This window comes from Arvicanthis niloticus, chromosome 2 (genome assembly GCF_011762505.2).
Source record: "Arvicanthis niloticus isolate mArvNil1 chromosome 2, mArvNil1.pat.X, whole genome shotgun sequence".
NCBI classification, from domain to species: Eukaryota; Metazoa; Chordata; class Mammalia; order Rodentia; family Muridae; genus Arvicanthis; species Arvicanthis niloticus.
In genome coordinates this window covers 121,431,767-121,503,530 of record NC_047659.1, presented here as the reverse complement: position 1 = coordinate 121,503,530, position 71,764 = coordinate 121,431,767, and the positions used below count along the sequence as shown (strand labels likewise).

The 71,764-nt window shown below is 42.7% G+C and overlaps 2 protein-coding genes and 1 long non-coding RNA gene across 6 annotated transcripts in view; 1 reads left to right on the top strand and 2 right to left on the bottom strand.

Moving 5' to 3' along the window:
- Window positions 1-19,271, bottom strand: part of Tbc1d20 (TBC1 domain family member 20) — a 19,667-nt gene extending 396 nt beyond the window's left edge. Inside the window, exons 1-8 of the mRNA XM_034495668.2 lie at window positions 19,061-19,271; window positions 11,630-11,815; window positions 7,736-7,816; window positions 4,831-5,017; window positions 4,634-4,735; window positions 2,905-3,046; window positions 2,065-2,252; window positions 1-1,857 (exon numbers count right to left, since the gene is read on the bottom strand). The exon at window positions 1-1,857 is cut by the window's left edge and continues 396 nt beyond it. Of these exons, the coding sequence (XP_034351559.1) occupies window positions 1,602-1,857; window positions 2,065-2,252; window positions 2,905-3,046; window positions 4,634-4,735; window positions 4,831-5,017; window positions 7,736-7,816; window positions 11,630-11,815; window positions 19,061-19,127 (1,209 nt within the window). The 5' untranslated portion in view covers window positions 19,128-19,271 and the 3' untranslated portion in view covers window positions 1-1,601. The remainder of the gene's footprint in view (window positions 1,858-2,064; window positions 2,253-2,904; window positions 3,047-4,633; window positions 4,736-4,830; window positions 5,018-7,735; window positions 7,817-11,629; window positions 11,816-19,060) is intronic.
- Window positions 19,272-22,392: 3,121 nt separating this feature from the next.
- Window positions 22,393-25,458, top strand: LOC143441467 (uncharacterized). Its single transcript, XR_013108905.1, has 2 exons — window positions 22,393-22,673; window positions 25,071-25,458. It is a non-coding gene; the product is annotated as an uncharacterized LOC143441467 (long non-coding RNA).
- Window positions 25,459-32,816: 7,358 nt separating this feature from the next.
- Csnk2a1 (casein kinase 2 alpha 1) lies at window positions 32,817-69,154 on the bottom strand. 4 transcript variants are annotated; one of them, XM_076929974.1, is made up of 15 exons: window positions 68,997-69,138; window positions 57,703-57,800; window positions 56,975-57,036; window positions 51,486-51,695; window positions 48,718-48,829; window positions 46,016-46,117; window positions 45,463-45,513; window positions 44,575-44,634; window positions 42,592-42,675; window positions 41,608-41,718; window positions 39,514-39,615; window positions 38,102-38,202; window positions 37,362-37,510; window positions 36,102-36,188; window positions 32,817-34,186 (listed from the first exon to the last, which is right to left on the bottom strand). In XM_076929974.1, exons 4-15 carry the CDS (start codon window positions 51,584-51,586, stop codon window positions 34,071-34,073), a joined length of 1,176 nt encoding a protein of 391 aa, XP_076786089.1. In that variant the 5' UTR covers window positions 51,587-51,695; window positions 56,975-57,036; window positions 57,703-57,800; window positions 68,997-69,138; the 3' UTR covers window positions 32,817-34,070. The 4 variants fall into 4 exon arrangements, with proteins under 4 accessions (XP_076786089.1, XP_034350293.1, XP_076786090.1 ...); XM_034494402.2 differs by lacking the exons at window positions 56,975-57,036; window positions 57,703-57,800 and having other exon boundaries at window positions 51,486-51,640; window positions 68,997-69,154; XM_076929975.1 differs by lacking the exons at window positions 56,975-57,036; window positions 57,703-57,800; window positions 68,997-69,138 and adding an exon at window positions 67,682-67,781.
- Window positions 69,155-71,764: the final 2,610 nt, after the last annotated feature.

The window sequence follows — 71,764 nt, the reverse complement described above, 5'->3', positions numbered from 1 at the left end:
GGAGAAGGACTTAACCACTCCAGCTTGACTTAAAGTGCTTTGTGTAACTCAGCCTGGACACCTATATGCTCTGGCTTCGTGGCTGCCCAGCATGCAGAGTGTCCCACTGCATACAACGGGCACAGGGGACAAGGGGATGAGCAGGAGACACATGTGGGGTGTGAACATGGCAGGACTGGAGAAGAGTGCCCAGGAAAGATTAGGAAACTAGCTCCCCACTACACACCCTAAAGCAGCAAAAGGCACTTTTGTTTTCAAGCCAGTTACTATAAAACACATCTGGCTTCACTGTTAACAAAGCCATCCTAGGAAGACCGAGTGATCCCATGGATCCTGTACACCTCTCCTGGAGGAGCCCAGGTATAGTGAGGCTGGTGGTGTGGGGTTCCTGCCAAACCCTTCTACGTGCTGGCAAGTTTCCAAGGCCATTCCCAGCCTGAGACCAGCAGCTGAGATCAACACAAAGACAGGCCAAGGTGGGTAATTAGAGGAAAATAAGAAAAAGAGAGACAGCAAGTGGCACTGTAGAGTATGGGGGTATTCACAAACAACTTTGGCTAAACTGAGCAGGGAGAAAATCTCAGGTGCAATCCTGTTCAAGGCCAGCCTGGATAATTTACATAGACCCTGTCTCAAAAATTAAAAAAAAAAAAAAAAGAAAAAGAAAAACCCAGCTGGGTCTGCTCAGTGGTAGAACACTTGCTTTGCTTTGCTCTGCATGTGAAAGGCCCTGGGTTCCATTCCCCTCCAAAAAAGGAAAGAATAAACGTTAGCCCAGTAGAAGCTCAATGCTCTGATAGCTTCTCTCACGAAGGAACTATGAAAGAGGCTGGAGAGAGGGCTCAGCAGTTAAGAGCATGGCTGCTGCTTCACCAGAGGCCTGGCAGTCAGATCCCAGCACCCACATCAGGCTCCAGGAACCCCGAAGCCCACCTGTGGCCTCCATCTGTGGGCACCTGTACACACACAGATGTACACACACGAGTAGTTTGTTTTAAAGTGAAGAGTACTTGCTATGTGAGGTGTAGTACACAATCATAAAAACAGGATTAAAAAGTCTTTGTAGGTTTGTCGTGTGGCTTGTAGAGAGAAAGAACAGGGAGACACAGGCAACACTATCCTGGTGATTAACATTCCTCTGCATGTGAGCTCTAGGCTGGGATCATAAAAATTCAATTAGAACCCAGCTCAAGTCTATCTCTGATTCTGACCAGCTAATAGGGCCGCTTTTAAGAGGGTCCAGCTGACTCCCAGGCTAGAGTTCTCTCCTCTCGATTTCATTCCATCCTGCCTGCTTTGTCTAAAGATACTCAAAGACACGTGGTGCTGTAAGGAGGGCATCTCTGGGCCCAACTTTCTAGGCAGTGAGTTGGGTAGCCAGGTGCTCCCAAGACACTTCCAACAGGAGGAAAGGTGCAGAGAGCACTCAGGCCCGGTAAGCCCGGTCGGTGTCACTAGCCACCAAAGCCAAAAGACAAGCTGCCAAGGGTGGCAGACAGAACACCCCCTGACAGAAACCCTTTAATCACAGCAACTTCACCCTCTTTCTGGAAATGGGGAGAGCTTGGTGCCCTGGGTGAGGAAGTGGCTGCTGGATGACTTTAGGGGAACAGCTGCAGCTGGAACTTGGGGGCCCACTCCAGGGCACTCTTCACCACTGCCAGTGCTGCTGCTCCAAGGGCCACCGTTAGACCCATCACTGCCAGTTTCACAAAGCGGTTGGTCCTTGGTTTGGTCAGGACGTCTTTTGTTCGAGCCTCAGGCCTCAGAAGTCCCCGAAACCGCTGCCGCAGCACCATGTCTGGCCTCTGCTGAGTCGATGCCAGCTCAAAATCTTTGAAAGTAGAGGCTGCCGTTCTGTGGAAGGAAGCAGAAGGTAGCACAGGGGGCAGAAGACCCTGAGCAAGCCACTGCTCAGCATGCTCTTCTGGTAAAGATCTACATGGTCTGCAGAGAAGAATCTGCGGCAGTGTGGAACCCCATACCCTCTAGACAAGCTGACTCCAGGATGGTCTCACTTCCAACTGCCCCACTGCAGCAGCAGCAGCAGCTCGCCCACCTCACCTCTCAGCCTCTTGCTGAGCAGCCGCCTCCCTTGCAAGTTCAGAAGGGGGAAACTGAACAAAGAGGTCTCCTGCTCTGCTGATGAGCGTCTCATAGGGCAGGTCCTGAGGGATCTGGGACAACAGGTGGTGGACAGAGGCCATGTCACAGTCACAGTCCAGGACTTCCTGCTCCCGGTACAGCACGATCTGGTGAAGGCAGGCTTTGAATCAGATACCAGACTGGACAGTTGTCTGTCTGTCTGTCTCCCGCCTCCCCCAACACACACATGCACACACCCCGTAGATACAGACAACGCTCAGCCCAAAGGTTAGGCAAATGCTGTGTCCCAATCCACCTATAACGTGAAAGACTACCCAATTCTCATTAAGCCCTCTGACAAGTCTTGAAATAAACTGAAATTCTTTTAGGAAGAAGAAAAGGGCTCCAGGAGATTCTGAGGAGCCTCAGAAAAGCCTGACAGAGAGCAGGGCTCATGTTTACAGCTGCTAAAGAGCCAATGTCCACTCAGCCCTCTTGGGCATGAGGCCCACACTCTTCCACAAGCCACTCCTCTTTTATGTCTTAACACCAGGCCTGCCTGACAGGCACACTGAACCATAACGACTTCTACTAGCTAGAGTTCCAGGAGGTGTCAGGAGTTACTGACAGTCACATGGCACTCTGGTGCTTTGAAGGGTCTGAAGTCTCAAAGTGAGGATAGCTGCTTAACAACATTTCCTCAACTTTTCAGACTAGAGAATGGGCCCCAGCCTGGGCTCTACTGTCCCCTTCAAGAACACTGATCAAGCTCCACGGGTTAACAGTGAACTGAGACACTGCCTCCCAGTATATACCTACCACAGCTGCAAAGTAAATGGGCATGAGTGGGTGGCAGGCCAGGAAGAAGTCGTATAACCTCACAACGTGCCTGAAGTCCAACAAGACATGTCCAAACCAGGTGATAAGCCAGCTGAGGGCAAAGATGGTCCCCACCTCAGCACTAGGAGCAAAGAAAATCAGATGTTAGGTGTCCTGCCAGCTCATCCCTTCCCTTTCACTAAACTTTCTTTGTTCTTAAGAGCTGATGAGGAAGAAGTATTTAGAAAATATACTTCTTTCTTGGGAAATTATACCACTTAAGAACTTAGAATCTTCTTTAAAAAATAAAAAACCTCAAAAATGTACCATGAAGCCAGGTGGTGATGGTATACTCCTATATTCCCTGAGGGGGGAGGGTGGCAGGCAGAGGAAAATGGATCTCCGAGTTCAAGGCCAGCCTTATCTACAGAGTTGAGTTCCAGGAAAGACAGGACTGCACAGAGAAACCCTGTCTCGAAAACCAAAACCCAAAACCAAAATCAAACTAAACCAAAAAAGCACTCTGAGGATGGGGGCAGGAGCACACTGGTAGGGTGCTGCGTCACCTTCCTGGGTACTTTCCTCATGTCCAACCAACCTCCGTCTGAGAACAAGGAGCTGGCACTCTCAGAGAGCAGCACTGTGGGTTCCTCCTTGAGCACCAGGCACGGAGGCAAAGCACACATACACGTGAAAGTAAATCTTTACAAAGAGGATTTACTTATTATCTTTATAATAATATCAAGTGTGTGTGAGGCTGTGCTGAGCTTATGTATACCACACAGGCGGGTGCACAGGCCAGGGGTGCTGGACACTTTAGAACTTCAGTTAAGAACAGTTGTGAGCCACCTAATCTGGGTGCTGTGAGCTGTACTCAGGTCTTCTGCAAGGGCAGCAAGGATTCTTAACCTCTAAACCATTCTTCTATCCCCTTCTGTTTTTTACTTAAAATTTTTGTTGTTGTTGTTGCTATTGTTTTTGAAACAGGGTTTCACTATGCAGCCTTGACTGGCTTGGAACTCAGTATCTAGATCAGGCTGGCCTCAAACTCAAAAGATCTGCCTGTTCTGCCACTGGCATACACCACTATTGCCCAGCTTGTTGTCTCCACCCCCACCCCCACGTGTCTCAGATTGGCTTCAAAGTCATTAAAGAACCAAGGCTGGCCTAGAATTCTTTGCATTATTTTTTGGTAAAGATTTATTTTTACCACTGGGTGTGGTGGCACTGAGAAGGCAGAGGATCTTTATATGAGTTTCAATATGGCCAAGACTACATAGTGAGATCCCATCTCAAAAAATAAAAACTTACGGGAAAATAAAATTTTACTTTTCTGCGTATGTATGTGTATCTGTGTTTTACTGTGTGCATGGTGTTTAGGTGCCTAGGGAAACTAGAAGAAGGTGCAGGAAGGTGCTGAATTCCCTGGAGCTGGAGTTATAGGCAGTCGTCATAACTGAACTCTAACTACTGAGCCATCTCTAGAACCTGGCCTTGAACTCTTGATCCTTCTGTCTCTACCTTCCAAGTGCTTCACCATAAGCATGTGGCATCACATGTAGCTTTCCCTTTCCTCTTCTAAGAATTTATGACGTACCCATCAAATGCAAGCTCCTAAAGCCCTGAGCTATCATCCCTACACGCTAGGTCTGTGAACAAACAGAAAGCCAAAAGAGCAAGAAGCAAGGCACACAAGCCATGTGTCTTGTTCACACAAATGTAGACTCACCTCTGCATGAAGTCATGGAGTTCTGGGTTCACTTGGTCAATGATGGGCATCAGATAATTTAGGATGTGCTTGGTGTTGTCCATTGTGGGATCCATGAAATCTCTATGGGAAGACAATTCAGTCAATGCAAGTGGTCAGGTCCAATGCTGAGATTAGGGCTGGCACATGGAGTGGCATGGGAGCAGATGCACAGGTACCTGAGGTGGTGGGTAGACAATTTTTCTACCAGGGATGTTGCCAGCCTCTCGCCCACCACCAGCAGAAAAGTGACCACGATGTCATGGTAGCCCTGATAGTAGTGGAGCTGAGGGTTGCGATCCAAGACAAGGAGGATGATGTCGATCAGCTCTTCCTGGAGCCCTTCTCTCTGCTCATCTGGCATGCCTGGGGAGAGGAGGTGCATCTGCATTGGCAAAGGAGCCTAACGACAGAATAGGCCAGCAATACTTTTCAGAGAAAAGTGTCCAGGGACAAACAGTGAATTACAAACAAGTTGGCCTTGCCTTGCAAAATCTACACATTGCTGATGACACTCAGCCCAGGAAAAGCCACACAGCAGGGGCTCTGGAAAAATCACCTAACTAAAACCTTACAGTTAACACGGCCAATCATGAGGAAAAAACAGCATAGGCCCACATGAGCTCTGCACTTAGTGATCTCCTGTCACCAGCATCAGAGACATGACCCTAAACCATGAGCAAACACCAGACAAAAGCAGAAAATGACAGAGTTAACTGGCTTGCCATGCACACAAAGGAACTGTGGACATTAAAAAAAAAAGGCTCAAAAGAGGTTTGAGCAGCAAATCCAAGAATCTGTGTTTCTTTTTTCTGATAAAAAAAATAATTAGTAAATTATTTCTGATAAAAAATAGAGAAATGGTGAAAGATGAATTTTTGTATGGATTAGATCTGTTGGAGAAAAGGTGCTGCGACGGCTGTTTAAATAGTTCAGAAACAAAGCTACGTGCACATGGATCGGAACAGGCAATTAATGTGGCAGAATGTGACTCTACAGGACCAGCAGACTTGTAGCCCTTCTTCATGGAATGAAATTATATAAGGAATTATATAAAAATTAAAATTGTTGTATTCTTCTCTAAGCTGTAGCCCATATTCTAAGTGGTCTCAATTTGTAGCCACAGCTGTAAGCAGGGCCAGTAAGTCACAGCAGTAAACACAGTGCTTTCTGGCACATCTGTTTTGGTGAAGACTGATGAACCTGTTCTGCCTAATGCCAGAGCTCAGAGGAGACGGCCATACTCAGTCCATGCACCCAAAAACAAGAAGGCTGGCCAGTTCCAATTCTGCATCTACAAGGCACCCTGGATCTGAAAGTGAACTTGAACCTCAAGGTTCTTATTAAGGGAGTTAAAAAAAAAAACAAAAACAAAAAAACAAACCCAGCACTAAAGAAATCAAAGCTGCTGGTTGGAAGGCTGCCATAATCTGTTCCAATTCTTCTACTAAAAATTGATCCAGAAAATGCCAACTCTTGCTAGTGTATGAAACAGAAAGTGACCACTGAGGAGCATGTGGTCTTTACCGCTCAGCAGTCCTGGCTTAGCCAGTCTGAAAAAGACACATGAAAAATAAACAAATTGCCCAGGAGCTGCACACTGAGTGCCACCTGTGCCCCTGTGGAAAACTGACAGATGGTGGGTGGCCTGCTCACAAAGATGCCCACAGGATGCTACACAGCAGGCCAGTGTGAACTAGCAGTCTCAACTGCCTGGAGTCTGAGAGCTCATGGGCAAGGATGTTAACTCTGAGTTCCAAGTCTGAACCGTAATGACTGAAAATGACTGAGCACTTAGGGGAGGTGGAGGATGTCAAGCCTTGATCTCATGAATATTTTAGAAGAATGTTACCCAGTACAGCTTTCTTGTGCTCTTTGCTTAGCTTTCAGTTAAAAGCAGGTATTGTGAGAGAAAACAGCAAGGTAAGGGTCCACATTGAACTGAATAAAGGTTCAAGGCAAAAGCAAAGGTCACTCCTTGCTCCTATTCATTCCACCACTCAAAAGAAGTATGCTGGAAAGAAAACAAACAAAAAACAGTAACAAAGCAAACCAAGCACAACTGAAACAATGAAGCAGTGAGAACAAAGAGCTACTTCCTGTTTGAATTTCTGGTTTATGATTAGTCAGGCTAATCCAGAGGCCATGAACGGAAAGGGTTTAAAATGCCAAGGAGGATCCTGTGTGCAGGAATATCAACGCGGATTGGTAACATAAAGGTATTAAGGGTGGCATTCATATCCCACCCCCCTTTAATTCCAGCTCTCAGGAGGCCGTGGCAGGCGGATCTCTGAGTTTAGGGAGCAACAGCAATAAAGGATGCAAAGGAGAACAGGGCGGCACTTGCCCTACATCAACCCCCTCAACTAGACCTGCAGCGTGGGAAAGGGGACTGGGCCATGGGCTATGTTGTGTCCTATCCAGAAGACTGGCTGGCTCCCCGCCTGTGGGAGCCTGAGGAACCTCCACAGGGAGCAAAGATCCAAGCAGGGCAGAAGGCCTGTAACACACATGTCCCAACCAAAGCTTGCTTCAGCTAGGTGTGGCAACAGAGTTAGAGGTTCCCACATCTCTTCAAAAGTCAAGGTAAACGTACAAGGGGAAGAAAGCCAGATTATACAGATGAGGTTTGCTGCCCAGCTTCCTTCATTATGAAAACAGAAAGCAGTCATTTTCCTTGTTCTGGGTGCAAGGGACAATTTCAGAACATACTCTGCAAGCATGCAGGAAAAGGAACCCAGTAATCACAGGCAAGGCAACACTCACCAATGAAGACATTACTAGTTCCCATTAGGGAGCAATTCCAAACCAACCCAATCTCCAAAGTCAAGCCCTGGCCCTCCCAATCCAGGACAAGTTCCTCCAGGACACAAAAGAGAGGATGCAAGAGCTTCTTTCACTTGGCACCTCTGGGCCACAAGGACTCAACAGTGAGGGCACCCCTTTCATGCCTGAGAGCAGGGTTCTGCATATGTGTCCCTGGTTGCTGGGAAACTCCCCCAACCTTGGCAAGCACCAATACAGGAAGGTAAGTGTGAAGGGACTGAACGCACACTCCAGATGTGGTAAGTCAGGTCTGCTCACCAGGAGGGAAGCGCCGAAGAGACCGCCTGACGTCCAGCAGCACTTGCTGGTAGTCCTTGCTCATGTCTCGAAGATCCTTCCCTACCAGAGGAAGAGGGACATGGTGTTATTGCAAAGAGGACTGGGAAGCCAGAGAAGTACATTTTTCTTGGGTTTTCAGTATGTTCAGTTGCAGAGAGCTAACCTAGTAAGCTCAATGCCCAGAATTTAGACCCAACACCACAAAGCAAACAAAGAGTAACAGAAACCACATCTTCAAATGATAGTTGAGAGCTAAAGGACACACAGAGCAGACTTTTCCTCAAGAGAACATGACTTAAAAAATGTAACACCTAGGGGCTGGAGAGATGGCTCAGCGGTTAAAGAGCACTGACTGTTCTTCCAGAGGTCCTGAGTTCAATTCCCAGCAACTACATGGTGGCTTACAGCCATCTGTAATGGGATCTGATGCCCTCTTCTGATGTGTCTGAAGACAGTGACAGTGTGCTCACATACAGAAAATAAATAAATCTTTAAAAAAAAAAAAAAGATATTATCCCTTGATATCTAACACATAGAATCCCAGCCCTTTATCTAAGCATCATGCACACACAGAATCCCAGCTACGCAATCAGGTATTGAGCTGGCTCACTTGTAATATAACCCCTGTCCTTGGGTGACTGTTGGAGGAGGATTGCCTCAGGTTTGAAGCCCACCTAGACTACCAGCAAGACCTCATCCCCCCCAAAAATTTAAAAAGAGAATGAAAAACCAAAAAAAGGAGCAGTTTAGTGGTTGTGGACTTGCCTAGGCCCAGAATTTGATCCCCACTGCCACTGAAAACAAAATACCAGTAAAGACACATTTCACAGGTAAGTTCCAAACACAGCTGTTTCATATAAGTCTGATGACACAGAGAGGAAAGAGACTGTCCTGAGCAGTGTGAGGAAGAATGAAGGAGGGGCAAAAGCTCAAGAGGTCTGGGCTACTGTGGCCTGCCACTGTCCTGACAAGGACCTGCCCACATCTGTAAAGTGAACCTGTCCCTGCCCATGTGTACCTCTCAGTTACCATGAGGAGTGACAAGAATGAGGAATGTGACAGTGTGTGCTTAGCACACAAGCACTGAAGCTCTTATATAGGGCCTTGAGCATCTGAGGATGTGGAGTGGGAGTGGCTCTGGAGTAGAGCTGCTAAATACTAACAAACAACTGCATATTAAAACATCACAGGGGATCAGGTGTGGGAGAAGATGGGGGAAGTACAGAGGGTCAGGAATTTGAACGGAGGTATGTGGCAGTGGGGGAGGGGGACCTGGGGATAGTCACTAGAAAGTCCCAGATGTCAGGGACCCAAGAGGTTCCCAGGACCCAACAGGGATGACATGAGCCAAAATCCCCAACAAAGGGGAGAGAGAACCTGTAGAGACCATGTCCAGAGGATAAGCACGGCCCCAGTTGAGGGATGGGGCCTCCTACCCACTTCAAAAATATTAATCCAGAATTCCTCCTGTCAAAAGAAAATGCCAGGACAAAGAGTGGAGCAAAGACTGAAGGACAGGCCATCCAGAGACTGCCCCACCTAGATGGGATCTATTCTATCTGCAGACACCAAACCCAGACACTATTACTGATGCCAAGAAGTACTTACTAACAGGAGCCCGGTATAGCTGTCCCCTGAGAGGCTCTGTCAGAGCCAGACCAATACAGATGGGGACACTTACAGCCAACCACTGGAATGAGCATGGGGACCCCAACAGAGGAGTTAGGGGAAGGACTGAAGGAGCTGAAGGGGTTTGCAACCTCATAGGAAGAACAAAAATATCAACCAACCAGACCCCTCAGGGCCCCCAAGGACTAAACCACCAACCAAAGAGTACACATAGAGGGACCCACAGCTCCGGCTGTACATGTAGCAGAGGACTGCCATATCTGGCATCAATGGGAGGGAAGGCCCTTGGTCCTGTGGAAGCTCGATGACCCGAGGTAGGGGAATGCTAGAATACTGAAGGATGAGTGGGTATGTGGGGAAGCACCCTCATAGAAGCAGGGGCAACAGGGGAGGGGATGGAGGATTGTGGAGGGGAAACTGGGAAGGGGGATATTTAAAATGTAAATAAAATAAGCAAAACAACAACAACAAAACCAACAACAAAAAACTCACAGGGAGCTGGAGAGATGGTTCAGTGGTTAAGAGCACTGGCTGCACTACCAGAGGTCCTGAATTCAATTCCCAGCAACCACATGGTGGCTCACAACCATCTATAAGGGCATCTGATGCCCTCTTCTGGCATGCAGGTGTACATGCAGCAGAGCACTCAGGGAAAAAAAAAAGGACAACTGAAAAAAAAAAAAAAAAACACACTGCACCTTAAAAGTAAAACCCCTCCATTCCTGGTTATCACCCATCAAGGATGACCTTGAACACTTTTTTGATTTTTAAGATTTAGTTTTGGCCTGGCAGTGATGGTGCACACTTTTAATTCCAATGCTCAAGTGGCAGAGACAGTCAGATTTCTGTAAGTTCAAGACCAGCCTGGTCTACAATGCAAGTTCCAGGACAGGCAGGACTACACAGTAAAACCCTATCGCATAAAGCAAAACAAAATCAAAAAAGGATTTCTTTCTATTTCAGGTGACTGGGTGTCTTGCTTACTCACGTATCTGTACACTGCATATAAGAAGAGGCTGTCAGATCCCCTGGAACTGGAAATGGAGTTACAGAGGTTTGTTACCTGCAGGTGAATGCTGAGACTTGAACCTGGATCATGGGGAAGAGCAGCCAGTGCTATAAGCCACTGAGCCATCTCTCCAGCCCTGATCTTGAGCCTTTCCCCCCTTTACTTTTTTCTTTTTCTTTTTACCTTTCTTTCTTTTTTCAGACAGGCTTTCTCTATATAGCCCTGGCTGTCCTTGAACTCAGAGATCTACCTGCCTCTCTCTCTGACTCCTGGGTACAGGAATTAAAGGTGTGACCTAAAACGACAGATTCTCCTGTGCTACGATCCCAGTACTAGGATCACAGGCATGTGTCACCACAGCATTGTGCAGACTAGGACTGAACCTTGTACAAGTTAAGCAAATGTTCTTATCATCTGTGATGGAGAGGTAGCTTACAGATACAAGAATGTATTTTCCTTATCCCAAGCCAAGTGCTGTGTAAGTTGATTTTCCTCACAACCCACACAGAAAGCTATCAGAGGAACCTGAGTAAGACTTACATACCCACCCCCAATCCACACCCACACCCACTTTCTTCATGTTAGTATCAGTCGTGCAGTTTGGAATATGAGAGAAGAATGACTTCCCAGGGCAAAGCACCTGACTCTCCCTAACACAAAGCCCACTGCTCTGAGGCAACCAGTCTCAAATATCCATAACAAGTGCAACACGTAGCAATCCAGCATCACTGTGCACTATATCATCAAACCTTTAGCACATGAATCATTTTAATCACATCCAGCATGTGGCACACACCAGGGGCACCAGGATTTGACAAATGACAGACAAGTCTCAGAACACCTGACACACAGTCCACTGCCACATGAACAGGGTGACAGAGGTGGTGGGGTGGGCAGCAGAGCTGATGCTCTGAGCATTTTTCTCAGTGCTTTCCCAGGTCTCCTGTCACTATATGGCTTACAAAGTCATTAATCAACAGCTTACTACTGGAACTCCAAGTACTTCTCTCTCTAGTGCTGTCAGAGGCCAGAAGAGGACATTGAATCTCCTGGAACTGGAGTTACAAATGGTTGTAAGCCACCTTAAATGTGCTGGGAACTGAACCCAGGTCCTCTGAGCCATTTTCCCAGCCACATAAAAGAATTCCTTTTTTTCCCCCCTAAATAAACTCCGCTAGCTAGACAATATTTCAGTCCCTAGTTGACACTCCCCACCTCAGGATCTGCTCTCTTACTTGACACAGGCGGTGGCTCACTGGGGTTGACATTGAGGAGCTTAGGCCAGACTTGGCACCTGATCTCATCAGTCAGGAGCCCTCCCTCACTGATAGCCATTCTTCGGAGAGCAGCCACATCGATGGGATCACTGTTCAGAGCCTGGTGTATCTCCGCCACCTTCTTTTTCCTTTTGGCATTAAAGTCTGGAGAAACAAACAAACAAACAAACAAAGTGTGTGGCACAAAATGACGCACACACTTATTAGCACGTATACTTTTCTGCTCAGAGTCCCCATCTCCTAACTTGGTCTGAGGTACCTTCTCTTAGGTGGCATTGGCCTTCACGCTTGATTCTTACAGACCCTACACATATTTAGCACATGTGTAAAATACTTTGGCCATACCCCATGTAAGTAACAAGGAATGACAGCTTTAGGAATTATCAGTAAGTACCAGCTACTGTCAATGCTTTTCTGTTCCCATTTCAAAAAGCATAGATCTCTCAATCTAAGTGGTTTTCTCAGGCTGGTGAAGTGGTACAGGACCTGCCAAGCATACCAAAGGTCTTGGGTTTAACCCTTAACACTGAAGAAAAAAAAACTTTTATTTATTTATTTTTATTTTGAGACAGGGTTTCTCTGTGCAGCCCTGCCTGGCTATTCTGGAACTTGCTTTGTAGAGCAGGCTGGCAGTGAACTCATAGAGATCCACCTACCTCTGCCTCCTAAGTACTGGGCCTAAAGGCATGTGCCACCACCACCAGGCCAGAAAAAAATGTATTTGTTTATACTGAAAAAAAAAAATGTAATTCAATGTGTCCTAGCAGCACAGCACTTTTGTGTGTGAGGTCCCAAGTTTAATTCAAGACATCCTCAACATTACATTTAACAAAATCATATGAAACACTCAAACACATAAAATAAAAATAAATCTTTTTTTTAAAGCTCCATTCATCACTGGCAACCAGAAAGTAGTATGTTAAGTATCTTACAGATTTTTAAAAAATATTTTAAAAGATTTATTTTTCTTTTTTGTATATTTGTTTTTTGCCTGCATGTCTGTAGGACCACCTATGGAAAGACTGGGGCCAGTGGAGTCTGAAAACTTTTAGATCCCCTATAGGTGTCTGTGAGCAGCCATCTGTATGCTGGGAACTGAATCCAAGCCTCTGCGTAAGAGCAGTAAGGCTTTTAACTCCTGAACAATCATTCCAGTACCAATCTTTTGCTCTGTCTGTAGCCAACAATGAGACCATGAATTTCTGAGCCTCCTGCCTCTGCTCCCCAAGTGTTTTGATTAGGGGTCTGTGATCCTGTTGAGAACCACACTAGCCCCACGTTGGGTGCCAAAAATGTTGAGGCCCGAGCTGCCCCACTTTGGGAGGCCTAAAATTTTGCAGCCCTCTCCACTCCACGCTTGGCAGCCACTGTTTCCCGGCCCAAGCTGCCGCTCCTGTCAGGGTTCAGCAAGAGAGAGAGTGAGGACGGACTCGAAGAATGGAGACCAGACAGAGTGTGATTCAATCCCACTTATTCTTCAGTCTCTCTTCCTAGTCTAAGTCCCAAGTCTTGAGTCCCTAGTTCCTAGTTGTACTCCTTCTAGTTCCTAGTTGTACTCCTGTTGTTCTCTTTCGAGTGTCTAATGTCTACTTCTACTCCTAGTGTCTGAATCTCTGTTACTCCAAATTATTCTCTACTCTCTTGTCTGCCTCTCGCCTTTTATGTGTCTCACTTCTAAGCCATGCCTTTTGGTCACGCCTTTAAGTCATGCCCTTAGGTCTTGTCTCTAAATCTGATCTCTAAGTCACACCTTTAAGTCACACACCTTTAATCTCACACACCCAAGGAAAGTCCTGGGTATCTAAAGTAAGATGTTATCAGAGTGTGCTGAGCTGTTGTAGGCTATTGTAATCCAAGTCTCATGTCAGGGTATATGGCTCAAGATGGCTGCAAAGCTGATAGCTGCTTTCTGCTAAAAGTCGGCTCCCAACATGATCCCAGGCCTTATTTTATGCAGCACAGTGGATTGAATCCAAGGCTTCTTAGCACTCTTCCAACTGAGCTACATCCCAGCCACAAAGCAGCTCACATTCATATGTAAGAGTCTTATTTACAGCCAATTTATAATACTGAAATTATTCTTTTAGAAGCCAAGCACAATGGAGCATGCCTTTATTCCCAGCACTTGGGAGGCAGACTCAGAATTTTCACAAGTTCAAAGCCAGCCTCTTTCTTCTATATAGCATATTCAAGGTCAACCTGGGGTATAAAGTTGTATTTCAAAAAACAACAGCAGCCGGGCAGTGGTGGTGCACGCCTTTAATCCCAGCACTTGGGAGGCAGAGGCAGGCGGATTTCTGAGTTCGAGGCCAGCCTGGTCTACAGAGTGAGTTCCAGGACAGCCAGGGCTACACAGAGAAACCCTGTCTTGAAAACAAACAAACAAACAAAACAACAACAACAAACGACATTTTATTTGGTGGGCAGCTGAGGGTGCTTTGAGACAGTTTCTCCTGTGTAGCCCTGGGTGACCTCAAATGCAGAGACCTGCCTGCTTGCCTCACCATGCCCAGCTCAACTTTTTTTTTTGTTTTTTGTTTTTTTTTTTTTGTTTTTTTGGTTTTTTTTGGAGAAAGGGTTTCTCTGTGTAGTCCTGGCTGTCCTGGAACTCACTCTGTAGACCAGGCTGGCCTTGAACTCAGAAATCCACCTGCCTTTGCCTCCCAAGTGCTGGGATCAGCAATGTTCTATCTGAGAGAACAGTCTACAACTGTGCTCATGACAAAGGTGAAAAACAAACTGGAGTTAAGAGTCCTGGTGACTTATCTATGTGAGCCACACAAACAGAGCTTTGGAGACACATGCAACTTCAAGTCACACAGAAAGACAACAAGTGATGTTTGGCCTAGGTAAACTTGCTCTCTTGTTAGACTGTTGTTACAGTCCCTAGTAACACAGAGGAGGACCAGTATCTGAGTCTTCTTGGTGTGGCTAGCCTCTGAGTATAACTGCTCAGAGTAAATTCAAACTGTTCTCTTTACTCTTAAGACTGGCTCAGGTTAGATGTTAAATTAAATGCCTACTTTACCTAGAAATATAAAAATTCAGGCTCTTCCCTTAGTAAAGGACCTCCCCAGCCAAATGTTTCTGAGATGTCAAAGACCTGCCTCAGCTGTACCCTCCGTCCCTCCCACCTACTTAGTAGTCCATCATTGAGTGTGTACCAAGCACTAAGGTGAAGATGAACAATGACTCCCTGGAAGCTCCTGGGAAGCTCAGAGCAGGAAGGGACACATTATTACACAGGGTATTAAAGAACCCTGAGGATGATGAAGACCCAAAGGAAAGACTATTTCTAAGGTAATGAGGAAAGGCTGATCCAGAAATTGATACTGAACCCCACTGAAAACTTTGCCAAAGGAAGAGTGTGTCAAAGGCAAAGCATTCCTGGTAGAGAAAAGGATGTGAGCAAAGATCTGTTATGTAAGCAAAACACCATGACCAAGACACAGAGGAAAGATCAGACACATAGAGAACAGAAATTATGACTGAAGTGGGGGAGCCTAACTTTCAGGCTGGTTCTTCCTGCAGACAGTCTGGGCTTTCTCTGCAGGGCTACATCTTTGAAGACAAGGCTGCATGCCTGCCAAGAGGATCGAGAAGGGTGGGAATTTTTTTCTTGCAGTGCTGGGGATGAACTCAGAGCCTAGCACACTACACAAGTACCCTACCCACCACAGGACCTATGTATGCTTTATGTCCTCAACAGCACAGGCTTATCAGGAAACTGAGCAGGAACTGAATTAGTTCCAACAGTGAGTAAAATATAAGTAGTGCATGTGAAGTTCTGCACTAAGTACTCTTCCACCTTCACACTACAGGAAAGGGCACGAAGGTGACAGTCCCAAGACTGCCTGAGGGAAGCAAACATTTCCAAGTTTTGTTGACCCTTCACTAAGAGTATGAAAACAACCTCATTTCTGCCCATTCTAATAGCTTTCCCAGCAAGCTATTCAGCAAACACAGTTTGCAATCTCCTGTAGACCCATGAGATCTGGGCAAAGACAAAGCTTCGAGTTATCAAATTCTGGACTTCTCCCTGATGTTCTCAGCTTTTTATTGTTTTTTGTTTGTTTTTGTTTTGTAAAACAGGTCTCTCTACGCAATCCTGACTGTCCTGGAACTTGCTCTGTAAACCAGGCTAGACTCAAACCCTGCCTCCTGAGTCCTGAGATCAAAGGCATGGTATTCCATGCCTGGCTGTTCTTTTTGAGACAGGGTCTCATTAGTCCCAGCTGGCCTCTCAAGAGTTCTGCCTGCCTCTGCCTCCTGATTTGGGGGGATTAAAAATGTGCCCATTGAGCCTGGTCAACTCTCTCAATTTTGATTCTATAGAACTCAGGAAGTAAGTATATGTGTGGTAGAATAAATTATTTAGTATAGTTTCTGCTCTTCTGGAGAAAGTTGTTCCATAGTAAGTGGCATTACTCCCCCCCCACCCCCCGCCCCCACTACTGGGTGCCTGGCTCACTATGGAATACTGTACAAGTTTGTAGATTTTCTAGCTTTCCTTACAGCTCTGGGTGCTTCCCTGAAGAGGGTGCACGAATTGGATTGGGAGTGCTGTCTGGCCACTTTGGGACACTGCCTTCTGTAACCTTACTTCCCAGTAGGTGAAGCTGGCAGGGCCAGTAAGACTGCTCAGTGTGTGAAGGTGCTTGCATACAAGCCAGATAACCCAAGTTCCATCCCCAGATCTCACAAGAATGACTCATGGACGCTGTCCTCTGACCTCCACATTTACTCACTCAGTCACAAGCTTAAAGCTTAATGGCAGATGAAGTCATTCCTACATATGCCATCCCTACACATACTGTCTAGGGCCCATTGTGTAGCATATCATTGTAATACAGAGAGAAAACAAGTCAGAGAACTCAAGTGAGCTAGTCATATAAACTATACGGGGAAGCCAATGGCCAGCCTACACAACAGAGCATCAAGGTCACCACTAACAACTAATTTCTCCTACAAAGAGAAAAGTCGCAGTTATCCCTGGGGTATTCCAGAAAAGATTAAAATGCATGTCTGCTATCAGTTTTATTTTAAGGTAAATTCTAACCACTTCACATAAGAGGGTGCATGATATACGCCAAAGCTGATCGCTTCCAAATTCCTCTGTGGATGAGGACTTGGCTATCATCACCATGATAAATAAAATGATTGTCCTAGAACTTTTACAAAATATAACAATGTCTATAAATAAACCCCAGATGCCTGAAAAATAACAAAGTCAACAAAAGAGAAGAACGATAATGGCACCCCTTTCTCCTGCTCGTCAATAACTTTTTCATGGCACTGAGGTTGGAGCTTAGGGCCTTGCACATGACAAATCAGTGTGTGCCAGTCCTGACCTAACCCCTGGCCTTAACATGCTTATTTTAATAAAGGCCATCGAAGCAGACCTTTCTCTTCTCCCTCCCTGGTACTAGAGAATAACCCACAGGCCTCACATCATATGAGCAGGTGACTGACTGCTGAGGTACAACCCTAGTCACTACTTTTGTTTCTCACACAGGGTCTGACTGTGTAGCTTGAACTCACTTTGCAGACCCTGCCTGCCTCTGTCTCCTGTGTACTGGGATTAAAAGCATGGGCTACTATGTCTAGGTGGTGCTAACGTTTTATAGAAATATTATTTTGGTTTGGGTTATAATGCTTCTAGGGAAATGTTAGCATTTTAAAATCCAATCTAACTTCTGGTTAAAGACTGTTTAAAGCAGTAACACTCTCTTGAGGCCGGTCTGGTTTATATTAGGAGCTCCAGGCCAGTCAAGGCTACATATTAAGACCATGTTTCCAAAAAACATTAGCACTGTGCTTGCTCCCACAGCACATACACTGGAACAACATAGACAAGAAAAATAAGAGCACCAACTGGTGTGGCAATGTACCACTGCACCTAACACTAGGGTGGAGGCAGACAAAGCAACTCTCTGCTACAAAGTAAGTTCAAGGCCAGCCTGGGTTCCACAAGACCTAATTTCAAAAGAAACATTAGAATAAGTAAATAAAGGGTCAGGTGATGGTGATGCATGCAGAGGCAGAAGAGGCAGGCAGGTCCCCCAGTGAGAGGCCAGAGGTCAAGAACAGCCAGGGCTACACAGTGAGACACTGTCGTGACAAGCAAACAAACAAACCAAAAAAAGTCATCGTGTCTGTATTTAAGACATGGAAAGTGAACCACAAAATATTATATTCGTTGTAAAATTCCTGTTAAAAGAAAATGTAGCCAAGTGCCCTTTGTCTTTCATAGTACTAATTCATTTCTATAAAACATAACCAAACAAGAAGAACTAAGTACTTCATAAAGAATTAAGTACTAACATAAAGATGGACTGAGGCAGGAAGATGGAAACTTCCAGGTTAAGTTATCAAGATCCTGCCCGAAAGTAACTGCAAAAGGTCCCTGGCCATATAGCTCGGTCGATTGGTCGATCTTCTAATATTTCCTGCCCCCTTCAAAGATGAATATTTACAGAAAAAACGGAGAAAAACAGATCAAACCAATCCACCACGAATTCTACAAAGAAGGGCTCTTACAATTGGTAATTTGGTCACCAATTTTCCAATATATTTAAAACCAATCTAAACTAAGAAAGATCCTTTGAATTTCCTTTCCATCCGGACAAGCTGAAGGGCCCGTGGTTTTTGCAACCAAGACACAGCTGCACTGCAACAGGTCACAAGACTCATGTCACTTGGGACACTGGCTATTATGCCATAAAGACAGATGTGACACAGACACCAGCAAAGGGTGTTAAAAATACCAAAGAGCTCAGGAAAGTAGCTCACAGACCGAGCCTTAATTGTGGCATCAGATGAGAAAAGAGAAATAACAGAAAACAAGATATGGGCGGGTAACAGGGTCGGTTCTAATATGCGCATCACCTGTCAGAGGACAGGAATTGGATTAGCTCACCTGGTTCAGGAATTTTCACCGACTAGCATACCATGCGGGAAATGTATTCCAAAACACGTGCACAATAAAACCAAGATTTCACAGAAATGGGCTAGACTGAAAGAGTATGGAAAAACAGCACTGCTTTGTGCACAACTGAACACTAACATAGGTGGCCCAGGAAAGGGCAAGAAAGTAGCTAAACAGGGAGGAAGTGGGAGGTAGAGAGCTCACGGACCAGAGTTTCTGGAATTGGACAGTGGCGACTTTCCTTGAGTTTGCGTGTGCACGTGCAGAGGGGAATTTTAGGGTCATGAGTGCAGAGTGGAGGCCGGAGCTTGGGCAGCGGCCCAGCGCGGGCGATCGGCTCTGCGGACGTGGCTGGCGGCGGCCTGGGTGAGGCCCGGCTCTTCCTCATCCGCCGCCGCCCCCCTCAGGTCCCGGGCGCTGCGCGGCCCTCACTGGTCGCCCCAGCCCGCCGTCCTCCGTACCTGCCTTCCCTGCGCCGCGGTCCCAGCGGCCGGCAGAGCCGTCGCCCTTTGAGGGCCGGAGGGCCATCCCCGGGGGCCCGGGCCCCAGCCCGAGCCCCGGCTGGCGGCGGAGCCTGAGGCGCGGCTCCCACCGCGACCTAACCCCAGATCGGCCGGGGCAGGATAGACGCCGTCGGCCTGCGGCGCGCAGGCGCGCAGACAGCCACGCCCCCACGTGACCAGCGTTTTGGGGTTGGGCGGGGCTAGGGCGCGCGCATGCGGTTTGACAGCGCAAAGCTTCAGTGTGGAGGCCGGGCTCTGGGAAGCCGCTGTATGCGCATGCGTGCTGGGTCACAGTTTTGCCACTGCTTTTGCTTTTATTCGTGAAATAGTTATGAAAATAAAATATTGCCGGGCGGTGGTGGCGCACGCCTTTAATCCCAGCACTTGGGAGGCAGAGGCAGGCGGATTTCTGAGTTCGAGGCCAGCCTGGTCTACAAAGTGAGTGCCAGGACAGCCAGGTCTACACAGAGAAACCCTGTCTCAAAAAAAAAAAAAAAAAAAAAAAAGAAAAAGAAAAGAAAAGAAAAGAAAATACTGAATCCACGAGGCTGGACACTGCCAAGCTCCACGCTTATGCGCAGACTTTTGCTTACCAAGGACCGGTCATACCTGGCTTTTGTAGTTTAGTGGGTATATCTCCGGGGAAAAGTGGCCGTTCAAGGAGATGGGGCACTGAACCTTCACTAACTTGTGCGAAGCACTGATCCTTTGATCAAAATACTACAGAGCTGATCAGGTCTTTGAGCTCCTCCTCGCCTACGGTGTTTCTAACGACGCACACTCACACATTCAAGCTGAGTGACACCTTAGGGTCTATCCCTCAGATAAATCATCCCCAAAGATTACCTAACCTCCCAGATCCCCAGTGAGGATGCTCTCACGAGTCTAGTTGTTTGATTAGCTTCTAAAGCCTCCAGCTCAGTGCTTCTGTTTTTGTTTTCCTTCGAAAAGTTTTGGCTCCTCCTGGTTCCATATACCTTCTCTCTAGCTCAGATTCCATGGGTCACACTTTTACTTCAAGACTCTTTTCTAAAGAGTATTTCCAGAGGATCCCTAGCCAGCCAGTCCAGTAAAGTCTAGTCAGGCCAAAGGATGGGGATGGGCATTCCTGAAGTTGTTCTCTGGCTCATGCAAAGACATTTACACACACACACACACACACACACACACACACACACACACACACACACACGCACAGAGATAGACAGAAAGACAGACAGACAGACAGACAGACAGACAGAGACAGAGAGAGACAGAGACAGAGACAGAGAGACAGAGAGACAGACTGACTTCCACAATTAAAGAAGTCTCCTGGGAAATTTTCATGAGCAAAAAACATTACTCTGAAATTACTTCTATTTTTAAAACTATTATTTAATAAACTTAGAAATTTTCAAATTTAACTCTTCCTTAATTTCAACTAATGAAATCTAAAATTATTTTAAAATGTTATTCCTAATCTCCCATGTTATAATGATCAATTCCTTGATCCCATTTCTAGGCTGTGGCACAACGGCAGAGCACTTGTCGAGCACATGAAGCTCAGACTGAGTTTAATACAGAAATATTTCTTTTGGAGCTAAGACACCATACTTCCATGCACTATAAGAACATTTTTCAGTCTGAAGGTCTTTTACTTTTCTACACCTCTTAAGCTATGAATTAATTCATAGTGGCTGGGCTCCAACAGCTCAGGTTCTGTTTGTTTCCACAAAGTGAGCTTCTTGAATGGAGTGGGCTAAACCAGGTTCCCTTCTCTCCGTCTTCCTTTGTCTAATCATGTCCTTTACTCATTTTAGGAAAATTAGCTCTTAGAGCCTTAGAGCTCTTAGAGTACTTAATACACTCAACAGACAAACTAATTCTCAAAGCATATATTTGTTTTGTTTGCAACAATGTCAACAAAGCAACACTGCGGCTGCTCCCACTTTTACCATGGCAACATTTTGGGGTCATTCTTTACTGAACGGGATCTAGTCCAGTATTTTCTAGAGACCATGTATCAGATGTCTCTTTGTGTTTGATAATTTGTTAAATTGCTAAAAATAGGTTCTGGCCAAAATGGAATAAGGTTGGTTGGTTATTCATTTACTTCTTTTGTGTGTGGAGGACGAATCCAGGGCCTAGCCCATGTTAGGCAACTGCTCTACCACCAAGCTCTGTTCAGGGCCTGAATGAAATATAATGTATTATTATAGCTTAAGGTTACAACTCTAAAATCATGAGTCTAAATTATTTAAATACACATTTGTCACTGAAACACAAATATAATCTGTTAAAATGGCCAGGCATGATGGCATAAGCCTATAATCCCAACACTCTCAAGACAGAAGCAAATAGAGATTCCTGTGAGTTCAGGCTAGTCCAGACCACATGGTTCAATTGTCAAATAAATAACAATATGGGGGAGGGATGAAAAAAAAATAGCTGAGCAGTTTTAGAGTACTTATGTGTTGCTTTTTCAGAGGACTCCATTTCTAGCACTTATATGGAAGCTCACAACTGTCTAACTCCAGTTGCAGAGGATCTGATGCTCTTTTCTGGCCTCCAGGCATGAATGTGGAACACATAAATATATGCAAGCAAAGCATTCACACACGCAAAAAAGCTTTTATTTATTTTATATATATATATATATATATGATGAGTACACACTGTTGCTGTCTTCAGATACGCCAGAAGAGGGTATCAATTCTCATTACAGATTGTTGTGAGCCACCATGTGGTTGCTGGGAATTGAATTCAGCAGTCAGTGCTCTTAACCGCTGAGCCATCTCTCCAGCCCACAAAAATAAAATACTTTTAATTGCATTTATTTATCTATTGTTTCCATGTGTGGGCACAGAATGCTGTGAAGAGTGTGGAGGTCAGGGGACAAGGTCAGAGTTGGTTTTCTCTGTCCATCACATGAGTCCTGGGAATCACTTCCAATTCAGGTCATTAGACTTGCTAGTAAACAATCTTACCCACTGAGCCATTCCTCTGCCTTTTTTTCTTAAAATTGGAGACAGGCTGGCCTTCAACTGGCTGCTAACTGAAGATGACCTTAAACTCTTGATCCTCCTGAATGACAGAATCACAGTATTGCTAGCATGCCCAGTTTATGAGGTACTAGCTCTTGAAATTCAGGACTTCATGAACGCTAGGCAAGCACTGTAGCAACTGAGCTACATCTCTGGCCCCAAGTTATAAAAAAGTTCCTAAGAATCTACTTTTTTTTTTTTTTTTTACTACATTTACAAAGATTTCATAATTCAATGATACTAATATTAACACTTAAGGGCTGGTGATGTAGCTTAGTGCTAACGCATGCCAAGGCTCTAGATTGTTCTCTGTTGCAAATAAACACTAACAGGGAAGTTTGGCCCAACTCATCTTTATTCTATATCATAACTGAGAATCAAGATCTCATGCTTACAGAGAATTGAGTCATCTACCCCACTTGGAAATATGAAAAATGAGATCATCCCACATGGGAATAACCTGCTTAAGCAATCTGGGTCATAGTACACATGCCTGTGCTGGTCAGTAAGGCAGCTGGCTTCTGGATCCTTGCCTTCAGTGACAATCGGTGAGTGATTCCTCTCTTCCCTAGCACCATACACAAGGGCCAAACTTTGTGGTCATTCTGAGGCTAAGGCTGCTCTCCACCACTGTAAAGAAGGAAGTGTCTAGCTCTCAAGGAAGAACAGGGAAGATGGTTGAGTGCAAAGAAAGAAGGAGCCACCCACAGTAACTGTTACACAGAGTGGAACACTGCTGGAGAGAGGATTCTTAAGATTCAGGAAGGAGGGCTGATGACAGTTCAGCTGGGTAAAAGCACTAGCCATCATGTACCAAACTAGGAAAGACTGCATCTCAGCAATGTGATATGCCTAGTGCTGTCTATTTATCAATTTATCCTCTTTAATGTTCTCTAAATGTTCAGGTTTTTTATAATTTTTCCTTCATTTACATGTATTTGCCTGCACGTTTATGTGCACCATACGTGTACATGAACCCTCAGAGGCCAGAAGAGGGTCTCTAGTCCCTGGAGTTTGCTACCTGCCATGTGGGTACTGGAGACTGACAGGGTTCTCTGCAGGACCTCTGCAAGTGCAAACCATGAAGCCATCTCTCCAGCCCTTAGTACTTATTTATTGAGACAAGAATTACACTGTGTGGGCCCGGCAGTTTTGCCTGCCTCTGCCCAGGTACTGGAATTAAAGGTGTGCACCACCTTATTCGACTTGTTAGTGTGTATAGGATCTGTGGGCACATGAACATGAAGGTCAGATGATAATCTGTAAAGTTAGTTCTTTCCTCCCCTCATGTGGATCCAGAGAATCAAATCTGGCTGCAAAGTAGAGATAGTATTTTATTCTGAATGGAAGCATCCTTTGTCAATAAGATGCTGATAATTCTACTTATTTGTGGGTATGCATATGGGCCAGTGGATGGTACTGGTTCCACCGAGTCCTGGGGATGAGACTCATAGTTGGCAACAGGTGCTTTTACTTGCTAAGCCATTTTATATGCTGTCAGGAATAGTGTCATGGTAGTTACTGATGTGTTTATAAAAATAGTGTATGTTCTGTGGAGGTGGTGAGGTATGGGGGAAAGGGGATGTCTCTCTCAGCGGGCCCATGTCAAGGTATCGCTTCCCCTGGGGGACCAGCCACAAGAGACAGTAGAGTATAGAATAGTTTATTCAGGGGATGGGGAGGGGAGTTGAGAGGGGAGGAGAGCAGAGAAGTAGAGGCGGGCCATGAACATGTGGAGGAGGGGAGGGTAAGAGAGGCAGGCAAGCAAGAGATCCAGAGAGGGAGGAGGGGGCAAGTAGCCCCTCTTATAGTGGGCCAGGCCTACCTGGCTGTTGCCATGTAACTGTGGGGAGGAGCATAACTAACTGTGGGAGTGGAGTTTAGACAGAATGCTAATAATGAATTTGGAGGGGGGTTTACTACCACTAAGTTATACACCAACTGTGTCTCTACACCTTTGACCTTTCAATTCAACTTTTGTTAATTCCTCTATCACCCTTTAATTCATTACTTGATAGTTTCAGTGGATGACATCAGAGTCTAACTTGTGCAAGACTGCTTCTTGGAAGTGCACATTTTTATTGTCTAAAAAGTACTAATAAAAGCCGATTATCTGCCGGGCGGTGGTGGCCCACGCCTTTAATCCCAGTGCTTGGGAGGCAGCGGCAGGTGGATTTGAGTTCGCGGCCAGCCTGGCCTACAGAGTGAGTTACAGGACAGCCAGAGCTACACAGAGAAATCCTGTCTCGAAAAACAAAACAAAACAAACAAACAAGCTTATCTTGTTTGTTATCTTATGTAGGACATCAGAAAAGGGTTTTCGGCATGCCTTTCTTTCTGGTAGCCCTTTAGTTTCAAAGTTTATTGTTAAGGTCAAAAAACTCCATGCACAAGCTTCAAATTCTGACATTGCTGATGTGGCACACAAAAGTGGTTTTCTCTTACTGCATCCTTAGCCTTCTGTTGCCATCTTCAGAGGCTCTATGCCCTTGTCCTTGGTATTGTGGTTAGTATGTATCATTCAATACTTACTTGCTTAGCACTAATAGGGTCTAGAGTACTGTGCTGAGTCTACCTCAGTCCTGCTCAGGCACTGTGTCCCTGGGACTTAGTACCCCCAGCCCCCATCTGGAATTCTAGACCCAGTAGGAAACATTTCTGTCATGCTGAGTGGTTTTGTTTTCTTCCAGTTGAGTGAAAACTTGGTTGCCCTACCCTCCAATTTTGGGCTTTTGTGTGGAGGACAAATGACAGTGATATTTTTTTCTACTTTTTATTTTAAAGAGATATTCTGTTTGGTTTGTAGTGAAAACACGAGGATGGGTAACCCTTGCAGTGCCAGGGCCCTCCTCCCGTCATCTTTCACCTGAGTTCACATTAGTTCTCAGATCACTGGCTCTCTCTGCTTTTACCTGATGATGCTTGTCTTTACCTCTGCTCTTCAGATTTCTCTTCATACGCCTACCTCTCAGGTTCCAGAAGAGAAAGCTAGTCATCCCTCCCACATTTCAACTGGGACACTGCATACTGGGAGACAACAGAAACTGTCTGCAACTGGGAAACTTTGCTGAGTTTTGAAGCAAGAGACATGATTCTGAAAGAGTTCTCTGACTGAAGTCATTAACAGGACAGCATAAGAGACCTTAGCAATGGTGGTGACAGAAGCATCAGGATGGTAGCCTGCACAAGGAATTTTGGCAGCTGGAATGGTGGGAAAGAATGTGTTCAAAATAAATATCCATTTATTAAAATTTAGTTTATGTTTTAACCAGAGTGATACAGTGTTACAAGTACATAGGTCTACCATGTTAACAATAAAATATATCAAAACAACATGCACAAAGAAGTCATTTTTCAATGTTAGCCATTATTAACTTTCCATAGAAAGTGTTTAGTGCTTCTGAACTTATCCTGTTCCCAGCACTTCCATACCCACACTTCCCCACCACTAGTTCTGTATTGTGACATTCTGGCTGGTCCAGTCAGTTTCCACTATCTCCATGATGGCTGCTGGTTCTCACAGCTGACCTGGTGATGAATTTATGTTAGCTTCTCCCCATTCTTTTGGATTTCATTCATTTTTGTTGGTTTTCCCATTTTATTTTTAAAAGCTTTTAACATTTGACCCTCTTACAATTTTACCGATTATAATGTATTCTTTAACTTGTAACCATTTCCCCAATAAACATAGCACTGCTAGACCGCACACATTCTCTCTGTGCAGCAAGACTTCATTTTGTTTTGGCCAGGAAGCCTCAAACTCAGAACTGATTTCAACTGTCGGAAAACAAGAATTGTCAGGTGTGGAGGTGCACACTTGTTATCTTTGCACTGAGGAGAATGATGCAGGGTTTCTACAAGAGCCAAAACCCTGTCAAGAAACAAGCAGAGGCTAGAGAAGGCTCAGTGGTCAGGAGCACTCATTTTGCTTTTCTGGAGAACCTGATTTCAATTCCTAGTATCAACTTTGGGCACCCACATTCATGTGCACATACTGACACACAAACACACAGTTAAAAAGAAACCTTTTTAAAATGATCATAAAGCACAAAATTTTCCTGGTAAATACATATATAGTAGTCCTCTCATCAATTGTTCTGTATCCAGTCAATCAAGAATTAAAAGTCCCCTAAAAGAAAAATATTAGCTTTGGATTGAAGGACAACTTCTGTCATTCTCCCCTAAATAACAGCACAGTTGCCAGGCGCTGGTGGTGCCAGCACTTGGGAGGCTGAGGCAGGTATGGATCTGTGAATTTACAGAGCATTCCAGGGCAGCTAGGGCTACACAGAGAAACCCTGTCTTGAAACCACCCCTCAAACAATCAACCCTCAGTAATTATCCACATGACATTACACTGTATTATCCAGAGGTGACTGTATGTGGGAAATGTACGAGATTAACTATAATGTCATTTTACAGCAGGAACTCAAGGTTAGGTAGATTCTGATATCTGGGGTAGAATGGGGTTCTAGAACAAATCCTTCATGGATACAAGGATGATTAATTATATTTCATGCAATTTATGATTTTAGAATACTTCAAATGAGCAAGGGCCTTCAGTTTCTGCTGAGATAGCATGGATGATTACACTATAAGTCCTGATTCTTCACTCTCTTACAAGACCATATCATATCCTTTGTATATTATTTTCAATAGCTCTCCCAACATGAGATGTACACATCCTTGCCTCACCGATGATGGGCTTGATGACTTGTGCCAACAAGGTGACACATGTCTATGTGACTTCATCTGGTTCACCATGGAGAACAGGTCCCAGGTAGCTAGCTTCAACACGTGACTCAGAAGGGACCACCTGGAACAAACGTGAACCTGATCCAAATGGAGATGCCCAATCCATCTGAGGATAAATCTCAATCTAGAGCAATTGCCCTAGAAGGCTTTGAGTCCAAGACAATGAAGTGGGAGCAAAAGCAAGAGAAAGGCAGTCTGTTATGACAAAACAGAAAGGGGCTCAGGGATTCCTTGAAAGCTCAGCTGCTGCTGTACATACCACTCAGGAAATAGAAAGAAAGCATGGAACAATTTAAGAGCCTTTTCCTAGAGGGTTTCCTGGGCTATCACAATGCTATTTACCAGAGGCAATTATAGTCAATACTTTGTTTTCTTCCAGATGTTTTCCCAAGGCAGCCTCTACAAGCATCAGGGGGCTGTTTCAGTTTCTACCTTGAGAGGCCCAAGGTGGGGTCTGTCTCTGCTGATCTGTCTCCCATCCTCTGAGGCCCATTTGTATCTAGTCTTCAGTATGTACTTGTTCTTCAAGACTCTTCCTTTCAAAGGTGGGGATTTCCTTTTTTTTTTTTTCTTTTTTAAATATGGGCCTTCTGTAACTTATGATATGCTATAGGCATTAAGGGCACTAAGCGAGTGCCTATATAAATTAGTCCTCTCTACCATGTTGACTGGAATCTTTAACTTTCCAAGACTCATTTACTGCAGTGCTATAGGGAGAATTCAGAACCTTATGCATGCTAGGCTTCCAAAATAAGCTAAAATCCCCAACATTTTCTAGGTATTAAAAAACAGACCAGCTAGAGTTATTCCACGTACATAACCTTGATTATTACTTGATATTATCTGATATTTCTACATAATTTGTATCTAAGTTCTCACTCCAAGTTGTTGATAGAACCAGGTTCATGAGCCAACATCCTTGCTGAGTGACATCTTGTACAGGAACATTGGGGCCAGGTATAGTAGAGTGCACACAACTGTAACCTCAGCACTGGGGAGCTGAGAAAGGATTGCAGCCAAGTTCCAGGTCTGTCTGAGCTACATGTTACATTCTAGGACAACCTGGGCTAGGTTTCTGCTACACATATAAAGAATGGACTGGCTCAGGGCGAGGGCAATTTCATGGTGGCAAAGAATCCATGCTGACTACAGCCAGAGTGACAGTGCCAGAGCAAAGAGCAGGAGGAACAGCAAAGGGCCATTCTGGGCTTTGTGAAAATCAGAGATCTGGCTGACCTGGCAGAAGCTTGTCCTGCCTAACTGCTACTTTTTCTTTGCTAGTAAAGATATTCTTGTCATCTTCTAAAAACTCAGTTTTTCAGAGATCTATAGCCTTCCTATAGATACCTTATGCATACTGTACAGTTACATAGTAAAGTAAGAAGACACCATCTGCTCCTAGCCTACTACAGCCTAAAAGGGCACTTACACTTGGCATCTAATCTGAACACACAGACTATATAATAGGTACTTTTTACTTCAGTTCCACCACCCTTTGAAGACAGGGTTTCTCACTTTGAAACTTTCACACTTTTTCACTTTGAAACTTTGACACTTTCAGTCTGTCCTCAAAGAGATCCACCTGGCTCTGCCTCCCGAGTGCTGGGAGTAAAGGTTCCCACCACCACTGTCCAGCTTACTTCAGTCCTATAGAAGGAAAGTATTAGGTATTGGGACTTCTGCAACAGCAGAGATTGTGACCAAGGAAGGCAAACAGGGGCCCTGTCCCAATGTCAACATGGGTGGCTGCTCTTCTCTGGATCTATTACAGCTTTCTTACGTCTTGGGACATATTGGTCTTACAATAAAAAGTTACTTGCGAAGGTTCTATTTAAAAAGCAGGGTATCTGTAGTTCTGCTAGGTCACTTCTTGGAAGTGGTTAGATTTCTCACAGGGTCAAAGAAAGGCCACAAAATCTATATACTATGTGCTGTACAGCAATGAGCTCCAGAACCCGAGCATCTTCTGGTGCTCTCTCTGTACCCGCCTTATTTAGACAACAGTTTGAATTTTGTATTACTATATACAGGTGTTTTTAAAAAAGATTTCTGAGCACAGTGTGGTGGTACATGTCTTTAATATCAGTACTCAAGGCAGAAGCAGGTAGATAGATCTGTTAGTTTAAGGCCAGCATGGTCTACATAACAGTTTTCAGGCAGCCAGAACTGGAGAGACCCTACCTCAAAACACAAAACAAAACAAAAACCCAAATCTGTGTTTAAATTTACTAAATTAGTTGGGATTACTTCTTTTGCCACTTATTCACTAGGACTCATCAAATAAACATTTACTCATCCTATTGATCCAGTCTGGCCTATGGGTCATAATTATAGCTATAAACTTGAGGAGGAGGTTCTGAGATGTCCCTTGTTGTGGTATTTCCAGTCATTTAGTAAGCACTGTTATTCTATTCAGCCTTCTTCATTCCTGGGAGATAATGACCTACCTACATTTTAGAAAAGGGGTTTTAGTAAGATAATCAGGGAGGTGACTTGCATGTGTGAGAAATAGACAATGACATCAACACAAAAACACAAGGAAAATTTAAAGTGGCACAAAGAGGAAAAAAGGTGTCACCCTAAAGACATTTGATCAATTTAATTTCTTCTTCAATCAAGAAATGGTTCTTGGTGAGTGCTATAGTGCATGCCTTTAATCTCGGCAGTGTAGGTTGATCTGAGTTGGAGGCCAGCCTGGACTACAAAATGAGTTCTAGGACAACCAGGGCTGTTACTGTTATGGTCTGACCCCAACACCCCTTCCCCCATCCCCTCCCAACCAGAATAGCTGTAGCCATTTTGTTCTATGCCTACCAGCTATTTCACATTGCTGCTGTAACATGCTTGCCAGTCACTGACCCAGAACAGGACCATGTTAACCCCATCTCCAGTTATGTTCTGATGTTTGTTAATCTTAGGAATTCCACAAAGCTTTCTGTAGGACCCATCAGGTTAAAGGTCAATATGAACCGTTGGGTCTAAAATGGCTTGAGCACCATTAAGAAGAGTTCAGATACTTCTGAGCTATGCCCCTAGTCTGGTCAGTATCAAGGTGTTCAAATGGTTTGCAGAGAGACTCCCAGACCACAGCAGTTACACACACACACACACACACACACCAAAAAAAAAAAAAAAAAAAAAAAAAAAAAAAAAAAAAAAAAAAGAGACATGGTCCTAGAAGTCAGCCTCTTTAGACAAATGACCTACAACTAGAAACACCTCTTAGAACTGCAACACTAAGAAAATGCCCCACGTATGGTAGAAAACCTGCTGTGGGCGATGACAAGACTAGTGTCCAGGATTTGCTCAATCATTCCTAATATTATACCATAGTTTCTTGTATCTAAGGCTAACTTCCCAGTCCCCAGGGATGTCCAACAAGTCAGAGTTGTAAAATCCTATGCAGTGAATATTTTATAAGGCAAATGAGGAATTTAAAATACCAGCATTCTCCAGTTCTTGACTATGACTGAAGTGAGTAGTGAATGTGTTCTGGTCTGTGTGTGGACTTCACTCAGCTGGTTAAGTCAGATACCCGTTTCATACACTTTGTCAGCCATTTATGGTGGCATGTATTTAAGCTGCCCACTATATTCCCATAAGCTCATCAGCACATGCAGAGCCCATATCTCTAAAGCTGCAAATAGCCCCCATAGCTGTACTGTCTTCAAGGTTCACTGTCTACAGGGATTATAACACTGTTCATCTAAAGGAAACAAATTTCCCTAAAACACACTCTTCTCATAGTGCCACTCAGAAGTTCTAAATAACAGTGTTAGAGGTGAGCAAGCTCTCAGACAACATTTAGTTTCTCTTTCCTTAAAACACAGAGGTCCTGAGGAGGGAAGGGCCTCTGCCACAAAGTACTGTGAATTGCTGGTAAACTGAAGACCAAGAACTAACCTTCCATATCAGAGGACCAGAGGAATTAGGAATTAGCCACTTGACATACATTCTCCCTTCTCTTTCAAAAAGGGTGGCCCTAGGTCTAACAGATGTGACTAACTCAGGAAACATGTGATGTGCCTCTGTGTGTGTGTGTGTGTGTGTGTGTGTGCGTGTGAGAGAGAAAGAGAGAGAGAGGCATGAATGAATAGGATCATGCCCCCATCCCCTTCCACTGTACTTCAATGCCATTGAGTTCCTCCACCAAGATTAAATTAAATTTCTCCCACCTAACATCTCCACCAACCCAGTATGAAGTTCAAATTCTACGAAAACTAAGCCATCCTTTATTACACACGGTGTCGTTTGGAGAAGCATATTGCTCAGGCTGCATGGACATTTCATTGATTTAAATGTTTTTATTTAAAAAAAAAAATAAAGACCTTCATGGCACAACTTCTTCCCAGCACAGTTATGTCTTAGTCATACCAATTACAATACAATTACAACCAATAAATCAAGGAGGGGAATTCTGACTTTAAACTTAAAGGGGAGAAGGGCACACTTCAAAACAAAGTTAAAAAATACTTTCAGATAATTGCCAACACAGCTGTTTTATATTGGCATCCATCCCGCCTTCTAAGCAATACAGACACAGGAAGTGCTGAGAAATAGTGTCCCAATACAAGGTGTACAGATGAGGTAATTTACAACACAGAAGTTGTTACTCTGTAAACCCTGACCCTCCCTACCCCCCAGGCATTTAGATCTTTAAAAACTCTGCACATTTCTGCAGTGACTCCTTGTTTCTTCCATTTACTTTAAAAGGCTCTTAGGTGGCACACCAGAGTCCTCTGTATTCACCCTCAGCTCTTGCACAGGTTTGATGTGTGAGGAGGCCCAGGTTACCTACAGCTGTTCACACCAGCCTCTAACACACCTACACTTCTGAGGGCCCAGGTTACCTACAGCTGTTCACACCAGCCTCTAACACACCTACACTTCTGAGGGCCCAGGTTACCTACAGCTGTTCACACCAGCCTCTAACACACCTATACTTCTGAGCTGTGAGCAGGGTGTGGAGTCCTGATCTACAACTTTCCTTTTCACCTCAAAAGAAAGAATTCACCAGTCTATAAGTGTCTTGTTCAAATCACGATCCAGTGCAAACATAATCACAAACTGCATCTCTGGCTCACCTGGTGCTTTCAGCTCTGCACAAATCCAACATGGTGACCCCTCACAACACGCTAGGGCACACAAGAATCAAGTACAATAAATAGTCACTGCAAGTGGCCAAAAAGAAGAAAAATCACTCTGCAGTCAGGTTTTCCTTTTAGCTCTCTCTATGGTTGAGAAATGTTAAGAAAAGAAAGCATTAGCATCCTCTACTTTTATCATTACATTCGCTAAAGCCACCACCTTGATCAAGTCACTAAAGCCAAGATGGGTTAACAAAGTTAGGTAAGTTAATTAAATTCAACTCCCTAAACAATTATGTTTTATCTATGATGCCAGGTGAGAAAGGCTTATGAATCTATAAAGGTAGGAGAATGGGGAACTAAGATTTTAGGCCTTAAAATATGTTGGAAGATTTTTTTTCCTAGTCCCCACAGGCAGCTACTGTAATGAAATAATAGGAGAAAATACAGAGCTGATGTTTTGCTATTGTGCTTAAAAAACTAGGCTTCCTCAGTGAAGCACCTGATAAACTTAGGTGGTTGGATTACAGTGGAAAGTCCACTTTATATACACACAAACACACAAAAACTGGCGACTTTTCCTATCCCCAATCCCTGCAATGCTGAGACACAGAATGAGTTTATGGCAAAGGATCCTTAATCCCCAGAGACGCTTTGGCTTGTGGTGCTTTTTTTTTTTTTTTTTTTTTTTTAAGGCCTCTCTGCCCTGCCCAGTACCATGGGTCAAATGAGGGGTGTATAAAAATGAGGGCCTTGGGAAGCTTCCATGGTATGGGCTGTAGTCCCCTCAGGTTTGAATGTGAGACACCCACCCAGCGAGACCTTTACACAGGGAACTTAAATCTAACCTTGATAAATAAAACCAAACGTTTATTTACACCAAAGAATTCCAACACTGGATCTTTCACATATGAAGGACAAAGTATTATATATATACACACAGCAAGGGATGGCAGGGCCATAACAAGAGAACTGATAGTTTCCCACAATTACAGGTCTACCATATCTGGTTCACTGGAGATAGTGGCTCTGCTCCTGCCTCTCAAATACAGTTACAACTCTGAGAGCAGGGCTCCTCACTAGATGGCATGTGGAGAAAGGGCAAGGCAGGAGGGGCTAAAGTACAAAGCTTAAAATGAACCCAGTGTGGCCACATCACCTGTTAGCTCATAAGAGTGCTAGCAAGAAACTTAGATGGACAGTATTTCTTTTTTAAAAAGCAATAAATTATGCCCACTAACTAACTGACTTCAAAATGGCCAAGTCAAAGAAAATTGAAAAAGATTTTGCCTTTCCTCTCCTACCAGCTATGAAGTTTGGAGATGAAAAGGGAAAGACCAAAGCAGGAGCCCAGAAAGGAAAGTATCACAAATAGAAACAAAACTAAAATTAAAATCATTAGGGTTGAGTTAGTAAGACATGATTCGTTCAGAAAAAAAAGCTTTTGGATCTGTCTGCAAGTTGGGTAAACTTTTAACATCTTGATGTAAATAAGACAGACCCACCTCCAACAGAGCCGGAATAACCCATGGATACAGTCCTGGAGAGAAGAGATGAAGTGACCAGCCAGCAGAGCAGTGTTTCAGGATGGACTGGGTCCTCCCTACCTTTTGCCTCCCCTCCTTCCTTGATGAACTACAGTTTATAATCTCTGGAGAAGAACATGAGAATATAAGCCCCAAGAGTGTACAATGTAGGGAGAGCAACGTGGGAAGGGGAAGAAATCTCCACCCAAACGCAGCAGCTGGGTCTGAGGCCAGTTTATCTTTGTTCATTAGTGGTGATAAACTGAATTTGGAAGGGGAGAAAAAATTTTGTCCATGAAATATTCCACCTGCAGGTAATTGCTTCAGGGAATCCCCTGAGTTATGAAAAGTCCAAGTTTTTTTTTTTTTTTTTTTAAAAAAAAAAAAAGAAAAGAAAAAAAAAAGAAAAAGAAAATCAGCCTATAATTTTTTTATGACTCAACTACTAAATCCACAAGCAACGGTTTAGACACGGTGCTTCTGAAGTGTTCTCACCCTCCCAACCAGGCGCAAGCTGCATCAAGGAGAGGGTGGGATTCCCCACCTCTGCTCAGGCATCAGGAGATAGATGGGGTGATTACGGCTGAGCGCCAGCAGCAGCTGGGACAGCTATCCCAAGTGAGTTGGCCGCAGCAATCACTGGTGAGCCCGCCAGAGGTCCAAGGGGTGAAGGGGTTGGCACTGAAGAAATCCCTGAAAGAAAAGAGCCATACCATAAGCCAGAGACAGACACCAAACACCCAAATCAGATCCACCAAATCTTCCACGTTTTCCCCAAAAGTTAACACAATATTTTTTTCTTTACAATTTCTCTTGAGCACATTTTGCAGGCTTCAAAGTTTAATCTGTATAAATCCAAGTTAAAATTGTAAGTTCTATGGAGCTGGAGAGATGGCTCAGCAGTTAAGAGAACATGGTGGTTCAAAACCTTCTGTAATGGGATCTGATGCCCTCTTCTGGTGTGCATGAAATGAAATAAACAAGTAAATATTTTGAAAAATATTAAAAGTTCCAATTAATGAACTTAGCAGCCAGCTGACATTTACGCACAGATACCACTGGCAGTCTGTTTAGGGTGCTACAAAGAAATGTGGCTACGAGGACCAGAACCACAACACTACATTTACTCAGTTTTTATTAGATAGCTGTGCGGGCAGTTGCTACCACACTGAGCAGCAAGCAGCATAGGACTTTAACCAACTGTCAAACTTCAATGGTCACTTAGTGGAGAAAGGTGCATTCTTGCCCATAAGTGGTGATTTGTTTTTGGAAAGGTATTTCCATTTGGTTCCTTCTCCATTTCCATCACAACTATGCAGTCTGCCATCAAACAGACAGTTCCCCCACCTCTTCTTCCCTCAATTCCCTGAAATACAAGACAACCCTCCTATCTGTGGGGTATGTGTTCCAATGCCGTAGGGTCCCTGAAACCATGGATAATGCCCAGCACTATATATGTATACTCCCTTTTTCTACATACATATATGCAACAGATTAATTTATAAATTAGTCACAGTCATAAATAAGTTTCCAAACACAATGGCCACTTAGAGGCAAAAATGCACCTTTCTCCACTAAGTCACCATTGTTGATTGACAGTTGTTCAAAAACTTTTTAAAAAGTTATATGAATATGAGTTCAACAGATACCAGACAAATAGTACTTTTGAATCATGAAGTAAAACCATGAATATTGGAGATTACTGTTTATGATTCAAAATACAAGCTGGGTGTATGCCTTTAATCCCAGCACTTGGGAGGCAGAGGCCAGCCTGGTCTACACAGTGAGTTCCAAGACAGCTAGGGCTACACAGAGAAAAAACCAAAACCAAACAAACAAAAAAGTCAAAATACAAAAGATTGAAGGGAGTATAATAGAAAAATCTGTCTCAAAAAACCAAAACCAAACAAACAAAAGTCAAAATACAAAAGATTGAAGGGAGTATAATAGAAAAATCTGTCTCAAAAAACCAAAACCAAACAAACAAAAAAGTCAAAATACAAAAGATTGAAGGGAGTATAATAGAAAAAGCTATACAAGACTCTGTTTAAAAAAAAAACAATCAATACATACATATATACATACATACATACATACACACGCATCTCTTCATGTTTTGTTGGGAATTCAAATGTCTGCAAATAAATTTTTTGTAGGAATACTGTGATTTTGAATACTATAACTGTTGATATCTTACAAGACAGTGTCATTAAAAGTATACCCAGAGCATTTAGTATAGAGTTGGTATATAGATTATAATATGACCACTCACCAATTTTTGATGCCTACCATCCATGTAAAAGTAGGGTTTGGGAGAGGAAAAGAGAGATCCCTGGGACTGTCGAGCTAGTTAGCCTAACCTAATTGGTGGGTCCCAGGGAGAAAGCCCATGGCTTGTGGTGCACATGCAGACATGTAAAGTAACTCAACGAAACAAAGTGGATGGTTCCTGAACAATCACATTTGAGGCTGACCTCTGGTTTCCACCCAAATGTATACCAGTGTTCTCATGCCGACCCACACTCACAAATTTACAGTGAAGAAAGGTATACAACAAATCAGGCACAAAAAGGAAACAAACTAAGAATAGTAACTTTCTTCTACCAACCTGACATCATATTGGCGCTGCTGACAGGCGTGCTGCCCCCTGCCATGCTAGTGGAGCTCATTCGAGCCTGGTCCTTCACAACAGTGTCTAGAAAACAGAGAAGAAGGTTGGTTCCGTTCTGGGTAATGTACAAAACTAGTGGGGAGAAATAAGAATAGCTATCTTCAATCTTTACATTTAATTTATATTGTCTATCACTTCTAGAAAATAAAGTAGCAACTACCTTCACCATGAATCAAATAAATATTACATAATAAACACCTAGCGTATACAAACTGTAGTTAAAAACAACTGTGAATACAATGGTAGGATGTTGAGTAAATATCCATTATATAGCTAATTAAAAATGAAGATGGATAAATGAATGTCTAATGGAGACACTAAATATTTAACCTGGCCAAGACAGCATTTTATTATTAGTAAATTGGTTCAAAGCAGAAGAATGAGTGGGCAATAAGTATTTGTCTGTGTAGGATAGAATAATCAAAAACGTTACTTTTCATCCCAGTTTCAGTTACAGCAGAATGGCCAACAGGCTTTTAGGCTAATTGGAAAATCACCACATTATTCTTCAGCGAACAATCCAATAGTAACAGAAAGAGCATTCATTGTACGTCTAGAGTGGGTGGAAGTAACATTTCACTCACAAAAGCACAGTTGGCTATAAACACATAAACCTACGTTTATACAATAGTAAGACTTGTAAACCTCTCTAGCTCTCTCCAACAAATGATTAGCAAAAGTAGGTCAGGTCAAGACCTACTCTACTCAACCAGGTCAAACCAGCCACTGGAAAGAAACCGGAAGGAAAATAAACTTTGCAACTCCCCTCCCTAACCACCTTTTTTAGATATCGTCTTACTTCATAACCCATCCTAGCTTGGTAGTTACTATGGAGCCCAGTCTCCCAACTATAGAGATTACAGGCGTAAACCGCCATATAAATAAAGTATAAATTTTTATTAAAGCATTATCATGTACTTTTTTTAATTTTCGTAGTACTGTGAATTAAACTGAGGGTTTCACACATACTAGGTTAAGTGTTCTGGCACTGCCTAGATCTTAAGCCTGCTTCCCAAGTTCTGCATGGCAACTGATGTCCATGCCCCCTTGTCTGAAGAAAATGAGGCTCAGAATGGGTGAAGTAACTTCTTGGTAGACTAATATTCTGGGTCTGATCTATAACACTAAGTCCACTGTAAATTCTCCTCTGCCTCATATGGTTTACTGGGCAGTGAAGGGCTACACAACTGGACTCACAGAAGTAAGGGTGCTCCATGGCCTCTCTTGCAGTGAGCCGTGACTGGTGATCGTATCGAAGCAGCTTGTCCAGAAAATCCAAGGCCTCAGGGCTGACAAGGTGCTGGTTTTCACTGTGGACAAAGCGTTCCCATCGCTTACGGGAGTGTCTGTAAGGCAAAATTAGAAATGAGAAATGGGCCACAGTGTACATACAGAAGCCTAACCAACCAACAGCAAAGAATAATAAAATGCAAAGAACCGCCTTGCAGCACTACTGTATTATAGGAGTAGCACCAACAGACAGTAACTGGCAATGACGGTGTTGCTCTGTAGTGGGTTGGCCTGCTGCTTGTATTCTAATGCTAATACTGGTTCCCCACAACTTGCCCCAGAGACAGAGAGCCCACACATAAACCCAAGTGAAAGGGTTTAAGGGTTCCTGGGCCTGGGGGTCTGAGAGAGGTGAGAAGGAAGAGAGTTGCCATGGATAAGGAGTCAAGAAAACATGGCCCTGAGGGCTAGCCAATTGGAATTAAGAGCAGCCCAGATGAAACACAGTAAGTGATAACTCGGGGTTATCGATAGGAAATAAAATCTAACAGCATAGAGGGTAGATATCTGCCCAGCTCTAAGTGCTAAGAGGATCTGGACAGATGGCCATTCAATCTAATGTTATCATGTGTGCTCAATCAGCATCCTATAGCACCAGACCAGACAATTGCCAAAACAAGAGACTTCAGGGGTGGGGGTTAACTTACCTGCCCAAGATATCGTTGAAACGTGGATCTAATTCAATGTTGTACTTGTCAATATAGTCATATAAATCTTCTGTTCCCAGAACCTTGGCTATCCTCACCAACTAATATCAAAGGAAAAAAAAAACCAAAAACAAACACACACACACACACACACACACACACGCATAATATATAATCAAATCAGCAACTAATAAATGAGTTAAATAAACTAATAGGCCCTAAAATAAATGTTACCCCATAAAGTTTAATTCAAATTTTGGTATGTAGTAGGAGGTGGTAGTGCACGCCTCTAATCCCAGTACTTGGGAGATGGAGGTAGGCAAGTCTCTGTGAGTTCAAGGCCAGACTGAGTTTTAGGGCAGCCACGGCTGTATAGAAAGATCTGTCTTGACAGCACACCCCCCAACAGGGCCCCCCCCCCAAAGGTTATATCTAGCTGTTTCAAGGACCACTAAAGCTAGCTGAACAAGTAGAGAACTCTCAGATATTATATATTATGAACTGGGCTAAGGAGGTGAGGTCTGTGGCAACTGTAACTTACATTATTTTTTTTTTAATTCTTTGATTTTTCACTCTATGTAGCACTGACTGTCTTGGAAATTGCTCTGTAGACCAAACTGGCCTTCAGAGATCTGCCACAGCCTCCTGCTGAGTGCTGGGATTAAAGGCATGAGCTGCCATACCTGGTGGGTTAGGATGTGGGCAGGGATTGAAACAAAGTTCACAGTGTAGTCCTAGAACTTCAGTGTTTTAACATTGTAGCTCAGGCTGGCTTGGCACTTACCAGGTAGCCCAGACTCACAGAAGTTTCTATTTTTTTTTTTTTAAAGCATAGAACAGGGTTTATTCAGGGCATGGGGAGGGAGCCAGGAAGGAGTAGAGGTGGAGGTGGGGGTGTCAGTGCATTTCTTAATGCAGGGCATGGGGAGGGGAGGCAGGAGGGAGTAGGAAGTGGGGTGGTGGTCAGTGCATGGTGAGGGGAGCCAGGAGTGAGTAGAGGTGGGGGGGGGGGGTCAGTGCATTTCTTAATGTAGGGCATGGGGAGGGAGCCAGGAGGGAGTAGAGGTGGAGGTGGTGGTGGTCAGTGCATTTTTCTTAATGCAGGGCATGGGGAGGGGAGCCAGGAGGGAGTAGAGGTGTGTGTGTATGGGGGGGGGGGTGTCAGTGCATTTCTTAATGTAGGGCATGGGGAGGGAGCCAGGAGGGAGTAGAGGTGGAGGTGGTGGTGGTCAGTGCATTTTTCTTAATGCAGGGCATGGGGAGGGGAGCCAGGAGGGAGTAGAGGTGTGTGTGTATGGGGGGGTGGGGGGGGTGTCAGTGCATTTCTTAATGTAGGGCATGGGGAGGGGAGCCAGGAGGGAGTAGAGGTGGGTGGGGTCAATGCATTTCTTAAGGGAGTGACATGTTATCACCTGATCATAGTTGTCATGTCCATGGAAGAACGGCTCCTTCCGGAAGATCATGCTCGCCAGCATGCAGCCCAAGCTCCACATATCCAGACTATAATCGTACATCTGCAGTAAAGAAGACAGTAGTATCATATATGCGTTCCCATGCTTGTCACTTTCATACAAAATAGACATTTTTATGTCTGTGAGTACGCTGTCCTCAGAGACACCAGAAGAGGGCATCAGATCCCATTACAGATGGTTGTGAGCCACCATGTGGTTGCTGAGAGTTGAACTCAAGACCTCTGGAAGAACGGTCAGTGTTCTTCAACAACTGCTCAGCTGGTTAAGGGACCCCCAAAAGAGACATTAAAAAAAAATTAAAAATCACTTTGCTCATAGTAAAACATCAATAACACACCTAGTTATTGGTTTGTTTGGTTTTTCTTTAATACAAGAGATGGAACCTTGGGCCTTCCCTGTGCATGCTAGGCAATTGGCTGACCATTAAGCCACATTGCCAGTGTGTATTTGTGTTTAGGATAGGGGGTGAATGCAGTATGTGCACGTTCAGTGAAAGTATCCCTTGCCAAAAAAATCCAGAAAGGGCATGACTGCCTGGAGCTGGAGTTATAGGTGGCTATGAGAACCCATCGTAGGTCTTCTACAAGATTAGTATGTGCTATTAACTTTTGAGCCAACACAGCTCCTCAACTCAGTTTTTCCCCCATTTATTTATTCCCATAACATCCCTATCTACCCTCTTACGCCCTCACTTAGTCCCTCCCCTTCTCCAATGAGAGGGTGGAGCCCCCATTCCTACTCCGGGTATCCCTACACCCTGGCATATCAAGTTTCTACAGGGCTAGGCACATTCTCTCCAACTGAGGCCAGACAAGGATCCTATTGGGAGAATGAGATCCACAGATGGGCAACAGCTTTAGGGATAGCACCTGCTATCCTAAATCCCTATTGTTGGGGTACCCAGAAGATCAAACTTCACATTCACTACATATGTGCAGGAGGACAAGGTCCAGTCTGTATGCTCTTGGCTGATGGTTCAGTCTTTGAGAGACCCAAGGGTCCAGGTTAGTTGATGTTGTTGGTCTTCCTGTGAAGTCCCCCCAGAATGTCCTTGAACTCAGAGAGCTGCCTGCCTCTGCCTCCTGAGTGCTTAAACTAAAAAGCATATGCCACATATGGCACCATACCCAGCAAGGTTATATACTTTAGAGCACTGACTGTTCTTCTAGAAGGCCAGGTTAGAGTCCAAGCACCCAAATAGCAGCATGTAAAGATCTGTACCTCAAGTCAAGAAATCCAATACCATATTCTTACCTCTGTGAGCACCAGACACCACCAGACACAAGTGTGATATTCAAGACATATAATTGAGCAAAGCATCCATACATATAAAATTACATTAAAAAAAAATTTGAAGATTTAATTGTATGCATGAATGTTTTGCCTGTGTGTGTGTGTGTATTGCATACATGATTGGGTGTCTGCAGAGGACAGAGCCACCATTAGGTTCTAGGAGCTGCACCCAGTACTTTGACAGTACTTTAACTTGTAGGCATCTTTCCCACCTCCCTCTTTTCACTTTTTAGGACAGAGTCTTACACTGTAGCCCAAAGCAGGTCTCAATCTTGTTGTAATCGTCCTGCTTCAGCCTTCAAAGTGCAAGGATATCAGTGTGAACCCTCACACCTAGAATGTGTGTGTGTGTGTGTGGGTAGGTGGGGTACTCTTTATCTTTGAGATGTGTGAGGGTTGCTTCTTTCTTTTTAAAAGAATCTCACATAGCTCAGGCTGGCCTTGAACTGATCCTTCTGTTTCCTAAAAGCTGGATTAAGTGTGTACAACACATCTTCCACACCAAGAGAATCTCTTGTTGGTATCTCTTATTGGGTATCTTCTGGTTCTGCTTTAGGTAAATTTAGGACCATAACTTAACACTGCCACACAAAAAAAGGTAACTCATGTATCTTACATTTTGCCTAAAGAAGAACAGCTATGGATATGATAAATGGTTTACTCAAAGCACAAACTGATATTTTTGCAAATTATGTGTAAAATAAGCACAGAAATAATACTGTACTTACATTCTCTTCTTACCTGATAATCTACAAGTAGTTCTGGACCTTTGAAATATCGGGAAGCAACTCGGACATTATACTCTTGGCCAGGATGGTAAAACTCTGCTAAACCCCAGTCTATTAGCCGAAGCTGAAAGGGAAAAAGAGAGAGAAAACAAGTCGCATGTAGCTCATTCCAACACTGGAGTACTCCAGAGTAGGTATCCTCATCCAGGGGCTCACATCCTTGCCAGCACCTCACAACATAATCTCATCCTCATTTTAGCTGCTTTAGTACATGGTCAGTGCACACACCACCACTCTGCACAGCTTGTGTTCACCATCTTAAGAGAAAAGGTCTATGAATAACATGATTTTTTTCGAGACAGGGTTTCTCTGTGTAGTCCTGGCTGTCCTGGAACTTACTCTGTAGACTAGGCTGGCCTCAAACTCAGAAATCCTCCTGCTTCTGCCTCCCAAGTGCTGGGATTAAAGGCGTGAGCCACCACTGCCCGGCTCTGACCTCATTTCTTTTTCTCTCAACTCTATCCGTGTTGCTGTTCCACCATGCCATGCCATATTTTGAGATAAACATACTTTTGGGCAAAGTTATTTGTCGTTGTTCTGTGTTGCCATTGATCTTACAGGTTCCTAGGCACTGAGCTATAGTACCAGCCTTAGTTTTGGGCATAGTGTAGGCTGTAGACTCTTAAAACTCCCCCTACGTACTCATTTTACCCATTCCCTTTTCTCCTGAAGGTAAACAACAGGAATTGAGTTTCTCTTTTCTAAATCAAACACAGATCATCTTTGAAGATACCCCTTTCAAATATCACACAAGTGAAGAATGTGAAGAAAGTAGTCTTGTTTGTTCTCCCACTGAGCCTACCACATTGCTATAATTGGCTATACACACTTCACACATTCTGGACAGCTGTGTGGCAGTTCCTAGAAAGCAGTGTGCTGGGACATGACATGAGAGCGCTGCACAGCTCCCCAGAAGTTTGACAGTGTATTACTTTACCTTTCTGAGCTCATGATCAATCATGACATTATGGGGTTTCACATCTCTGTGCATAATCCCCATGCTGTGACAATAATCCAGGGCCTACAAGAAAGGAAAATGCACTTGCATGAGTTACTGTTTTTAGGTGTTTACTTTCTCTTCTGTCAGTTTTCCTCCTAGCCTTACAACAATCCAGGGACTCAGGTAGAATAGTCACTCTCAGCTACTTCTGAAGAACTGGTTCACACCAGGGCTTTGACATCCAAATTACAACCCCCTCACCATACAACTCCTCCCCTCCCCATGGGGTTTTGCTATGTTGTAGCCCAGGCTACTCTCTAACTTCAGTGTCCTGAGTGCTGGGATTATTGGTGTGCACTGCTCCTTCCTTAAATAAGCATCCTTTCTATCAGAAAGACGAAAACCACACAGCAACTGCACAACTTCTTATCCAAAGCCTTGATCATTTCTACAAACACACTCATTCCCCTCAAAAGAAAGCTTAGCCTAAAGACACTTATTTTAAAGACAGGAATTTCTTTAGTAGCAGAGTGGGGATGAACCACCAGCTATCTGCTTATATGACTATTTTTTCTACATACACACATCGATGGCTGTTTCTAAAAGCAGAAATGAACAGTAAGACAATATAAAGAAATCCGCCAGCTCCTGATCTAGCTCACCCATCAAATCTGAATAGTTTATACGCTGAAATTGAAGTGAATGGAACAACACACCTTTGAGCTTGTCAACCCTGGCCTTTGTCAACCAATGCTATTAGCTAAGTTCTTGTTCTTCCTGAAGGACAGCCTGGGTTTCTGGCTTGTAGAGCTGGGCAAACACATCTACACCTACATGTCCTGTTTCCAAATGAGCCAAAAATGTCTGTACAGGTGTAAGATGCTTTTAGAGGGGGCGGCAGGGTCAGTGTTTCACTATATGACTCTGGATAGCCTAGAACTCAGTAGGTAGACCCAGACTGTTTTCAGAAAGTATCTGCCTGCCTCTGCCTCCCAAGTGTTGGGATCTACAGCATGTACAAACATGCTCAGCTTTCTTTTGAGACTTTTAAGTCTTAATAAACTGGCATGGTATTAACCTATGACTAATAGGAAACTTTATCCAACTCTAAGCAGTTCTCTCCTTATAAAGCTAATCTTGTAACTACTGAGTGGCAAGCTGATTTGTGATGTCACTTTAGAAATCAAAGTCCACTTGTAGTCAGCAATCTCTAAGAAGAAATTTACAATCCTTAGAACAATGACCCTCTGAGAGTTGAGTTCAAGATTCTTTTCTTTTCTTGAGACAGGGTTTTTCTGTGTAGCCATGGCTGTCCTATTATGACCAAGTTGGTCTGTCTCTGCTGAGATTAGAGGTATGAACCACCACTACCCAGTTAAGAATCTTTTTTTAAAAAATCTGTTTGTATCCTGACAAACACTGTAGCCCAGAATAGCCGTGAACATGTGACAGTCTTCATACTAGGATTATAGTAAGTCTCATACCTCCAGGCCAGTGCATAAGAAAAAACTGTTCTCACACTGTCACTTCCACTCCATTTTCTTTAAGGCACTCTAGGGCTGGGGATACAGGTAACATGCTGTTTGGCATGCATCACAAAATAAAAACTATAACAAAAAAAGGCATTCTAAAGCTGGGTGTGATGGGTCATAACTCTGAGTCCCAGAATGTGAGAGGCTCGGAAAGAAAGATTAACAAGATAGGCCTGCCTGGACAGGACTGACTTGTGAATCGTAGGGCAGCCTTGCTTCAGAGTAGGGCTCTGTTGCACAACACCTACATGTTCAAATTACAGTTCTATTGCACCCCGTTTCATAACTGAGATTTACCCAAGAATATATATACTAAATATATTTTAAAACTATTGTTAAAGCCCCTGCTTTCAGCAAATATCACAAAATTAATACCCTGGGTTTCTATACCATCAAACTTGTAAAGAAAAGAATGATTTAAAAATATTTAATAACTACAATTACTCACTTTCAGAATTTCATACATGTAAAATCGAATGTCATAGTCTGTTAACGTCTGGTACAATTGCTGTTAAAGATAAATGAAAGAGTTGAGCTATAAAACAATGCTAAGATGAAAATTTCTTCATCCTAATTAATTTCGACTAAGAACTGATTCACTGATCATGATCCCAAGATTTGTCTTTCAAATGCTCTCTACCTCTCCAAAAATTCACTTTCAAGAGACTCTGAGTCTTCACCCCACACTGTCAAACACTACAAATGTGAATGGAAAGTGCCTCCATTCTGAAGTTATACCAGAATAGAGAACTGTAGGCCACCTGAGGATCTGCATTCAAAGATCTGTATTATACATGTTTGTATTACAGTAAAATCTTACTTGGCCTTTTCTCATTATCTTTTATGATCCATATCCCAGAGGATGGAGTACAGCTCAGTGACAGCTGAGTTGCCAGGCGCTTTAAACCCTTAAGACCTGGGTCCAATATCCAACAGACCAAGTGTAAGGAAAAAGAGCAATAACCCGAACTTAATAATAAGTTCCTAAGGATCTAAGGAATATGCTATTCCTCGTATTATAACTATTATACAAATAATATATTCTGAACATGGTTGCCTAAAGTCAACATGTACTGCCACCTACACTAGTATGGAGACCAGCAAAAACTGTTAAATGAATGCGGTTAAATAAATGTGGTTAGATGTAAATGTCCTATAGTTATTCTGAGAGTACTAAAATACAAGTGTGAAAATATCCAGACATGGAAAGCAGATATTACTTTAGCACTAATAAAAACAAGCAAAATGCAAGCTACTTTTGTATTACCAAATACATTCCCAAAGACTCTCTATGTGATCTAAAAATCCAGTAGTTTAAAATGGTTATGGATGATACCTTGAAGTCTGTGTTGTTTACATGTTCAAAAACCAAGGCAGGGGTTCGTGACTAAGGAAGAAAAAGAAAACACATTAGTATTGGCCCTGACAGCTGTAGTTTTCAGCTTTGGGTGTTGTGTGGGGAACATGACAGTCCTTGTTGCTGTACTAAAGAAATCTTGTCCACTCAGATCATCACTACACTTATTATATTTTGGGAAGGATTTTGAAGAAAAGCTCTCCGAGCAGCTGAAATCTCACAAGGCTCGAGGTGGACCAACCATGTACCTATTGCTCACTGGTACTGGGCTAGCACATTTTGTTTTTAGTGTTATCAATCTTCTAGGAGTAACAGACTTTGTGCGTGAATGAGTGTGTGTGCACGCGCCTGTGTGTACTGAATCTCTTCTTTCAAAGCAGGGCCTAAGCTGGTTAAATGTGCAACTGACTTAGAACATTTAAAGCATTAAATGGTGATGACAACTGAACAAAGTCAGTTGTGCTTTGGGCACAACTTTTGGGCTCAACACCACTGGAGCCCTGATAGGCCTTGCTAACATAACTGTACTTACCACAGGGTCTTTTACAATGTCTGCAAGTGTGATGATGTTGGGCCCACCTCTCAAATTCTCCAAAATCTTTATTTCACGCTTAATTTTCTTCTTTTTTACTGGCTGAAATAGTAAACAGTGAAACTGTATCAGAAAAAAAAAAAAGTATTTCCTAATACATCTCAATGTTACAGTGATACAGAAAAGCTCCTATATAAGCTTGCGGAAGAAAGAAAATATGAGGCTGAAGGGAAGGTTCAGTGGTTAAGAGCAGTGCTCTTCCAGAGGTCCTGAGTTCAATTCCCAGTGACTACATGGTGGCTCACAACCATCTGTAATGAGATCTGATGCCCTCTTCTGGTGGTCTGAAAACAGTGACACTGTGCTTACACCCATAAAAATGAAAGAAAGAAAGAAAGAAAGAAAGAAAGAAAGAAAGAAAGAAAGAAAGAAACGAACTGTGACAGATTCCTCAGGACCTCTGCTTCCAGCACTGTCAGGCACTCTGCAGACACTAAAAAAAGCTTTCTACCCTAAGACCAGATATCCACAGGATTATTTAATTTCAATATAATTATAGTAGGTCATACTTTAAAATCTTGTAAGCTAACATTTAAAATGATGATATAGGCCCTTAAAAAATTTGGGGGGGGGGGGGAGACTTAAGAGAACTGACTGCTCTTCCAGGTCCTGAGTTCAACTCCCAGCAACCACATGATAGCTCACAACCATCAGTAGTGGATGGCCTCTTCTGCTATGTCTGAAGACAGTTTCAGTGTACTCATATATATTAAATAAATAAATAAATCTTAAAAAAAAAAAAAAAAAAAATCTTTTGGGCTGGACATGGAGGGGCACAACCTTTAATCCCAGGCAGAGGCAGGTGGATCTCTTCTGAGTTTGAGGCTAGTCTGGTCTACAAAGCAAGTCCAGGACAACCAGGGCTCTGTTACAAAACAAAACAAACTATCAATGGGGCTGAAGAGATGGCTCAGCATATAAAGGGACTTGCTGACCTGAGATTCATTCCCTGAGTCTGTGTGATAAGTGAATTGACTCTTGAAAAATTGTCACAAAATAAGTAAATAATGTTAAAATAAAGTTTTTAATATATTAGGGGAAAAGAATGGGTCTTCTTCATTCCTTCCTGTATAGTCTTCCTATAGCCCATGTAGCTTCTAATTCAAACCAATGTTCCTGCTTTGCCTCCTAAATGTACTTTAAAAGAATGTAATGTCTTAAAATAGTTAATAGCTAAAACTATTAGTTGAGCATTTGTTATGCCTGTAGACTGCCATTAAAAGATTGTGAGACAGCTGGGCGGTGGTGGCGCACGCCTTTAATCCCAGCACTTGGGAGGCAGAGGCAGGTGGATTTCTGAGTTCGAGGCCAGCCTGGTCTACAGAGTGAGTTCCAGGTCAGCCAGGGCTACACAGAGAAACCCTGTCTCAAAAAACCAAAAAAAAAAAAAAAAAAAAAAAAAAAAAAAAAGATTGTGAGACAAGGAAAGTGCTACAAAGTGTCTGGAAACTTCTATTTGTTTAGTAGCAACTGACAGGTGAGGAGAGTCCCAAGGACAGTGCGGCTCAGCAGGCAGTGCATAAAAGAAAAATAGAAGTTGCATATTGACAGCCCACTGGCTAAATATGACGTATGATATTTCAAACAACCTTGAGCAAAAATCTATTTATTATAAAATTTTTATGATGTATGGGTATTTTGCCTGCATGTACATTGTGCATGTGTGCCTGATAACCTAAGCCAGAAGACGTCATCAGATCCTCTAGGAGTAGAGTTCAACATGGTTATGAGCTGCCATGAAGGCTAGGAATCAATGCCAGGTACTCCAGAGAGCAGCTACTTCCCTCAAGCACTGAGTCATCTCTTCATTCTAGAGTCAACATTTTAAAACATCAGAATGCAAATATGGATTTCTAGATTCTCTTAGCAAAAAGAAAGCATCAAGAAACACTAGACCTGCACTGTTACATGACACTAGTCACCTGCACCTAGGAGCAACTATCTCCTTTTCTTTTGTAGGGGAGGCTGTGTGCACGTATGTGTGTGTGTGTGTGTGTGTGTGTGTGTGTGTGTGTGTGTGTGTGTGTGTGTGTGTGTGTGAATGTAAAAGCCAAGCCAATACTGGGCATCTCCCCGATTGCTTCTCCATTACATTTGTTACAAATGTAACAAATAAACCCCATGGCATGTGCATGGAGATCAAAGCACAACTCAAGCAGGTTTGTCTTAGTCCTAACCATTCATATAGTGATACCACATTAACTGCACTAATGTCATCCGCTTGCCTTTCTTATCCTTACAGAGATGTAACTGTAAGCACAGGACATGGGCACTGTAAACTTGGGAAAGAGGAGCCTGCATTTTTACTCCCTCTCTGATCACACTCTAACTATCCGGTCTCTTGCTTTAGGTTAGATCTGTCAAGCTAATATCAGATGTTCTACTGAGGATATAATGGGTAGGATAAACTACTAAATATATATTTAGTAGTATTATTATATGAATACACTGTAGCTGTCTTCAGACACAACAGAAAGAAGAAGGCATCGGATCTCATTACAGATGGTTATGAGTCACCATGTGGTTGCTGGGAATTGAACTCAAGACCTCTCTCTGGAAGAGCAGTCAGTGCTCTTAACCTCTGAGCCATCTCTCCAGCCTCTCCAAATAACTCTCGACATTGTTTCTCTTCTTATACTCACCTTGAGAATTTTAACAACAGCTTTTTCATTATTTGTGATGTTGACGGCTTCAAACACTTCACTGTATTTGCCCCTGCCCAATTTTCGAACAAGTTGGTAGTCATCTTGATTTCTGTGGATAAAAACAAAGTAACAATGATTTCAAAATATCAAATCTTCCATTTTCTAAAACTGTATTTTTGCCAGACACGGTGGTACATGCTTGTAATTCCAGACATGGAAGTGAACACAGGAATATTTGCATTCAAGATCACCTGGGTCTGTTTATAGAAAGCTTATTGACAGCCTGGGCTACAGATGAAAAAGGAACACACACAAAACGGAAGAGACAGACAAGTCTATTACCAGTAGATGTAACACAAGAGATAATCCAAATGTTACATTAAAAAAAAAAATTTGAGGCTGTGGCTCAATTGGCAGAGCACTGACCTACCATACACATGGCCCTAGGTTCAATCCCCAGCACCATGTAAAACAGACATGGTGATACACACCTGTATTCCTAGCATTCAGGAGCTGAGCATCAGAAGCTCAAGGTCATCCTCAGCTACACAGTTCAAAAGTAGTCTAGGATGTATGAGATCCTGTCTCATTATTATTATTGTTGAGCTTTCTCAAATATTTTTAAATCTCAAACTGTTATGTACTAAAGGCACAGAGCATATAGCTAGCTTGTATTGGGATTTAAGTATGTCTGTCTCCAACAGCTTGCTACTTTCCCTTCAATAATGGATTTGTATGTATTCTTGTTTCATACTACTTGGTTACAGAGTGTTACAGATATACCTGGAAGCAGCCCTTTCTTATCAGGCCTCTTTTTCTACAAAATGGTTTTGATATAATATATATAGGTTTAATTTCTCACCTGTCCTTCAGAACAAGATGTGACATGTAATAAAGCTTGCAACCAAATTAGCAATAGTGAACCATAGGGGTTCCTGCACTCTGTTAACTTAATAAGAACATTAGAGCTTAGACAGAGTAACTAACAAGGCATGTTAATCATTTCCCTCTTCCCTGATGCTTACTTAGAGGCTTGTGCTCTTAATGAGCAAAACACATACTTCCTTTGGGAGACCTGGGTGGTTGCAGGAGTATGAAAATGTAATCCCAGGACTCAGGAGACTCAGGAAGGGGAATAGAAAGTCTGAGGCTAGCCTGGGCTCACTCTAAAAAGCAAACAAGCAGGCAAGCAACAACAAACCAATAAGGCTACTAGTAACTCTACTAGCTATGGTAGTACACACCTATTCCCAGATATCTGGGAGGCTGGGCAGTAGGATAACAAATTTAGGGTTTGCCTAGGATAGAGAGTAAATTCGAGGTCAGTCTATTTAACTTACAAAAACATTATCTCAAAAAATAAAGTGGGGGCTGGTGGCACATGCCTATAGTAACAAATCCTAGTCCTTGGGAGGTAAAAGCAGGATGATCAGAAGTTAAAGCTTATTTTAAGTACATGAGAATCTGTCTCAAAATACATCTTCCCCCTCAAGAAAATGGAGCTGGAGAGATGACTGAGTGATAAAGAGCTCTTGGTTTTAGGGAAGACCCAGCTTCAGTTCCCAGCACCCACATGGTGGCTTATAACCATCTGTAAACTTCAATTCTAGGGGACCTGACCTCATCTCCTGATCTCTAAGAACACTAGGCAAAACCTGCATGCGCATATATATATATATACACACATACACGCATATATATATATATATATCATCTCTATATATGCATATATCTCTCAAATGGACTGGCAAGTAAGGTGGTTTAGAAGATAAAGGCCCTTGCTATAGAAGACCCCAGTTCCATTCTCTGGTCCCATACAATACACAGAGACCCCTCTCAAATAAAAAATGTGTAATAATTCTAACACACACCCCATAAAATAAGATGAAAAACTTGACTGAAAGTTAGCTCCATTAACGAATCTCAGCATGAATCTCTGATGCATAACCTGAGTGTGCTGGTGTACACCTGCAATCCCAGCTCTGGAGAGTGGAGGCAAGAAGACTAAAAATTCAATGTCATCCTGGGCTAGAAAGCAAATTTGAGGGCAGTCTGAAAGACTGGAGATATAACCAGGCAGTTGAGTATCTGCCTAAGGTCTATAAGGCCCTAAATTTAATACTAAGTAATTAGGGGGGTGGGTGGGGGAGGCGCTAAATTCTATTTATTCTTATAATGCAGTGTGTACCATTATCAGCCATTCATTTTTCTCAAGCAGTTAAAAAGAGAAAAGACAACATGAGCTAAGGACGACGAACAATATTATCAGGTCTCTTTCTGTTCGTTGTGTTCTCTCATACAAGGGCATATAAACTAATACAAAGAAGCAAATAGCACCAAGCAAACATTCAAAGGGGGCTCTCAAGCACCATTTCAGCTGAGCTAAGAGTAAGGCACTTGATTTGAAGATAAGGTTAAAGATAAACAGAGGTTTAACTAGAGTTCAAAGTCTGTGCCATCATAAAATTGTTAAGATTGTCAAATAGTGATAACATTTATTAGTTTGTACCACGGTTCTTGATGATATCTCTAAGAATGTTTCCTATCTTGAATGCAGAGGAGCCACAGTCACCTTTACCTCAGAAGCCCAGGCAAGTCCCCTACTTGTGATCTACCTGCAAACCTACAAATTAGGCTACCAAATCAGCAAGCTTATCCTTGTCCTTGAGCTTTGGACAGGTCAGGGAAGGCTTGCTAACAGGGTCAACAAATCTACAAGTTATATCACTTTGGGTGAGTACAGAGAAGTAAATAGAAATAATTACCCCCATTCCACCACGTGTGATTCATAGTCCCAGTACTCTCGGGGTCTGTGTGTGTTAACATCTGTGTAAACTCTGGCCCTGCTTGGCACGGGTCCCGACATGTCAGACAGGTTGACAGACAAAGCTGAACTCGATGTTTGAAGATCTGGTAATCACTGTGTTCAAAAGCAGAAGTTGGTAAATCTTTGTTTCAGACCCTTTTTCTTCAAACTGCAGAAACAAAATGTTAAAAGATTTTTTAAAAAGATAAATATTTTTTCAAAGTATATTGCCAAGAAAACTATTTTACTAATAATAACGGTCTCAAATATACAGCTGTGCTAAAATGTCTCAGCTGTGCCAGAACTGATACTGAACCTAATCAAATCTGCACAGTAGCCTGTAAGCTGTACATAATGTTTGAATAGTCTTTTTTTTTCCCCTTTTTTTTTTTTGGTTTTTTCAAGACAGGGCTTCTCTTTATAGCCCTGGCTGGCCTCGAACTCAGAAATCCACCTGCCTCTGACTCCCAAGTGCTGGGATTAAAGGCATGTGCCACCATGTCTTTGTAAGAGAGCCTGGTAAATAAAAAACAGCACCGAGTAGATGCAATGCCAGTGTTTATACAGAAAAATTGAGATAAACTTGATTTCAAACCTAAAAACAGAACTTAAAAAAAAAAAAAAAAAAAAAAAAACTGCTGACAGGGTGTGGTAGCAGACACCTATAATCCTAGCACTTAGGAGGTGGCCTAGGATTTCTAGGTCATTATCTATATGGAGTTTGAGGCCAACTTGGGCAGGACACCCTGTCACAAAACAAACAACTGCAAATAAACATAGATCTTCAGAAAAGGGTCTAGCACACAAGGAAGAGGCAGAAGAAATAGAAAATTCAGGGTTAACCCTATTTATCAAGTTGCCAGCCTAGGCAACATGAGACTGCCTCAAAAACAAAAGAGCAAAAACCCACAAACAAAACAAATCCCACAAAACAAAATCTGGGGGGAAAACAGTACATTTTTATACCTGTGCTATCAAATCAAATATCTTCCCTGACATTTGTCTTCTTTCACTGAAACCCCCACAACACTTGTTGATCCCTGTATTGCACATTTAATAAAAATGTACTGGGTCTTCCAAGTGATATATGCAGTTTTCTGGTTCATAATACCGAACTTTGAATAAAGAGCCAGTCTGGTCTACACAGGATGCGGGACAGTCAAGGTTACATTGCAAGACCCTGTCCTACCACCATCACACACAACAAAAAACAAAACAAAGCACAACACAAATCCAATCAAAAAGGAAGCAAAGGAGACATAAGAACAACATACTTCTCTGGGTCTAACACTGACAAAATGAGACAGAGGCAAATTAAAGATTTATACTAATGTAAAATTATGAAGTTGATATATAACTATATTAGGAAAAATTCCTGAAATAACTAGGTGTGCCCACATGTATACATACATAAGCGCACACTCATAAATGAGAATATATATACTACTAAATATTAGATTGAGTGGGGGCTGGAAGGATGGTTCAGCTACTTGTGGTATATGCCTGTAATTCTAGTACTAGAGAGATTCAGTCAAGATTTTCTGAGGCTCTGCTACTCAGACAGTTCAGCCCTAAACTGGTGAGCACGAGAACAATCAAGACCCTGTTTCAAAAAGGAGGTCAATGTATTAAAAGAGCATCCAAAGTTATTTATTCTCTGGCCACCACTACAACTGCACTTACATATATGCCATTGTAGGCACATAAATTGTATGACAGACATATACAAATATGTATACTGGTGCATACAGACATAAGCTAAGCTAAACAACCCTGAACCAACACCCCCCACCACCACCACCACCACCATGGGGTCTGGAAAGATGGCTCAGTGGTTAAGAACACTGGCTGCTCTTCCAGAAGTCCGGAGTTCAACTTCCAGCAACCACATGGTGGCTCACAACCATCTGTAATGAAATCCAATGCTCTCTTCTGGTGTGTCTGAAGGCAGCTACAGTGCACTTACATACATAAGCCTTAAAAAAAAAATTATATATATATATAAATATATATATATATAATATATAATATATAAATATAATATAATATAATATAATATAATATAATATAATATAAATATATATTATATTATATATATATATATATATATATATATATATATATATATAACTATATAATATATATATATAAAACTGTAGGTGTATGGTGGCACGTGCCCTTTAATCCTAGCACTTGGGAGGCAAAGCCATAGACAGACCTCTGTGAGTTCAAGACCAGCCCCAGTCTACAAAGGAGTCCCATGACAGTCAAGGCTGTTACACAGAGAAATTGTCTTGAAAATACAATAAAGAGTAACAAAACCAAAACAACAACAACAACAAAGCCCCAAACCAAAAAAACCCTAAAACCAAAACACCCCCCCCCCAAAAATGGACAACTTGAGTTACAAGGACACCAGTATTCTTTGCATTTCTTATACACTGTAAGACATTTATAATATAAAAATACAGAAGTATTTTCATTTTAGCCATGTGTAAGTGTACAACTTAGTAGCATTGAATATATTCATAATCTTGTGCAGCTATCAATTCACCACCTATTTCTAGAAACTTTCAAATGGAAATTGTATGTCCAGTGAAAATGAACACCCATATTTTGTACCTAGCTTCACTTCTATTTGTTCTTCAACATTTGGTCTATTTTCTAGTAGTATCTTAAGCTTCACCCTCTAGAATGCCTTATAATTTCATTCTTTGAGGAAGAATAATATTCTACTGCATTTATGCAGTGTACTTTGCTTATATACTCGTCTGATGGCCTGTACACTTGACCTGAGGCAACATTTTAAGCTACTGTGACCGGTATTGCTATGTACATGGGTATAGAAGTATTTGAAACCTTGCTATAGATTCAGAACTGTTGACTTGTGGTAATCTGTTGGTTTTCTGTTTGTTTGGTCTTTTGTTTTTCCTAGACAGGGTTTCTCTGTAACTCTGGCTGTCTTAAAACTTGTTTTGTAGACCAGGCTGGCCTCAAATTCAGATTATCTGCCTGCCTCTAACTTCCAAGTGCTGGGATTAAAGGTATGTGTCACCACCACCTAGGGTGGATTTTGAGTCACCAATGCCTGGGGTAAGATTTGAGATAGGATTTACTATACAGCCCAAGCTGGCCTTGAATTTACAATCCTCCCACTTCTGCCACCCAAGTGCTGTTTCCAATTTGTACTTCCTTTTATCTGTTTATTGGTGATTTTAATCACTTTAATCAAAGAAATATCTATCCCAGAGTGTCATCCATTCTGTTGTCTACAATTTTGGTGTCACATCAACAATACTATTAATCTCTGTCTCACAATTAATTTTGAAACCATTTACAATAAAAGTTTAAAATAGTGGGTTTATCCAGTCACTCTTAGAGTTAAACTGAATCTCAACCTCATACCCACTATAAAATCAATACAAAATCCATCTAGAATATATGAACAACTAAGAAAATTATGCCCCAAGGTCAGGAAGAGGGCTTTCAGAACAGACCTAACAACCCGAGTTTGGATCCCTGAAATCTATGGAAGAGTTGGCCTGTCCTCTGACCTCTATCCACACAGGTCTTTTTTAAAAAGAAAAAAAAATGCCACATGGATACCATACGTACTCATAAAATAAATCCTTAAAAAGGAAGGAAAGGATGAAAGGACAGAAGGAGCTAGAGAAATGGCTCAGTATTGACAACACTCACTACTCTAGTAGAGGACCTCAGTTTTGTCCCCAACACCCACATTCCTGATCATTTGTGACTATTGTTCTAGGGTATTCAATGTCATTTTCTGGCCTCTCCATGGACACTGCACACAGACAGTGCACAGACATTAATGCAGGCAAAATACATACACATAAAGACATAACCTAGAGTCACTTGGGAAGAGTCTCAATAAAGGACTGTCTACACAGGCTGGCCTAGGGACATGTGCCTTAAGACAGGCACTGTGTCCTGAACTGTGTAAGAGTGGAGGTAATATGACTAGATGTTTTCAACCCCCCACAATGACACACTATAACCCGAAACTATAAGCTAAAATAAACTATTTCACCCAAATTGTACTTTCTTGGGATTTTTTTTTCCTTTATAAACATTCTTTTTAGAAGACAGACATCGGGGTACACGTCTTTAACCCAGCTCTTGGGAAACAGAGAAAGATGGATCTCTGAGTTCTCAGCCAGCCTAGTTTACAAAGCAAGTTCCAAGACAGCCAGGGCTACACAGAGAAACCCTGTCTTGAAAATCCATCAAAACAGTACATTTAGATTTATTTATGTTTATTCATATTTTGCCTACAGTATATATAAAATATTTTATCACAGCAACAGAAATGAAGCCCCTCCCAATCTGGGCAACCAACCTTTTAATCACAGCACTCAGGAGACAAGAGAGGACTAGTAGTTCGCTGTTATAGCCCTCCAATGACCTGCTTTAAGCAGGTGCAGTAAGTAGGAAAAGCCTGTAATCCCAGAACTTAGCAAGCTGAGGCAGGAAAGTCACTGCAAGTTAAGGGCCAGCATGGACTACACAGTGAGGACGACCCTGTCTATAAATAGATAAATAACAAACAACACCACGGTTTACTGCCACACATGGACAATCATCTGTAAAATGATATTCAACTTTAGAATAATAAGACATTCACACAAACTTTTGTTGTTGTTGTTGTTTTTAGACAGGGTTTTTCTGTGTAGTCCTGGCTGTCCTGGAACTCACTCTATAGATCAGGCTGGCCTTGAACTCAGAAATCCGACTGCCTGCACCACCACTGCCTGGCCTTCATACAAACTTCTAATGGTTGGTTTCTAGAGTATCAGAATAAAATAAAAATAAAAATAAAAAAAAATAAAATAAAAGGGTTTCCTGAATTGTGGTGCTGCAACTTCAGTTAACAATTGGGATTTACAGAGTTGAAAAAAGAGGGATGTGGTAAATTGATGTATGAGATAAATACCTGAATCAGTATTTCATTTGCACCTCTAACTTCTACATGTATATTACACAAATCTAACAAAAGGAAACAAAGAACACGTTTCTCAACTACTGGCTTGGTTTCTTCATATATTTCCTCTGGAGTCTAACCCTCAGGTACATATGAATCCATTTTGGATTACCATTCTCCCTTGGGCTTCTGCAGGAGATTGGCTCCAGAATCAACCACCAGCAAATATGAAACTTTGAAGGAACTCCAAATCCTTATATAAAGTGACATTGGGCTAGGTATGGTGGCAACACCTATAAACCCAGCAATTATGAAGGTGGAGCAAGACTGACAGTTCAAAGCTAGCCTGGACTACATGAGACTGTTAAAAATTTAAACAAAAAAAAACACCAGAATTTTATTACCCAGATTATTTTATGATATAATGTTTAATGTACATAATACTCTATGTAACTGCTACATAAGAAGCTGTTAGAATATATGGGTTAGACAGTAACAGTCTCTACCTGCTTAGTACAGATGTAACTTGTTTTTCTGAATACAGTTTTTTCAATCCATGAAATTGAATCTGTAAAGGCAGGAGAACCCAAGGCTGATCAAAAAGAAAAAAAAAAAAAAAAGCCAATACAGCTCAATCTAAGTAGCAGCATAAATGGCTGGATCCCTCTCCCCCCTTTAAAAAAAATCCCAGCATAGAATTAACTGCATAACAAACAGCTCTGGGTAGACTGGAAAACGGGGTGGGAAGTAAATCATTTCTTGAATATATTGTTGGTATCATGTCATGTACAAGATAGGTAAAAATTCACAAGACAGGTTTTGGATATAAATTTAAAATGGTTTTGAGACATTCAAATGGAGATTCTGAGTGAGCAATTAGGAACCAGAAGTCTAGGGCTAAAAGAGGTTCTCAGCTTTAAATACCCAATTGTTTGTGTGTGTGTGTGTGTGTGTGTGTGTGTGTGTGTGTGTGTGTGTGTGTGTATGGAGGCGCATGCTTATCTGAGTGCATGTGTGGAGGTCAGAGGACAATTTGCAGGAGCTGGTTCTCTCCCAGATATCAAACTAAAGTGATCAAACTTAGTAGCAGGCACCTCTACCCAATGAGCCACCAAACTGGTCCAATTCAAACAATTCTATGAAGCAAACATTACCTTTCAAATAATCTACCTTTTCAAAACTACAAATAATGAAACAGCCTAAATAAATTCAAGACTAACCAAAGAATACCCACTACAAAAGAAAAAAAAAGTCCAAGTTGGTTGGTTTCTGTATCTTCCTTCCAATTTAACTTCCAAATTCCTGCAACAGCTTTCTGATTTCAGCCAAAAACTAAAAAACAAAAACAAAAAAACTTTAGTTTAACTACAGCCTTGAGCTATATTAGATGTAAGCTGAGATGGAGATGGGGTGGTTTTGAGGTGAGAAAAGCTTTCAAAACAAAGCCTACGATTTGTGATGTATGACGGTTATCTTGGTACAGGTATTCAGAAACTGTCGAATATGATGGGAGAAACAAAGCAATGAGCCAGGAACACAACTACACTTAACTAGACAGGAACCTAGGTAGCTGCCAGTGGATACTCAAGTCTTTAGGGCTGAAACCTGAAAAGCCTTCAGTACATCAAAAATGTGGAATGCTCTGACCAAAAGACGAATAGAAGCAAATTTTCATTAAAATTCCATTGAAAAATTAAAATTCTCCAACTAAATTACATAGGAAAATAATCAACATGTTTGAATATTCACTATTCTGATTACTAGGTTAATAGTCTTGGCATTGTAAAGGTATGAAGACTCGAAAGACTGCTTGTCTAGTATGTACAAAACCACAGGCTCTGGTACCTTAGGGATGGGGAGGGGGGTAAGTTTGGAGACTGAGGCTACAGCTCAACTATGAGCACCTGCCTAGCACATTTGAGGCCTTAGACATAGACCCAAAATCACACAGCCATGAAAGTACCTTCACTGTGCATTACGGTTTACCCCTGTAATCTCAGCATTCGGAAAAGAATCACCTCAAATCCAAGACCAATCTTGGTTATACAGGCTAAACCCTTCCTCAAAAACATCAACCCTAAAAGGAGAAAAAACAAAAATGAGATTAGTCAGTCAGTTGGCATACACCTTTAATCCCAGCACTTGGGAGGCAGAGGCAGGCGGATCTCTTGAGTCTGAGGACAACCTGATCTACACAGAAAAACCCTGTCTCAAAAAACCAGCCAACCAAAACAATAGATTAACTCCAATGCAGAGCTCGAAGGTGTGGAAGTACACGAGAAGACTACAAACCGTATACTCAAGACAGAGGCAGGACAATCCTCACAAGGTCAAGGCCAGTCTGGTCTAGATAACAAATTCCAAAACAGAATATACATTGAGACCACATCTTACAAACAAAAGCACTTGTAAACAAAGAGGACAGCCAAAGGACAACTGAATTCTATCGAGGGTCCATATGGTAGAAAGAAAAAACTCCTGAAAGTCATCCTCTGGCCTCCTCTCTCTCTCTCTCTCTCTCTCTCTCTCTCTCTCTCTCTCTCTCTCTCTCATGATCATCCCCATTTGCAACAAATCTTATCACTTCTATAAAAAGAGCAAAAAAGAGTTTACATCTTAGCTGAGTGTAGTGGCTCATGCCAATAATCCCAGCACTTGGGAGACTGAGAAAGGAGGCTTGATGAGTCTGGAACAACAAGCTAAGCCACATAGAACTAAGGGGAGAAACAGCATGGATTAAAGGTGTGCACCACCACCACCACCGCCGGGCTTGCTGAGTTTTAAGTGAATACCAGACTAGTCTGGGCTACAGAGTAAGACCCTGTCTCATTTAGGACTGTTTACCACTCTTCCCATTCTAGTTCATGACTTAAAAATATACAGCAAAGGCAGAGGTATAGCTAGTTCACTCCCCAGCATGTTGCCCTAACTCCAAATGAACATCCCCCCACCCCGTCCCCAAACACCAAATCAAAGCCAGACATGCAGGCCTATGCCTCTAATGCCAGCACACAAGAGGCAGAGACAGAAAGATCACTGCAAGTTCTATGGCAGTCTGGTCTACATATCATATTCAGTGGATAAAGGCTCTTGTAGCATGACAAACTGAAATCAACATACACACCTTTTATCCCAGCACTCAAGAGGCAGAGGCAGGTAGGTCATCCTTGTCTATATAGAGTTCAGGGCAGTCAGGACCACAGAAACAAAACACCCAAAATAAAACAAATTCATGCCGGGCAGTGGTGGCGCACGCCTTTAATCCCAGCACTTGGGAGGCAGAGGCAGGCGGATTTCTGAGTTCGAGGCCAGCCTGGTCTACAGAGTGAGTTCCAGGACAGTCAGGGCTACACAGAGAAACCCTGTCTCGAAAAAACAAACAAAACACCCCAAAACAACAACAACAAAAAAAAAACAAATTCATATCAGGAGGTGGTGGCACACACTACCCAGAACTTTCTTACTCCTCCTAGGGCACCTACACTCATATAGACAAATACAATTTAAAAAAAAACTTAAACAAACCTAGAATTTTTCCTGAGTCTGAAACAAGATAAATTCAATCAAGAGGCAAGAGAATCCTAGAGCTTGGAGAATTTTAAAAACGAGGAAAAATCGTTTTTAAAATTTTAATTTTAAAAATAGAAAAAATAGGTTTAAAAAAAATAGGAAAAAAATCTAGTCAAAACTAGACAACATATACTGCACCTGGGTAATGGAAGCAACCTACACATTGGGTGTGACATATTAAATCACACCTAAGCTGGTTCAATACCTTTACTTACCCAGCAGGCCACACCAGAAACAAGATGTGCAAGTCAAGTTTAAAAAGAACCCTTGGCATCCAAAAATGAAAACCAAGAAATTAGCAACATTAGCAATGACATATTAGTGGTGATTTCATTAATAACCTTCTAAAGACGTAGGGCACTAACTTACAGATGAAGAAACTGAAGATTAATAAGTAAGTCAATCCCATGATGCTATTACTCCAGCTGCAGAGGTGACAAAAGTGAGGATTGAGAGGTTGAGCTTTGATTCTCAACTTTCCAAAAGTAGAGTTCTTCCTCCAACCCCTCTAGTGACCCCCACCTCCCAGCAATTTTCATTAATTCTAAATCTCATTCTCCCCTATTCAATTCCTACAGCTGTCTTAGAAATTATACCCAGGGCACACAGTAAGGTCCTCATGGCACCACCAAAAAGTTAAGCCTAGACACAGTTGTTTTTTTTTTTTTTTAATGACAAATGCTAGCTAACTGCGAAGCTGGGGGTAAGGGTACCTGGAGGACCTTGGTATAGTACCTGCCACAAGAATAGCAAGCCTTTAGGGGCTACTAAATGAGTATCTTTGACTAGTCCAAATGGCACCTTTGATTTTTTAAAAAAAATTACTCCCTCCCCATTTTAGAGGGAGTATCTTTTCTTGAGACAGACATTATGTAGCCTAGGTTGGCCTCTACCTCAGGATCCTACAGCCTAAGCTTCCTCAGTGCTATGATCACAGGCACAGACCACCATAGGTTTATCTTCTGCTCATGGAAGCCAGAAGAAGATATCAGATGCTCTCAAACTGAAGTTACAGATAGTTGCAAGCCACTAAGTGTGTACTGGGAAGTGAACTCAGGCCCTCTAGAAAAGTAGCCATTGTTTTTAACTGCTGATCCATCTCTCCAGCCCCACCTATCTTCCCTGCACTTAGAAACAAGGTCTGTCTCTGTGCAGCTTTGGCAGTCCTAAAACTCAGAGATCAACCTGCCTCTGACTCCTGAGATTAAAGTCTTACAACACAACACCACCACCGCCGCCTGGCTCATACCCATTCTTTTTGAACAGCCTGGCTCATACCCATTCTTTTTGAACAGGATGATTTTCTTAAGATTTACAGAATGTTAGTGAGACAGCTAAATTGAGAAATGCCCATTAGAGCATTGTCATAACTAGAAAAATTCCAAGTGCTCACCTTTCTAAGCAGACTAAAATGTTTCAGCTAATAAAAACTCAAAAAAAAAAAGTGTTAAAAGAACAAAGGGCATTTGAGATCTGACACATAACAAATCATAAAAGATTCCTCTAACCATAATACTTAATCCTAAAATCTTAAGATAACACTATTTTTTCATGTAAGAAAACATCAAAAATGTAAAAAGAGCTTACCCACCATAGCAACTGTTGTTAAGTAAGTTTTGTTTTTAAATTTAAGGAAAGACACAGAATTTACAGAAACCAATAGAACACCACTCCTGGCTTCACCTTGCAATGTTGTGATTATCTATTACTTGAAATGTTTTTAAAGACTCAACCCAGCCAGGCAGTGGTTGTGCACGCCTTTAATCCCAGCACTTGGGGGGCAGAGACAGGCGGATCTCTCAGTTCAAGACCAAGCCAAGTCAGTTACATAGTGAGATTTTGTCTCAAGAACACAATTAACAGTCTATCTGTAATCCAAGCAGCTGCCACTTTTCCGTAATAATCCTAAAGGAATCTCCTTGTTCAAATAACTAGGAAGCAGGGAATGGGGTTCAGCTGTTAAGACTGTTTGCATGAAGCCCTGGGTTTGATCCCCAGTGGCGCATATAAGCCAGGCATAGTGGTGAATAGTAATTCCAGCACATTCAAAGCCAGCTTGGGCTACATGAGACCCTATCACAAAAAACAAAGGAATGAATGAATAAGTTAGTAAATATTAAGGAAAAGAGAAGAACAAACTAACTGGGCCAGGTTTGGTGGCTTGTACCTGAATTCCCCCACACTCAAGAGGGGGCAGCAGGACTGCCATGAGTTTGAGGGTCAGCTTGGTCTACACAGTGAAACCACGTAACAAATAAACAAACCCAAAGGAAAACAAAACAAAAAGATTCAAGTAAAGCTGGTTGGCCTACATTTCTAGTCCTGCTTACCCCTGGGTCGGTGTGTGTGTGTGTGTGTGTGTGTGTGTGTGTGTGTGTGTGTGTGTGTTTCCCATTAGGTAGCAACTAAAAGGCATGCCACTTTAAAATCCTCCATCCTAGGAACCAAAAGACTTTTAGGCTTAAGCAGTCAGCACTATTCTTGTGCAAAATTCAAGGCCCTGATCACTCAGTGAATTATGACAGACTGAGGAAGGAATAAACCCCTTTCCTTGGAGACAGGGTCTCTACATAGCTCTAGCTGTCCTAGAACTTACTATATAGACCAAGCTGGCCTTGAAACTCTCCACCTACCTCTGCATGCTAAGTACTAGGGTTACGTCTGCGTGCCATCATGTAATTTTAAATAAAAAAATGTAATTTTAAAATTACGTAATTATATATTATATTAATATATACATGAATATATTTTATATTATGTAATTTTATATCAGGTATAACAAGCATTATTAATTACTGCCTGAAAATCCTCAGCCCTTAGCAAATTCAATGGCAATTCATATCAGATGTAAGCTTCTGCAACTATATTTACACACAAGCTGTCAAATTATATAAACTTGATATAAATGTTATAAAACAGTTAATATGTTGTATATACCTTTTAGGCTAGGCATCATGTTAAACTGTGTTTATATAGTCTCTCAATCCTCACAATGAAGAAGCAGGCAGAAAAAAATATATATAGTCACAGGTATTTTACGGTGCTCAGAATACAGTTCCAAAGCCACTACTACCTCAACCAGGATTCTCAGTTACCCTTTAGAAAATAATTCTCCTTACTGAAAGTCTAAAAACCAAACTTAAGCAGGTAACCTCAGAAGTCTTTGAAACGTATCTTGAAATGTTATTTTTGTCAGCTGCATTTCAATGATTCCAACTTGATCACACTATTGAAGAACAAAGCCAAGCTGAGCATAGTGGATCGCACATGTAACATTAGCACCTGGAAGGCTGAAGCAGAGGAACCACTGTGAGTTCCAGCAAAATCCAGGCTAAAGCCCTCCCACCCCCCAGCGCTCGCGTTCTCTCTCTCTCTCTCTCTCTCTCTCTCTCTCTCTCTCTCTCCACACACACACACACACACACACCACCTTAAGCTATAACTACATTTTGTAATTATGATTGCTAAATCTAACATCAAAGACAGAAAACAATAGTTACAACTTTAAGCTGAATGTAAAGAACAGAAATGTGCATTCCATTTCCATCTCTCTAATATACAGGGTTATAGACATGGTCAACTATCAACTTAAAATGATCCTACCAAAGTGATCCAGCAATAGAACCAGCATTTTAGCAGTTTATCTAGTCCCTTCTTCATATTGCATCTTAAGTTCAGGAAAAGAATATTTAAACACCAAGATGACTGAGCTGTTATGAGCACCTGGGTTCAGGATTCCAGTTCAATTCTTAGCACAAACATAGTGGCTTACTACTATCTGAGAACTCTCTCCAGTTCTAGCAGAACCAACACTTCCTCCCATGGTCCCCATGGACACTAGACACATCTGTGGCATACAGACACATGTGCAGGTAAAACTCTCATACACAATTTAAACATCAAGCACAAGGCATAAATTCCACTCCATACCATTATTCTATGAATAATCTTTGCTGCCTTTGTTCTCTAGAAACCAACCACCCCAACATTCTGAGATAAAGCTGGCAAAAGCCAATCTGCTGTAACCACAATGTAAGTCAGAAGCAGAGTAGCTTAACTGGATCTTGTTGAAGGTCCAACTAGGCCAAACCCAAATATCAGCCAGCTATTTTTCTTGCTGGCCACTCTGAGGATCTGCTCCCTGCTCATTCAGGTTGCTTGTTCAATTTCTTATGGTTGTGCAACTGGAGGTCTGGCTCCTTTAATGGTTGTCAGCTGGAGCTCCCTTTGCTACATAAGGCTGCTGCTGTATTCATAATTTCCCGGTTGCCAGATCCCAGAATGGCAGGATGGAGTCCTTAAACTCTCTGCTCAAAAAATTTTAAGAAAACCAACTGAACAACCAAAAAGCCAGTATCACATGTAGCCCTGGCTGGCCAGAATTCACTTACATAGGCTAGGCGGCCTCAAACTAAGAGACTCATCTGTTTCTGCTTTCAGAATTCAGGACTAAGGGTGTGCACTACCTTATCCAGCAGGTTCACTGCTTTTTAAAGACCCACAGATTAGACTAAAGCTCCAAGGAAAACAGGACAGAGTAATTTTGAGTCCCCTAAAAGTCTGTATATCAGTGGTTCTCAAGCTGTGCGCCATGGCATTTTGGTGGTTGAATGATCCTTTCACAGAGGTTGCATATCAGATACATTACAAGCCATAAGAACAGCAAAATTACAGTTATGAAGTAGCAAGAATATCAATTTCATGGTTGGGGTCACCATAACACAAGGAACTGTATTAGAGTCACGGCATTATGAAGGCTTAAACTGCTGCATTACATAGTCCCTTCCGCCATATTACAATATTCTAGTATTAGGGATCCAACATTTTAGTGGTGTCATTTTGTCTTCAAAGATTTACATTGTGCTACTCACAAAACACATTCATCCTATACCAAGTTAAGTCCCCAACATGTCAAACTACTATAGCATCAACCTGAAGTTCAAGTCTCATCTAATTCTTCCAAGTTTAAAAGAAAAACCTGTATCTCATCCAGGAGTGGTCGTATACAACTGTAATCCAGCACTCAGCAGGCAGAGACAGGAAGATGAACAAGTTCCAAGCCAGCCTGGTCTAGTGAATTTCTAGCTAGCAGGAGATACACAGTAAAATCCTACCTTAAAATTTTTTAAAAAAAAAAGAAGAACCACACCAACAAAATCTTTTCACTTAATTTAGGTATAAAATGTTCTGGGCCACAGTACATAACTAAAACATCTAGAACATAAATGTAAGAAACACACCCAAAGTGACTCCATTTCATTGCCAAAGAAAATCCTCTGCTGCTTTTGAGTCCCAATCCTATAGGCTCTTGGTTCCACTTGAGATGTGCAGGCAGACAAACACCTCACTTTATGAAAAGTAACACTATTTCAGAGTTCAACAATCCTTTTCAATTTTTCCTACTTCTTTCAGTGGACACTAGGACATTGTTCCTGTAGGCATAAAATTATCAAAAATAATGTGGAACTTTCATGAATTGCACAGGGGTCAACTCCCTATAAAAGATATTCACAATTAAAGCAAGTTGCACCTTCAACATTTTGCTAGAACATCTAAGCTTAAAAAACAAATGCACAAAAACAAAACAAAAAATAAACCCCTAAGTTTATTTGCAAATAAACTTGCAAACTCTGCCTTCTATAAAGGCACAAGATACAATTTCAGCTAAGCCTGCTGGCCAGTCATCTCTTGTCAATTTCCAATAATGTATAACTCACTATCTCAACCTTCACTAGCCAAGTCATTAACATCCTCATTCCTACTAACAATCTGTTCTAGGTCTTCTCTATCATACTACACAAAATCCTTCCAACCTCCCACTGCCACTTCTATGCTTAAGTAACACACACCCTACTCCTGGTACCATGTGTTCTGCTACCATATCACAAACAATGTTGTGATTTACATGATCACAAAATTATTATAATTTCTATAGGTTGTAAATTGGGTAAGCTTGGCCAGGTTAGGATCTCAAGGACAAAAATCAAGTTGTCTGCAAAGCTGTTTGGCTTGCCAAAAACTCTACAGAAAAAAAACCACATTAAGCTCATTTGGATGTTGGCATTCAGTTCCTTATGGCTGTAGGACTGAAGTCAGATAGTTGAGGCTTGCCCACACTTTATTCCTATTCTTTTTAGCCTTCTCTAAAAGCATCTAATGGAGTTCCTCTCATGCTTTAAACTTCCCTGATTTTCCCCATCTACCCAACTCTGATTCCATCTGGAAAAAGTACTCTGCTCTTAAGTGGTCATGTGATCAATCTGTGACTAAGCCAGGATCCAGGTTAATTTCCTACTTTAAGATTTTAGGGGATGGAGATGGCTCAATGTGTAAGAGCAAGTACTGCTCTTCCACAGGACCATTTCTAGCACCAACCAGGCTGCTTCTATCTGCCTTGTAACTCCAGCTTCAGGAGACTTTTTTCTGGCTGTTATGGGCACCCACATACATATAATTTAAAATAAGACCTTTAAAAGAGTCTTAACTTTAATTACATCTTTTAGTCATTTTCTACTATATAACATTATATTTATAGATTGTATATGGACACTCATGCAGGCTTGGTATTTTCTGCCTGTGTATTATAAGCCCAAACCTTATTTTAGTCTTTAAAACCAATTTCTAAGAAAGCCTACCCTTTCTTTAAATGACTATATGATGTAAAAATGTTATCTTCAGGGCTGGTAAAGTGCTTGCTATGCAAGCATAAAGACCTAAGTTCAATCTTCAGCATCCACATAAAAAGTTAGGTGCAAACATCCCAGCATAGATGGGAAACAGAAACAAGAAGATCCCAGGGGCTGGCTGCCTAGCCAAATCATGGATTTAGTGAGACAGTCTCGGTAAAATAAAAGGCAGTGGGGCTGAAGAGAAAGCCTAGTATCTGAGTGGTTACTGCTCTTGTAGATGATTAAAGTTCAATTCACACCACCCATGCTGGGCAACTCACACATGTTTGTAATTCCAGCTCCCAAGTCTCAAACCCTCTTCTGGCCTCCTGGGCCACCAGGACTCATGTGCACACACCCACACACAGATACACAATTTTTAAAAAGTGGAGAGCAACTGAGGACCACACCTGACACCCACCTCTGGCTTTCATGTTCACTCACAGACAAAAATACATGCACACATGAATGCATACACACCCATGAAATCTTATGTTCAGTGATAAAGCCAATACCAGAAAACTGGGTATGGTGGATTATACCTGTAATTCCAATACTTCTGAAGGCTGAGGCAGGTGGACTCAAGACCATCCTGGACTAAAAGATACAGGAGTCCTTGCCACAAAACACAAAAGCAAGCATACAGCAAGAAAGAGCAAAAGAACCAAAAGCACACTGTGGCAATGTTGCCACTTGGTTCATGCCACTTTGTTACCCAACTTCCATGTAACCCAGAAACTGGTCCACCATCCCCCTAAAGTATCTGCTTTTCTGTTGTTTTCCATAAAAGCCAAAATAAAGTAGGTATGGTATGCTTAGTTTGTTGCAAAGAAAAGTTGCCAAAGAGTAACCTAACTTTGCAACTATTAATACAATCTAAGTAACTATCCAACCCTTTTCTTCTTTAAGTTACACATCCTCCCCCAATAACAAACTAAAGCCAAATCTTTCAAAGTCAGGGAAGGACAAACTTGCCTTGGTAGGACTGCACATGAACTTTTCAAGACATGTGCGAGAGGTTGTATATGTTCCGGACTTTCAGCCACAGGTCTACTGAGCAGGTAACTTGTAGTAACTAGAAAGACAATTGCTGAAGTGATCCTTAACAATAAACTTTACCTAGATGGTATCAATTAGCTCCTTTAGTAGCAATTTTGATCTATTGAGCACTTTCTGTCTGCTATAGACTCCAGAAAACACTTGATACAAATTGTACATTCCTTAAACTTACAAACAAGGGAATACTTCCATTTTACAAAACCTAGAGTTTAGGTCAGACAGCTAAGTCAGTAGCTCTGATATTTGAGAACCTAGAGAAGTAATTCATTTAATTTAATTCATTGCTACTGACCTATACCGCCAGTCATTCGACAAAATAAGGTCTTCAAGCCTCTGGGGGTCGTGGGGGGGGGGGGTAATCTTCCCTTCCTACTTTGGTTTTCATTTCTTCTCGACTATGCCCCTTCCAAAAGTATTTAAGTTACAAGAGAATCAATTCTACCCAATAACCTGTCACCTTTTCATAATACTTTCTTCCCCAACAAAAGCAAATTCAAGACAGCAATTCTCCCAACTCTTGACTGCTTCCCAAAACAAACTCCAGAAGTTTCACCCATCACCGACCTAATATAGATCTGTTCCAACACTGCAAAAATCAAACAAATTCGAAAGTCCTTTTCCTTCAAAAGGTCACTAACATATACACTCTCAGCCAACCTTTCTCCTTCTACATACCTCTCCTCCTCCACCCAGGTTCCCAAGGAGCCCTCAACCCCAACTCCACCGGTTCCGTCCCAATCCATGCTTCCCTCACCCTTCCTCTCCAACAATCCAGCCCCGGGTCCGGTCCACCTTGCACCGGGTCTGCAGGTAGGAAGTTCAGCCCCGCCCAGAGGAACCATAGGAAGACCCATCACGGGGCTGCCCCGCCGCGGTGCGCTTCCCCAGCAAAGCGTCCGCGCGGCCCCCAGCTCCCTTCCCCCTTCCGCCACCCCACCTCCAAGTTGTCCCTTAGTCTCCGCCCAGTCCAACCTCCCTCCTGCAAGAACCGAAGTCTGACAGCCAGCTCCCACCCTCACATCAGCCGGTCCCTCTGCCTCGCTCTGCGCCTTCTCGGGCGGCCAGGATGGACTGCAGGGGCCTCGGCTGCTGTGTGCGGCGAGGGGGGTAGGGAAAGGCGACAGGCCGCTCTGAAGACCGCTGAGAGCGTGCGGGGCGACCGCGCCCTTCTGCCTTGGCCTGGGCTCACCCGCGCGCCCCGATGACCTCGGCCCGCGGTTCCCACGGTTACCTGCGGTGGAAGCAGCAGCGGCACTAGCCGCGCTCCCCTATCCTCACACAGACAATATGGCGGCGGCGGAGGAGACACACGGCTCTGCCGCCAGCCGCAGGGACCAGAGCGAGGCTGCAGCCTCCGCTGCCGGAAGCGGAAGCCCCCTCCCAACAAGAGGTGGGGCGGAGCCGGAAAAGGCGGGGTCGCCCCGCCCTCGGAGGCTCTGCCAGATCCTGGTCCCGCTGGCTTGTTTTCTGTCATCTGGGAGCGTTCGGTGGTAGACTTGGAAGCTAAATGGAACGCTCATCGTAAGATTAAGTAGAATTCTAACAGAGAAGCGTAATTACGTCAGAACCTGTAATAGGTAACTAGACAAAACATAAGCGTCCCATCAAGCATACAAACGATGGTTTAACACTACCGAAAATGGCGTGTTTCCTGCACTACGCTTAGTGAGAGAGCAACCGGCCGGCAAGTCCCGAAGCATGCGCGACCTTTCTCGCGAAGCATCCTGGGAGCTGAAGTCTCTCTTGCCACGACCCCTAGTCTAGGTTTAGGTTTCCAGAAGCACTTTTTTTCCCACCCTCAAACTTCGAGTTTAGACTAAGGAAAGTTGCATACCATAGAGGGCGTGAGTTTAGAATCTAGGAAAAGATGGTAATAACCCTCTAGAGAACAAGGCCCCATTCCTTCTATGGAATCCTACCCAGAACTGCCAATTCAGAATACTGTAGGGTTTTCTACCTTTCAATCTGCCCTCATCCTCAGTATTTTTGCTCCGGTTTCCTCCTCCAAACAGACACGGGCACTTTCTGCTATGTTCTCCTTTCTTCTGTGTTCTCCTTTTGTTCAGATTTCTCCTGTGGATTCTCAAAATTCTCTCTCGTGCAACTAGACACTTGGCTTTATATTTAATACCCACCCCAACCCCCAAAAAACTTGGCCAGATCCCTTCTTTAGTTTCTTGCCTTCTCTAAAGTTCCTGATGTTTCCACTCACTGAGACTTCAAATAACTGCAACTTGGCAGTATCGCCTCCCTTTCCTTGAACTGTTACAATTACCTTGTGGATTGGATAACTTGTATGCATTTGTCGAATTTATTCGAGGTAGAGGGTGCGTGTTTTCTTCCAGAGGACCTGCTCTCCAACATACCATTGCTTAGCAGCATGAGGTCTCTAGCTGGGCTCCTCCATCAGACTGTGAGCCCTCTAGTAAACAGGGAGTACTGCTGACCGATAGTCAGTGTTGTCCTCACCTCTAGTAGGACAGAGGTGTGAGGGTTGAAACAAGGGTGAGGAGGCTGGGTTATTTCTGTACCAGCCATTATCCCCAGCTGCTTCAAAATAACTGTCTATTCAGGGATAGACTTTCCACCCTCTCCAGCCTCCATTTCACAGTTTGTCACCTGACTGGCACCTCTGCTCCCAAAGAGACATTCCTGCCCCCACCATGACATGGGAATGATGGTGGCTTGCAGTATGTACTGATGGCTTTAGAGAGGCGGTGGCTACCTTTAGAGTCACTCCCAGACAGGTCTGTGATATTTGATCCCAATTACGTTGAATATCCACAATTATCTAGGTGTCTGAGTCTGAAGCCACTCTCTTCTCTGGCCCTCAGTTTTCCCATCTGTAAACTGAAGTGGTTAAAAATGGAGACCCAAGTTTGCCCATCGGGGCAAGGTGATGCATGCTTGTAGTGGCAGCACATGGAAGGAGGGGAAATTAGCAGTTTAAGGCCAGCCTGGTATGCTTGAGACCAGTCACAGTCACAAACCAGAGGTCTACATCTGTGGGGGTGTAGCTCAGCTGGTACAATGTTTGCATAATGTCCCCTAAACTCTCAGATCAATTCAATAAACTGAACCTGATAATCCTGAACTGCAATCCCAGCTGTTGGCATTAGTGAGCCTGGGGCCAGTCTGAGATACATCAGATCCTGCATCCAAATAAATAAATAAATAAATAAATAAATAAATAAATGCTATGGAGGGTGGGAGAACCAAGTAGATATGAAATAGATTCAAAACCTAAATAGCCCTAAGTACTGTGAAGGAAAATGATAAGTACTTCTGAGTATTGAGTGTCTCAGAAGCTCCCTCTGGAAAGGTAAAAAGTAGGTACAGAGGTCCCAAGGCAGGAAAGAGCTTGCTACATTTAAAGGCAGCCTTTGTGGTAGAAAGCACTATGACTAAGAGAGACAGGAATCGAGAATATGGGAGTATAGACAGGACATCGGGCCATTTTGAGGAAGCCAGGCCTTCATCTGAGTGAAGTAGAGGCCTTCCTGGGCTTAGCACACCTGCTTGAGCAATGCCTAGGTGGCCTAACTGATTATTATGATTATCACCTAATAGATTATTATCTATTTTATTGTGTGTGAGAGTGGATGTATGTGCACCACATTTTGTGTCTATGCAGGTGCCTGCAGAGGCCAGAAGAGGACAAGTACCAGATCCCCAGCACCTGGAGTTGTGAGCCACCAAATCTCTGTGAGAGGAGCAAGTGCTCTAAACTGCTGAGTCATCTCTCCAGCCACCAGCACACCCCCATCCCCCCCCTTTTTTTTTTTTTCCAAAGAAAAGATCTTACCATACGTTTAGCCCAGGCTGGATCAAAACCTTGGCAATTCTTATGCCTTAACTTTCCAAGTGCTGAGATGCGAACCTCAGTGCAGGCTTAACTACCAGGATTGTTTTTCTATCCTATTTTAATACCAAACAAGCAAACAAACAACAAAATTGTGTGTGTGTGTGTGTGTGTGTGTGTATCGAACATCCTGGAAT

Excerpts from the sequence above, each read along its gene's own strand:
- Csnk2a1 (XM_034494402.2), bottom strand. The coding sequence starts at position 51,586 with ATGTCGGGACCCGTGCCAAGCAGGGCCAGAGTTTACACAGATGTTAAC. Across the intron at positions 41,719-42,591 it reads TTGATCATGAGCTCAGAAAG|CTTCGGCTAATAGACTGGGG; the intron begins GTAAAGTAATAC and ends TTTCCCTTTCAG. Across the intron at positions 39,616-41,607 it reads AACTACTTGTAGATTATCAG|ATGTACGATTATAGTCTGGA; the intron begins GTAAGAAGAGAA and ends TCTTTACTGCAG.